We start from the raw sequence: 65,054 nt of genomic DNA on the forward strand, positions 1-65,054 counted from the left end.
TTTACACATAATCATATAGCATAATTTAGATGCATACTCTTTGTTGCGTGCCCTCCCTAGCTGCGCCCGAACCGAACAAGAACAAGTCTTTAGGACTCCAAGTGTCGTCCCTCCGTAGATAGTCCACAGCACGTCCGGATCCGCCTGAAGATTGACCAACTAGAATCGCCCTTAAGGTACTAGAAAATTTCGGCACTTTTATGAGCAAGATGTGTGTTTTAGTTTTCTCTCAAAAACTCACTTTTGAATACTTTGAAACTTGTTATAAATTGTGAGCCCTAGCCTCATATTTATAGGGGTATGGAAAGGGAATCGAAATCCTATTCAGATACAAATTAATTAAACCTAGAATCCTACAAGAACTCTAATTTAATTAATTTATCAAATAGAATTAGGAATTTAATCATTAACCGAACTCTGCATGTTTTAGGAAACGTGCACGAACACAAACACTTGCACACACACGCACGGCAGCCTCGATGGGCCCCATGCGTGCGCGCGAGCAGCAGCCCACGCAGCGCCCGCGCGCGCTGCGCGCTGCGCGTGCTGTGCGCGCTGTGCGCGCTGCGCAGCCTGCTGGGCCTGGCCTTGCGCTGGGCCTGGCGTGGATGTTTGTGCGGCGCGCTTGGCTTGCTGGGCGATGGCCTGGCTTCGTGCTGGGCCTCGTCCGGCAGGCCTCGTCCGATGCTTATTCGTACGATGCGCTTCCGATTAAATTTTCCGATTCCGGAATTCATTTCCGATACGAACAATATTTAATATTTCCGATTCCGGAATTAATTTCCGTTTCGAACAAATATTTAATATTTCCGTTTCCGGAATTATTTTCCGATTCCGGTAATATTTCCGATTCTGACAATATTTCCGTTTCCGGCAATATTTCCGATTCTGGCAATATTTCCATTTCCGATAATATTTTCCGATACGTACCATGTTTCCGTTTCCGGCAACATCTACGACTTGGATAATATTTATTTTTCCGATACGATCCATATTTCCGTTTCCGGCAATATCATCGTTTCCGGAGTATTCATTTCTTGCCTGTGACGATCTTAGCTCCCACTGAAACCAAGATCCGTCGGTTCCGAATATTCATAGATGGAGTATTTAATGCCATTAAATACTTGATCCGTTTACGTACTATTTGTGTGACCCTACGGGTTCAGTCAAGAGTAAGCTGTGGATTAATATCATTAATTCCACTTGAACTGAAGCGGCCTCTAGCTAGGCATTCAGCTCACTTGATCTCACTGAATTATTAACTTGTTAATTAATACTGAACCGCATTTATTAGACTTAACATAGAATGCATACTTGGACCAAGGGCATTATTTCCTTCAGTCTCCCACTTGTCCTTAGGGACAAGTGTGCATTTCCTAATTCCTTTGTCGCTCGATGCTTTCTCTTGAACATAAGGTAAGAGTTGTCATCCTTATTATGTCCAGAGGTGTTCCTCGGTTTCAGAGTTCAACTGATCAAATAAACAGATAATCATAGCCTATGATTCATCCGAGCACGGCCATGCATTTCACAGTTTCTAGCTCTCCGAGTGGCCTTGTACAACTTTTAAGCATCTCATCCCGATTTATGGGAGGACAATCCCAATCTTGCGATCTTGAGATTAGACTTCGTTTGATAGGTGATTACCTGAGCGTTGCCTTTATAGCCTCCTTTTACGGTGCGACGGTTGGTCAACGTCAAAGCAACCAGTTCTCAAACAAGTAATCTCAAATCACTCAGGTATTGAGGATTTAGTGTCTAATAATTTAATGAAATTTACTTATGACAGATTTTCATCTCTTACAGTAAAGTTTCATAGGTCTTGTCCGATACTAGTCTTCCCAAAGTAAGTATCTATGCAAATGATTATGACATTGCCATGTCTACATAGTTCAAGAAACAGAACTACTAGTCATCTTGCATTCTAATCGTCTAACGTTTTCTATGCGTCCAATTTTATAGAAAACTCCGACTAGGGACCATTTTCAACCTTTGACATTCAAGTTCACTTGATAGACATTTCTTAGTCACAGGACTGATCCTGACAGTCTATCTTGAATATATCGTCAAATTTGAAGGGACTCATCATTTAATACTAAACCAAGATTAAATGGAATATGAAAATACATTTCATATATGATAAATGTTCAACCCCAATGTTTTACAACCATGGGCCTCTAACCCATCTTTAAAACATTTCATGGAATTTAAAGCTATGCTTGATTTCCAGTGCTACAACGTGAGTGTTGCTTCTCACTTGTTGCATAGGTTTAGTTATCATGCTTTGCCAATCTTAACATCCTTTTCATCGAATGTTCTTTGAGATATGATGATAAGATCTTTTCGAGTTTGTTTATTATGTGATCTAGTCTTTCTTACTTCGATGGTGGTTTTACTCATTTTGCAATGAAGAACCATCAAGTTAGCAGACGTTTTTTCTTGCTTCAAGAGTGGTTCTACGCATTTTTCAATGAAGAACCATCAAGCCAGCAGACAGGTGATCTACCCAAGTTCAGTGAAGAACTTTAAACAACCCTGTTTTATTGCTTCTTAGGCAATAATTACTTTTACTTCAACTGTATAGGTTGCTAGTGATGCTTTGTTTGGTTTTACCTATCCAAGCAGTTCATAGATATGTGGAAGACTCTCCAACTATATCTTAGAACATAGAAATTATTATTTTAATTTCCCACGCAACAACTCATGGTCTCCAATCCATGTTGCCATTTCAAAACACGATGCTCTATAGCTCGTCCTTATCAATGGTTAACTCCAAAGGGTCTTGCTTGATCCTTTGCCAGTGTTTATGCGTGTAGCATCAATATTTAGCATATCTTTATTTCCTTGAATCAAGAACTAATCTTATGTACCTTTTCAAGTACCATAAGTATTCTTGATCTCAATCTAGTTGATCTTTACTTAGATCAATAGAGATTGGTATATGTTCGTCATGGCTAAAGTCATACAATACGTTTTTGGCGATCCTCATATTATATCATACATGATAAATTCTTTTGCAGAATAATTCCCAATTGAATTCTATTCTTGTAACTTTAGCTCATCTAGTTTCAGTAGATACTAAATCCAGCTAAATTCTTTGACATATAATATAGGTTTAAGAATCTTTCTTAGATTCTTTGATGTTTAACTTAGTAAATGCTTATACATAGTTCAAACATCCTTTACTTAGATTTATTCACATGGGTCGAATATCTCCAATGGAGACTTTCGTGTTTGATTTAGTAAATGCCATTACTTAATCCAAAACAATATCATAAGATCTTTGTAAATAGATCTTAATACCCAGTATGTACTAAGTTTCGCCATGGTCCATTATTGATGAATAATTTCAAATCTAAGTCATTACCATTTGAATGTTATTTCACAATAGAGAGATATGTGTGTGATACACATAGGACCAATTAAGTTTTAAGTACTCCCACTAAACTTCTTATATATCTATAAGAATCATGTATATTTTATGAAACTAAAATACTTATTAGTTTCACTAAAATACAGTTCCAATTCCCAATTGCTTGCTTAAATCTGTACTTAGATTTTATAAGCTAGCTTTCCTTTTCAAGCATTTATTTGGATCCACAAACTCTATGACATACCATGTACATATTATATTCCATCATTTGATTGAGGAATACGTTTTGTCATCCAATTGCCATATGTACCAATATGCAATCATTGCTTGAATTTAAGCATTATGATTTTGCATGAGGTTTCAACACAATCCATGCCATGAATTTGCTTGTAACCTTTAGCAACTAATCTAGCTTTGTGTGTGAACACAATTCCATGTTTGATGGTTTTTATCCTTAAAACAAACTTGCAACCAATAGGTGTGAAACTATTCTTGCAAATCAACAAAATTTCAATTTTGTCATCAAAACATTGAGTATGTTTTATGGCCTCTAACCATTTAAAACATTTGAGTCTATATATGGCCTCTAACCATTTTAGGGAATCTGGGTTTCGTCATAGCTTTCTTACAAGTCACAAACTCATTAATCTACATGATAATAGTTTGACTGCAAGTTGTAGGTTTCTTCACTATTTAATATAAGAATCTCATAGTTTCATTGACCTGATCTCTATGTTTCTTTACTATCTAATAGAAGAATCTCATAGTTTCAGTGACTTGAATTCTATGCCTACTTGGGTATAGAACATCAAACAATAGAATATCAATGGCCACTTGAAAGTCCTTTGAATATTCTGTTCTCCTTGAAGCACTTGTAAAGTCTTCTAAGAGATATCTATTCTTTAAAGCCACTTCTAAAGTCCTTAAAGAATAAGTTCGGATTTTCTGAAGCACTTCAAAAAGCCTCCGGAATGTCCGTTTATGTTTGTTGTTCGCCTCGAAGACTTTCGAGGTCTATTTTCTCCCACTTGTCATTTTGGAAACGATTCTCCAAAAGGACATTATTTCGAGCAAACAAACATTATGTTCTCAAAAATTCGTGGTAGAAATAATACCCTTGTGTCTCATTTGAATAAATCACAATGAAACATATATCTATACTTGGGCCTTAGTTTGTTGAATAACAAACACTAAGCTCCCACTGAGTTTAAGAACTCTTTAGATATATTATGAAAAGATATTCTGAAATTACTTTTCAATAGCTTTGACGAATTTGGTTTAGTTTGGTGGTAGTTGAGCATTTTGTTTTAGAAATTATAGGAAAAGTCTTTATGATTCATCATTGATCGAATCAAGTACTAATTGACTTCGATCATTCCAACGTAGATATGCCATATCTTATGGAGCTAGATTGTGAAATTACAACACAATCATTGATGATCATATTTGGTCTCAAGTAATCATCAACATGATCTAACCTAGATCTTTATGATTTCTTGCCAAGTGGATTTTATACTTCTGAATCTTTGAACTAGCCAAACAGATTCAACTTATATCACATTTGAGTAAATAAACCTATATTCACTCGAATCCATGTGAAATAATAAAGTCATAAAATCTTTCTTTAGCTTTGAACTCTATTGTCTAGGCGTTCTAACAATAGTTCATATCTTTTGTTACTTTCAACAAGTAAGACTAGTTGTCTTAAATTGATCTAGAAATCAATGAACTTTCAAAAGTCCATTAAAATAGAGCTTTTGAATGTTAACTTGTTGATATGGTCTAAGTAACAATGCCAAAGATTAGTGGAACTCAAATCAAGGGGTTGATTTGAACCTAGTAAAGTTCTTTAAAGAGTTGTTTGTTTTAATCAAGCATATTGACTCATTCCGTAAATGACCATTTCATTCAAATAAACAAACAAACAAGCATTTTTTTGTTCTTCTGAATGTGAGTCTTTCTGTGTTTGAAGCAGAAATTTAGGTATGCTGATTATGGAACAAAATAGCCATTTAGTTCCAGCCTTTGAAAGGACTTAAAACAAACTAGATGACCCTACAATTAATGTAGCAATGCCATGCTTCATTTCCCACTTGTAGGTCATTAGTGTATCCTAGCTTCCATTGTTTGAGTTATTACCGAAGTAAGAACCTCAAGCGGTATATGATACCAAGGAAGTTTGATTGCTAGGTCACTTCTCTTTAAACATAAATTTATAGGTAGAAACGGAATCGTAAATTCCTTTCATTTGTTCCTCGTTTTCCTATTTCTTGTACCCTTTCTTATAGTCTTAAGAATTGAATTCTTTAGTGTTGACTTTTATACTTTGTTAGACATGTCCAATGTCACCAACAAGGTTCTTTACCATTTTAATTTATGTTGAATATTTTGTTTCAACTAGATGATCTTACCAGAAGCTTCTAAAGTTCTCTAAGTATCGATCTATTCGAATGTCTAGTGACTAGACTCATTCGAGAATTAAATGGACAAAAGATATTAGGTTGTTAACCATTGGTAAGGCTGAGCGTTTAAACTCAATGCTTTATGATCTCAAAACTACATTGTATTTTGAATTCACAAGCACCAATTGGTTTGCCATTCGATTTTGATATTCGAAAACAACCATAAAAGTCGCTATAAGAAACGTATATTTTAAATTGCTCACTTTCTCTCTTTTCCGTGAATCGTTCTTGGATTCACTACCAATCGAGGAAATTTACTGTTACCTTTCTAAAAGGATTTACTGCAGTGCAAGATATTTAATTATAAACAATAATTAAAACATACATTGAAGCATGCAAAGTCTAAACATTTATCATGAATAATAACTTGAAATTAAAGCAACCATGCAATTCAAACAAGTTATTAGCATTTTATTCGATTTTATTGTTCCGGCAGGTGTGAATAAAATGATTCCAAGATCCTAAAATCATTGAAGAACTAAGCACAGTTTGTCGACTTAATCCTAAAACATTTTAGGTAAGCAAAAGCCTTTTGCTAATAGTCTAGAAACTACTCTTGGTTGATAGGTACGTCTAAGAACTTATTAGGTAAACCTATCGATTTTGCCACGACATAAAAGGACTCCTTACTTATATCGTTGAGTTTCACCAAAACTAACATGTACTCACAATTATTTGTGTACCTTGCCCCTTTAGGACCAATAAGTAACACCTCGCTGAGCGAAAACTATTACTAGATTGATGTAAAGGATATCCAAGCAAGTGTATATTTTGGCATGGCACCTTATAACTCAATTTTTAAGTTTGGAACTTAAGGCTCTTACTATGTTGGTTAGATTTTAAGTGAACTAAAATCCTTAATCATGCAACATAATCAAGCTTTTGATCTCATGCATTTTAAGACATATTTAAAAGCAATAAATAACTTAAAACATGCATAAGATATTTGTGATCTAGTATGGCCCGACTTCATCTTGAAGCTTTGACTTCAAAGTCCGTCTTGAAAATCTCCGTGGGAGGCACCATTTTCTTCAAATAGGATAAGCTATAACTAATTACAACTATTTGATGGTTCGCAGACCATATTTGAATTGAAAAATAACTTTGGTACTTTAGACCAATTACATTCAAATTAATGGTACGCAGACCATATTTTCTATCCTATTTGGGCCATACTAGTCACTTCATAACCTGCAAAACAGTACATATACAATATATACCATTCACCCATTCATTATCATGAATGGCCCACATAGCTGGTTAGTAAAACACATTATGCATCACGTAAACATTTGCAGCAATTAATCAAGGGCACCAATAATCTACCAATTATTCAGTCCTTATTAATTCTAATCAAGTTGTTTTAACCTTAAGGATTTGTAGACCTAATCAAGAGTTTATGACTAAAAACGCTCCCACTTAAACCAATAAATTTATATGCTTTACTAATTTTAAACATAAAAATGTATTTCTAGTCTAACCGGAAACATACAAATTTAATTAAAATTTAAAGCTCATATAAATTTATAATTGAATCCAAAAATTTAATTTAATTTCAGTCGTATTTAAATTAATTCATGATTTTAATTTTAGTAAAATAATTAGAATAAATAAAATTTATTATAATTACAATATTCAAAATTAAAATCCAAGAAAATAATTTAAATTATTAATTTTAAAATTAAAATTACGTGAACTGAAATTTTCAAATTAAACATTCAAAACGATCTTTAATCGTAACGCAAACACCCTACGCGTTGCACGCCCATGGGCCGCACGCACACAACCATTGCTGGCCATGTGCGCGCAGCCCATGCGCTCGTCGCATAGCTGCTGCATCCCCATCGCAAGCCTCCGCACGCATTGGTGCTCGCTGCGCGCGCCAGCGCTCATCGCACGCGAGCTATCCCTCGCAGTGCGCGCGCGACATCGCTCGCTGGGCGCGCGACATCGCTCGCTGGGCGCGCGAGCCATCGCTCGCTGGGCGCGCGACATCGCTCGCTGGGCGGGCGACATCGCTCGCTGTGCGCGCGAGCAATGCTGGGCGCAGCGCTCGTGGCACGCGAGCTTGCGCTCGCTGCGCGCGAGGCTGCGCGCTCTTGTGCGAGGCAGCGCGCGTTGTGGCGCAGCTTGCTTGCTGCCCACACGCGACTGCCTTGGCTCGCCCTTCGCCCATGCCCATTCGTCCATTGCTCGTGGCACACGACACAAGGCAGGGCTGCTGCCTTGTGCTCGTGCACTACGCCCTTGCTCATTGCATTCGTGCCGCACGGGCGACGAGCTCCCTTGCTCGTCGTCGCAAGCCCGCATTATACAACACCCCTTAAGGGTAACACGAAGCGTCCATTGCTTCGTGCGTGCAAGTTTTATGAACGAATCGCATAAAAATTTAAAATTTATATTTAAAATTAATGACAAATTAATAAATAATATTAATTTCATAATTTTAGGGCGAAAAATCGAAAATTTATTATCCAATTGATTTCCGATTGTTATGGATTCAAGTCTAGGTCATAAAAATTTAAAATTTATCATAAATTTACAATTTTTATGGTGGTTTTTAATCATAGGTTTCTAATTAAATTACAATTAATTATGAAAATCAAATTAATTCTAAATTATTCTAATTTTCAACAAATTAATCATAATTACAAATTAGATTGCATAATTAACAAGACTAGGCATTCAAACTTGTTAAACATATGCAGTAGGTCAATCAAAAATTCAAGATTTATCAACAAGAATCGCAAATATTTAATTTAACATCTTAAATTTACGAAATTTTGCATTCGAAAAACTAAAACCTTCGAAAAGTCATAGTTAGGCTTCGAATTTGAGAATTCTGGGTTCGGCAGAAAAATACTATTTTTGTCAAAATTTTAGAATGCCTTTTACATGCGGAATTGACACAAAAATCACTCAATTCGGATGAGTAACGAAGAAACTGCCGAAAAACTGCGTACGTATAATTAAATAAACGCAATTTGCAATTAATTAACAATTACGAAAATTAATCACCCCTTTTAATTCTTGCAAATTTGTAATATTTAACCATGTTCATGCAATTTAGATTATGAAAATAATAAGGGGCTCGTGATACTACTGTTAGGTTATGATACATATGACATTACATAGATCATGCGGAAACAACCATTAACCCAGGACAACATATTATTTACACATAATCATATAGCATAATTTAGATGCATACTCTTTGTTGCGTGCCCTCCCTAGCTGCGCCCGAACCGAACAAGAACAAGTCTTTAGGACTCCAAGTGTCGTCCCTCCGTAGATAGTCCACAGCACGTCCGGATCCGCCTTAAGATTGACCAACTAGAATCGCCCTTAAGGTACTAGAAAATTTCGGCACTTTTATGAGCAAGATGTGTGTTTTAGTTTTCTCTCAAAAACTCACTTTTGAATACTTTGAAACTTGTTATAAATTGTGAGCCCTAGCCTCATATTTATAGGGGTATGGAAAGAGAATCGAAATCCTATTCAGATACAAATTAATTAAACCTAGAATCCTACAAGAACTCTAATTTAATTAATTTATCAAATAGAATTAGGAATTTAATCATTAACCGAACTCTGCATGTTTTAGGAAACGTGCACGAACACAAACACTTGCACACACACGCACGGCAGCCTCGATGGGCCCCATGCGTGCGCGCGAGCAGCAGCCCACGCAGCGCCCGCGCGCGCTGCGCGCTGCGCGTGCTGTGCGCGCTGTGCAGCCTGCTGGGCCTGGCCTTGCGCTGGGCCTGGCGTGGCTGTTTGTGCGGCGCGCTTGGCTTGCTGGGCGATGGCCTGGCTTCGTGCTGGGCCTCGTCCGGCAGGCCTCGTCCGATGCTTATTCGTACGATGCGCTTCCGATTAAATTTTCCGATTCCGGAATTCATTTCCGATACGAACAATATTTAATATTTCCGATTCCGGAATTAATTTCCGTTTCGAACAAATATTTAATATTTCCGTTTCCGGAATTATTTTCCGATTACGGTAATATTTCCGATTCTGACAATATTTCCGTTTCCGGCAATATTTCCGATTCTGGCAATATTTCCATTTCCGATAATATTTTCCGATACGTACCATGTTTCCGTTTCCGGCAACATCTACGACTTGGATAATATTTATTTTTCCGATACGATCCATATTTCCGTTTCCGGCAATATCATCGTTTCCGGAGTATTCATTTCTTGCCTGTGACGATCTTAGCTCCCACTGAAACCAAGATCCGTCGGTTCCGAATATTCATAGATGGAGTATTTAATGCCATTAAATACTTGATCCGTTTACGTACTATTTGTGTGACCCTACGGGTTCAGTCAAGAGTAAGCTGTGGATTAATATCATTAATTCCACTTGAACTGAAGCGGCCTCTAGCTAGGCATTCAGCTCACTTGATCTCACTGAATTATTAACTTGTTAATTAATACTGAACCGCATTTATTAGACTTAACATAGAATGCATACTTGGACCAAGGGCATTATTTCCTTCAAAAACAGTACATATACAATATATACCATTCACCCATTCATTATCATGAATGGCCCACTTAGCTGGTTAGTAAAACACATTATGCATCACGTAAATATTTGCAGCAATTAATCAAGGGCACCAATAATCTTCCAATTATTCAGTCCTTATTAATTCTAATCAAGTTGTTTTAACCTTAAGGATTTGTAGACCTAATCAAGAGTTTATGACTAAAAAGCGCTCCCACTTAAACCAATAAATTCATATGCTTTACTAATTTTAAACATAAAAATGTATTTCTAGTCTAACCGGAAACATACAATTTTAATTAAAATTTAAAGCTCATATAAATTTATAATTGAATCCAAAAAGTTTAATTTAATTTCAGTCGTTATTTAAATTAATTCATGATTTTAATTTTAGTAAAATAATTAGAATAAATAACATTTATTATAATTACAATATTCAAAATTAAAATCCGAGAAAATAATTTAAATTATTAATTTTAAAATTAATTAAAATTACGTGAACTGAAATTTACAAATTAAACATTCAAAACGATCTAATCGTAACGCAAACACCCTACGCATTGCACGCCCATGGGCCGCACGCATACAACCATTGCTGGCCATATGCGCGCAGCCCATGCGCTCGTCGCATAGCTGCTGCTCTACCAATCGCAAGCCATCGCACGCTGTGGCGCTCGCTGCGCGCGCGCCAGCGCTCGTCGCACGCGAGCCATCGCTCGCAGTGCGCGCTCGCCAGCGCTCGCTGTGCGCTCGAGCCATTGCTCGTTGTGCGCGCGAGCCATCGCTCGCTGTGCGCGCGAGCCATCGCTAGCTGTGCGCGCGAGCCTTCGCTCGCTGTGCGCGCGAGCCATCGTTCGCTGTGCGCGCGACATCGCTCGCTAGGCGCGCGAGCAACGCTGGGCGCAGCGCTTGTGGCACGCGAGCTTGCGCTCGCTGCGCGCGAGGCTGCGCGCTCTTGCGCGAGGCAGTGCGCGTTGTGGCGCAGCTCGCTTGCTGCCCACACGCGACTGCCTTGGCTTGCGTTTCGCCCATGCCCATTTGTTCATAGCTCGTGGCACACGACACAAGGCAGGGCTGCTGCCTTGTGCTCGTGCACTACGCCCTTGCTCATTGCATTCGTGCCGCACGGGCGACGAGCTCCCTTGCTCGTCGTCGCATGCCCGCACTATACAACACCCCTTAAGGGTTACACGAAGCGTCCATTGCTTTGTGCGTGCAAGTTTTGTGAACGAATCGCATAAAAATTTAAACTTTATATTTAAAATTAATGACAAATTAATAAATAATATTAATTTCATAATTTTAGGGCGAAAAATCGAAAATTTATTATTCAATTGATTTCCGATTTACATGGATTCAAGTCTAGGTCATAAAAATTTAAAATTTATCATAAATTTACAATTTTTATGGTGGTTTTTAATCATAGGTTTCTAATTAAATTATAATTAATTATGAAAATCAAAATAATTCTAAATTATTCTAATTTTCAACAAATTAATCATAATTACAAATTAGATTGCATAATTAACAAGGCTAGGCATTCAAACTTGTTAAACATATACAGTAGGTCAATCAAAAATTCAAGATTTATCAACAAGAATCGCAAATATTTAATTTAACATCTTAAATTTACGAAATTTTGCATTCGAAAAACTAAAACCTTCGAAAAGTCATAGTTAGGCTTCGAATTTGAGAATTCTGGGTTCGGCAGAAAATTTTAGAATGCCTTTTACATGCGGAATTGACACAAAAAACACTCGATTTAGATGAGTAACGAAGAAACTGCCGAAAAACTGCGTACGTATAATTAAATAAACGCAATTTGCAATTAATTAACAATTACGAAAATTAATCACCCCTTTTAATTCTTGCAAATTTGTAATATTTAACCATGTTTATGCAAATTAGATTATGAAAATAATAAGGGGCTCTTGATACCACTGTTAGGTTATGATACATATGATATTACATAAATCATGCGGAAACAACCATTAACCCAGGAATATATATTATTTACACATAATCATATAGCATAAGTTAGATGCATACTCTTTGTTGCGTGCCCTCCCTAGCTGCGCCCGAACCGAACAAGAACAAGTCTTTAGGACTCCAAGTGTCGTCCCTCCGTAGATAGTCCACATCACGTCCGGATCCGCCTTAAGATTGACCAACTAGAATCGCCCTTAAGGTACTAGAATTTTCGGCACTTTTGAGCAAGATGTGTGATTGAATTTTTCTCTCAAAAACTCACTTTGAATACTTTTAAACTCGTTATAAATTGTGAACCCAGGCCACATATTTATAGGGGTGTGGAAAGGGAATTGGAATCCTATTCAGATACAAATTAATTAAACCTAGAATCCTACAAGAACTCTAATTAATTAATTTATCTAATAGAATTAGGAATTTAATCATTAACCGAACTCTGCATGTTTTAGGAATCGTGCATGAACACAAACACTCACGCACACACACACACACGGCAGCCACGATGGGCCGCCCATGCGCGTGCGTGCGAGCAGTAGCCCACGCAGCGAGGCCTACGCGAGCTACAAGCCCACGTAGCTCCTGCGCGCGATGCGCGCGCTGTGCGCGCTGCCTCGGCCTGCTGGGCCTGGCCTTGCGCTGGGCCTGGCGTGGCCTTGGCTGTTCGTGTGGCGCGCTTGGCTTGCTGGGCGATGGCCTGGCTTCGTGCTGGGCCCTCGTCCGGCAAGCCTCGTCCGATGCTTATTCGTACGATACGCTTCCGATTAAATTTCCGATTCCGGAATTCATTTCCGATACGAACAATATTTAATATTTCCGATTCCGGAATCAATTTCCGTTTCGAACAAATATTTAATATTTCCGTTTCCGGAATTATTTTCCGATTCCGATAATATTTCCGATTCTGACAATATTTCCGTTTCCGGCAATATTTCCGATTCTGGCAATATTTCCATTTCCGATAATATTTTCCGATACGTACCATGTTTCTGTTTCCGGCAACATCTACGACTTGGATAATATTTATATTTCCGATACGATCCATATTTCCGTTTCCGGTAATATCATCGTTTCCGGAGTATTCATTTCTTGCCTGTGACGATCTCAGCTCCCACTGAAACCAAGATCCGTCGATTCCGAATATTCATAGATGGAGTATTTAATGCCATTAAATACTTGATCCGTTTACGTACTATTTGTGTGACCCTACGGGTTCAGTCAAGAGTAAGCTGTGGATTAATATCATTAATTCCACTTGAACTGAAGCGGCCTCTAGCTAGGCATTCAGCTCACTTGATCTCACTGAATTATTAACTTGTTTAATTAATACTGAACCGCATTTATTAGACTTATCATAGAATGCATACTTGGACCAAGGGCATTATTTCCTTCAAGAATTGCAGAGTTCTAATCCACAAAGAATTAGGAAAAAACACGTACCCAGGTACTTTCAGCGCCCAGGCCTGGGCGCCGAAGATTTCGGCGCCCAGAGCCAGGCGTTGAAAATAGAGTCTGGGCTGTTTTCTTTAGTCAGATTCGGATTCCTGAAATCCGTAGAGTTTGAGATTAATTCGAGTCTTTTAGCGCGTATCAATTTTATGACGGAATGCGTCTGGGCCCGTTACGAACTCTAGGCTCGTTAGGATTTCAATTAATACGTAACTCTTATTTCCGAATCATATTAGGAATAGGATTCTCGCAGTTTTCTATCTCATTTAGGATTTATGTTGGAATGCAACACCTAATTCTGACAGGTTTCTATCTTTTTGTTAGGTTATGATTCATATGACAGTTCATAAATCATGCGGAAAAACCATAAAGCCAGGAAACATATTATTTACACATAATCATTTAGCATAGTTTAGATGCATACTCTTTGTTGCGTGCCTTCCCTAGCTGCGCCCGAACCGAACAAGAACAAGTCTTTAGGACTCCAAGTGTCGTCCCTCCGTAGATAGTCCACAGCACGTCCGGATCCGCCTTAAGATTGACCAACTAGAATCGCCCTTAAGGTTCTAATATTTTCGGTTAGGTAGGCAAGAATATTGGCTGAATTTTTTGCTTAAAAATCTTAGTTTTGAATACTTAAAACTTGTTGTTTAAATAATGACCCCTAGGCCTTTATTTATAGAGTTATGGAAAAGGAATCGTAATCCTAGTAGGATACGAATTAATTGAAATTAGAATCCTACATGAATTCTATTTAATTAATTTATCCAATTAGGAATAGGAATTTAATCATACACTAACTCTTGTAGATTTAGGAATCACGCATGAGCACAAACTCACACACACACGGCAGCCACAAGGGCTGCCCATGCGCGTGCGAGCAGCAGCCCACGCAGCGCGGCCCACGCATCCGTGGCCTTGGCGCGCGCTGGGCCTGCCTTTCGGTAGGCCTGGGCGCTGCCTTGGCTGGGCTTGTGGCGCGCGTGCTTGCTGGGCGATGGCCCGGCTTCGTGCTGGGCCTTCGTCCGGCAGGCCTCGTCCGATGCTAATTCGTACGATACGCTTCCGATTAAATTTCCAGTTCCGGAATTTATTTCCGATACGAACAATATTTAATATTTCCGATTCCGGAATTAATTTCCGTTTCGAACAAATATTTAATATTTCCGTTTCCGGAAATATTTCCGATTCTGGTAATATTTCCATTTCCAATAATATTTTCCGATACGTACCATGTTTCCGTTTCCGGCAACATCTACGACTTGGATAATATTCATATTTCCGATACGATCCATATTTCCGTTTCCGGCAATATCATCGTTTCCTGAGTATTCATTTCTTGCCTGTGACGATCTTAGCTCCCACTGAAACCAAGATCCGTCGGTTCCGAATATTCATAGATGGAGTATTTAATGCCATTAAATACTTGATCCGTTTACGTACTATTTGTGTGACCCTACGGGTTCAGTCAAGAGTAAGCTGTGGATTAATATCATTAATTCCACTTGAACTGAAGCGGCCTCTAGCTAGGCATTCAGCTCACTTGATCTCACTGAATTATTAACTTGTTAATTAATACTGAACCGCATTTATTAGACTTAACATAGAATGCATACTTGGACCAAGGGCATTATTTCCTTCAGTCTCCCACTTGTCCTTAGGGACAAGTGTGCATTTCCTAATTCCTTTGTCGCTCGATGCTTGCTCTTGAACATAAGGTAAGAGTTGTCATCCTTATTATGTCCAGAGGTGTTCCTCGGTTTCAGAGTTCAACTGATCAAATAAACAGATAATCATAGCCTATGATTCATCCGAGCACGGCCATGCATTTCACAGTTTCTAGCTCTCCGAGTGGCCTTGTACAACTTTTAAGCATCTCATCCCGATTTATGGGAGGACAATCCCAATCTTGCGATCTTGAGATTAGACTTCGTTTGATAGGTGATTACCTGAGCGTTGCCTTTATAGCCTCCTTTTACGGTGCGACGGTTGGTCAACGTCAAAGCAACCAGTTCTCAAACAAGTAATCTCAAATCACTCAGGTATTGAGGATTTAGTGTCTAATAATTTAATGAAATTTACTTATGACAGACTTTCATCTCTTACAGTAAAGTTTCATAGGTCTTGTCCGATACTAGTCTTCCCAAAGTAAGTATCTATGCAAATGATTATGACATTGCCATGTCCACATAGTTCAAGAAACAGAACTACTAGTCATCTTGCATTCTAATCGTCTAACGTTTTCTATGCGTCCAATTTTATAGAAAAACTCCGATTAGGGACCATTTTCAACCTTTGACATTCAAGTTCACTTGATAGACATTTCTTAGTCACAGGACTGGTCCTGACAGTCTATCTTGAATATATCGTCAAGTTGAAGGGACTCATCATTTAATAAACCACAAATTAAATGGAAAAATGAATTCCTTTCATTTATTGTGAATGATTAACCAATAATGTTTTACAAAGATTTAAACTCTAAAACTTTAAAACATTAAACAGAGACATCAAAGCCATTCTCCAATATGCTTGATTCCCATAGCTGCAGTGTGCGAGTTGTGCTTCGCTTGCGGCAGAGGTTTAGTTAATGGATCTGATATGTTGTCATCAGTTCCAATTTTGCTTATCTCGACTTCTTTTCTTTCAAAGAACTCTCGTAGAAGGTGAAATCTACGAAGTACATGCTTGACTCTCTGGTGGTGTCTAGGCTCTTTTGCCTGTGCAATAGCTCCGTTATTATCACAATACAGGGCTATTGGTCCTTTAATGGAGGGGACTACACCTAGTTCTCCTATGAACTTCCTTAGCCATATAGCTTCCTTTGCTGCTTCATGTGCAGCAATGTACTCCGCTTCAGTTGTAGAATCCGCAATGGTGCTTTGCTTAGCACTTTTCCAGCTTACTGCTCCTCCGTTGAGGCAGAAGACAAACCCAGACTGTGATCTGAAATCATCTTTGTCGGTTTGGAAACTTGCGTCCGTATAGCCTTTAACAATTAATTCATCATCTCCACCATAGACCAGGAAGTCATCTTTGTGCCTTTTCAGGTACTTCAGAATGTTCTTGGCAGCAGTCCAATGCGCCTCTCCTGGGTCTGACTGGTATCTGCTCGTAGCACTGAGTGCGTACGCAACATCCGGGCGTGTACATATCATAGCATACATTATTGAACCAATCAATGATGCATATGGAATCCCATTCATTCGTCTACGCTCATCAAGTGTTTTTGGGCACTGAGTCTTGCTTAGAGTCATTCCATGAGACATGGGTAGGTAGCCTCGCTTGGAGTCCGCCATCTTGAACCTATCAAGCACCTTATTGATATAAGTGCTTTGACTAAGTCCAATCATCTTTTTAGATCTGTCTCTGTAAATCTTGATGCCCAATATGTACTGTGCTTCTCCTAGATCCTTCATCGAAAAACATTTCCCAAGCCAAATCTTGACAGAGTTCAACATAGGAATGTCATTTCCGATAAGCAATATGTCGTCGACATATAATACTAGGAAAGCAATTTTGCTCCCACTGACCTTCTTGTATACACAAGATTCGTCCGCGTTCTTGATGAAACCAAAGTCACTGACTGCTTCATCAAAACGTATATTCCAGCTCCTGGATGCCTGCTTCAATCCGTAGATTGACTTCTTTAGCTTGCATACCTTTTTAGCATTCTTTGGATCCTCAAAACCTTCAGGTTGTGTCATAAACACAGTTTCTGTTAAAACGCCGTTTAAGAAAGCAGTTTTGACATCCATCTGCCATATTTCGTAATCGTAATATGCAGCGATTGCTAACATTATTCGAATAGACTTTAGCATTGCAACTGGTGAAAAGGTTTCATCGTAATCCACACCGTGGACTTGCCTGTAACCTTTTGCAACCAATCTAGCTTTGAAAACTTCAAGTTTCCCATCCTTGTCCTTTTTCAGTTTGAAAACCCATTTGCTTCCAATGGCTTGGTAGCCATCTGGCAAATCGACCAAATCCCATACTTGGTTTTCAGACATGGAGTCTAATTCAGATTGCATGGCTTCTTGCCATTGCTTGGAGCTAGGGCTCGTCATAGCTTGCTTGTAAGTCGCAGGTTCATCACTTTCAAGTAATAGAACGTCATAGCTCTCGTTCGTCAAAATACCCAAGTACCTTTCCGGTTGAGATCTATATCTTTGCGATCTACGCGGGGTAACATTTCTAGATTGACCATGATTCTCACCAGATTCTTCTAAAGATCTCTGAGTTTCATCTTGAATGTCATCTTGAGCATTCTCTAGAGTTTGTTGTTCGACTCGAATTTCTTCGAGGTCTACTTTTCTCCCACTTGTCATTTTGGAAATGTGATCCTTCTCCAAAAAGACACCATCTCGAGCAACAAACACTTTGTTCTCAGATGTATTGTAGAAGTAATACCCCTTTGTTTCCTTTGGATAGCCCACAAGGATACATTTGTCAGATTTTGGATGAAGTTTGTCTGAAATTAATCGTTTGACGTATACTTCACATCCCCAAATCTTAAGAAAAGACACATTTGGAGGCTTTCCAAACCATAATTCGTATGGAGTCTTTTCGACAGCTTTAGACGGAGCTCTATTTATAGTGAGTGCAGCTGTATTTAGTGCATGTCCCCAAAATTCTAATGGAAGTTCGGCCTGACCCATCATTGACCTGACCATGTCTAGCAAGGTTCTGTTCCTCCGTTCTGACACACCGTTCCATTGTGGTGTTCCAGGAGGAGTCAATTCTGATAGAATTCCACATTCTTTCAGATGGTCATCAAATTCATAGCTCAGATATTCACCGCCTCTATCAGACCGCAGTGCCTTGATCTTCTTGCCTAATTGATTCTCTACTTCACTCTGAAATTCCTTGAATTTGTCAAAGGATTCAGACTTATGCTTCATTAGGTAGACATAACCATACCTACTGAAGTCATCAGTGAAAGTGATAAAGTAGCTGAAACCACCTCTAGCATTTGTACTCATTGGTCCACATACATCTGTATGGATTAAACCCAATAGTTCATTTGCTCTTTCTCCAACTTTAGAGAAAGGTTGCTTTGTCATTTTGCCAAGTAAACATGATTCGCATTTACCATAATCCTCTAAGTCAAATGGTTCTAGAATACCTTCCTTTTGAAGTCTTTCTAAGCGTTTCAAGTTTATATGGCCTAATCGACAATGCCACAGATAGGTGAGATCTGAATCATTCTTTTTGGCCTTTTTGGTATTTATGTTATATACTTGTTTGTCGTGATCTAATAAATAAAGTCCATTGACTAATCTAGCAGATCCATAAAACATCTCTTTATAATAAAACGAACAACTATTGTCTTTTATTAAAAAGGAAAATCCCTTAGCATCTAAGCAAGAAACTGAAATGATGTTTTTAGTAAGACTTGGAACATGGAAACATTCTTCCAGTTCCAAAACTAGCCCGGAGGGCAACGACAAATAGTAAGTTCCTACAGCTAATGCAGCAATCCGTGCTCCATTTCCCACTCGTAGGTCGACTTCACCCTTGCTTAACTTTCTACTTCTTCTTAGTCCCTGTGGATTGGAACATAAGTGTGAGCCACAACCTGTATCTAATACCCAAGAAGTTGAATTAGCAAGTATACAGTCTATAACGAAAATACCTGAAGATGGAACGACTGTTCCGTTCTTCTGATCTTCCTTTAGCTTCAAGCAATCTCTCTTCCAATGCCCCTTCTTCTTGCAGTAGAAGCATTCGGATTCAGAAGTGGGTTGACTGACCTTCCTCTTTGCAGATTTGGCGCCAGTTTGCTTAGTTGGGCTGGCCTTGTTGCCACCTTTCTTAGCATTCCTCTTCTTTCCAGATTTCTTGAACTTGCCCCCACGCACCATAAGCACATCCTGCTTATCACTTTTGAGCGTCTTTTCAGCGGTCTTCAGCATACCGTGAAGCTCAGTGAGCGTTTTGTCCAGACTATTCATACTGTAGTTCAGTTTGAACTGATCATACCCGCTATGAAGAGAATGGAGGATGGTGTCTATAGCCATTTCCTGAGAAAATTGCTGATCCAGCCGACTCATATTCTCAATGAGTCCAATCATTTTGAGAACATGTGGACTTACGGGCTCGCCTTTCTTAAGCTTGGTCTCAAGAATTTGCCTATGAGTCTCGAATCTTTCGACTCGAGCCAGATCTTGGAACATGTTCTTCAACTCACTGATGATTGTGAAAGCATCTGAGTTGATGAACGTTTTCTGCAGATCCGCACTCATGGTGGCGAGCATTAGACATTTCACATCCTTGTTGGCATCAATCCAACGATTGAGGGCTGCCTGAGTGACCCCGTCGCCTGGAGCTTCGGGCATCGCCTCATCTAGGACATACTCCTTTTCTTCCTGCATAAGAACTATTTGCAAGTTCCTTTGCCAGTCAAGGAAGTTTTTCCCGTTCAACTTCTCCTTTTCGAGAATTGATCGAATGTTGAATGAATTGTTGTTTGCCATATTAAAAACTACAATTGAAAAGAATAAACAAATAAATAACCATTCACAGTTTCTCTTAATAAACTTAAATTCTAGCATTCATGCATAATTAAATGTTTATTAAGCATTTTATTCAAGTTATGTGTTCCGGCAGGTGTGAATAAAATGATTCCAAGATCCTAAAATCATTGAAGAACTAAGCACAGTTTGTCGACTTAATCCTAGAACATCTTAGGTAAGCAAAAGCCTTTTGCTAATAGTCTAGAAACTATTCTTGGTTGATAGGTACGTCTAAGAACTTATTAGGTAAACCTATCGAATTTGCCACGACATAAAAGGACTCCTTACTTATATCGTTGAGTTTCACCAAAACTAACATGTACTCACAATTATTTGTGTACCTTGCCCCTTTAGGACCAATAAGTAACACTCGCTGAGCGAAAACTATTACTAGATTGATGTAAAGGATATCCAAGCAAGTGTATATTTTGGCATGGCACCTTTTAACTCAATTTTTAAGTTTGGAACTTAAGGCTCTTACTATGTTGGTTAGATTTTAAGTGAACTAAAATCCTTAATCATGCAACATAATCAAGCTTTTGATCTCGTGCATTTTAAGACATATTTAAAACAATAAATAACTTAAAACATGCATAAGATATTTGTGATCTAGTATGGCCCGACTTCATCTTGAAGCTTTGACTTCAAAGTCCGTCTTGAAAATCTCCGTGGGAGGCACCATTTTCTTCAAATAGGATAAGCTATAACTAATTACAACTATTTGATGGTTCGCAGACCATATTTGAATTGAAAAATAACTTTGGTACTTTAGACCAATTACATTCAAATTAATGGTACGCAGACCATATTTTCTATCCTATTTGGGCCATACTAGTCACTTCATAACCTGCAAAACAGTACATATACAATATATACCATTCACCCATTCATTATCATGAATGGCCCACATAGCTGGTTAGTAAAACACATTATGCATCACGTAAACATTTGCAGCAATTAATCAAGGGCACCAATAATCTACCAATTATTCAGTCCTTATTAATTCTAATCAAGTTGTTTTAACCTTAAGGATTTGTAGACCTAATCAAGAGTTTATGACTAAAAAGCGCTCCCACTTAAACCAATAAATTCATATGCTTTACCAATTTTAAACATAAAAATGTATTTCTAGTCTAACCGGAAACATACAAATTTAATTAAAATTTAAAGCTCATATCAATTTATAATTGAATCCAAAAATTTAATTTAATTTCAGTCGTATTTAAATTAATTCATGATTTTAATTTTAGTAAAATAATTAGAATAAATAACATTTATTATAATTATAATATTCAAAATTAAAATCCAAGAAAATAATTCAAATTATTAATTTTAAAATTAATTAAAATTACGTGAACTGAAATTTTCAAATTAAACATTCAAAACGATCTAATCGTAACGCAAACACCCTACGCGTTGCACGCCCATGGACCGTACGCACACAGCCATTGCTGGCCATGTGCGCGCAGCCCATGCGCTCGTCGCATAGCTGCTGCTTCCCTATCGCAAGCCTCCGCACGCATTGGTGCTCGCTGCGCGCGCCAGCGCTCATCGCACGCGAGCTATCGCTCGCAGTGCGCGCGCGCGACATCGCTCGCTGGGCGCGCGACATCGCTCGCTGGGCGCGCGAGCCATCGCTCGCTGGGCGCGCGACATCGCTCGCTGGGCGCGCGACATCGCTCGCTGTGCGCGCGAGCCATCGCTCGCTGGGGCGCGACATCGCTCGCTGGGCGGGCGACATCGCGCGCTGTGCGCGCGAGTAATGCTGGGCGCAGCGCTCGTGGCACGCGAGCTTGCGCTCGCTGCGCGCGAGGCTGCGCGCTCTTGTGCTAGGCAGCGCGCGTTGTGGCGCAGCTCGCTTGCTGCCCACACGCGACTGCCTTGGCTCGCCCTTCGCCCATGCCCATTCGTTCATTGCTCGTGGCACACGACACAAGGCAGGGCTGCTGCCTTGTGCTCGTGCACTACGCCCTTGCTCATTGCATTCGTGCCGCACGGGCGACGAGCTCCCTTGCTCGTCGTCGCATGCCCGCATTATACAACACCCCTTAAGGGTAACACGAAGCGTCCATTGCTTCGTGCGTGCAAGTTTTATGAACGAATCGCATAAAAATTTAAAATTTATATTTAAAATTAATGACAAATTAATAAATAATATTAATTTCATAATTTTAGGGCGAAAAAATCGAAAATTTATTATCCAATTGATTTCCGATTGTTATGGATTCAAGTCTAGGTCATAAAAATTTAAAATTTATCGTAAATTTAGAATTTTTATGGTGGTTTTTAATCATAGGTTTCTAATTAAATTACAATTAATTATGAAAATCAAATTAATTCTAAATTATTCTAATTTTCAACAAATTAATCATAATTACAAATTAGATTGCATAATTAACAAGACTAGGCATTCAAACTTGTTAAACATATGCAGTAGGTCAATCAAAAATTCAAGATTTATCAACAAGAATCGCAAATATTTAATTTAACATCTTAAATTTACGAAATTGTGCATTCGAAAAACTAAAACCTTCGAAAAGTCATAGTTAGGCTTCGAATTTGAGAATTCTGGGTTCGGCAGAAAAATACTATTTTTGTCAAAATTTTAGAATGCCTTTTACATGCGGAATTGACACAAAAATCACTCGATTTGGATGAGTAACGAAGAAACTGCCGAAAAACTGCGTACGTATAATTAAATAAACGCAATTTGCAATTAATTAACAATTACGAAAATTAATCACCCCTTTTAATTCTTGCAAATTTGTAATATTTAACCATGTTCATGCAATTTATATTATGAAAATAATAAGGGGCTCGTGATACCACTGTTAGGTTATGATTCATATGACAGTTCATAAATCATGCGGAAAAACCATAAAGCCAGGAAACATATTATTTACACATAATCATTTAGCATAGTTTAGATGCATACTCTTTGTTGCGTGCCTTCCCTAGCTGCGCCCGAACCGAACAAGAACAAGTCTTTAGGACTCCAAGTGTCGTCCCTCCGTAGATAGTCCACAGCACGTCCGGATCCGCCTTAAGATTGACCAACTAGAATCGCCCTTAAGGTTCTAATATTTTCGGTTAGGTAGGCAAGAATATTGGCTGATTTTTTTGCTTAAAAATGTTAGTTTTGAATACTTAAAACTTGTTGTTTAAATAATGACCCCTAGGCCTTTATTTATAGAGTTATGGAAAAGGAATCGTAATCCTAGTAGGATACGAATTAATTGAAATTAGAATCCTACATGAATTCTATTTAATTAATTTATCCAATTAGGAATAGGAATTTAATCATACACTAACTCTTGTAGATTTAGGAATCACGCATGAGCACAAACTCACACACACACGGCAGCCACAAGGGCTGCCCATGCGCGTGCGAGCAGCAGCCCACGCAGCGCGGCCCACGCATCCGTGGCCTTGGCGCGCACTGGGCCTGCCTTGCGGTAGGCCTGGGCGCTGCCTTGGCTGGGCTTGTGGCGCGCGTGCTTGCTGGGCGATGGCCCGGCTTCGTGCTGGGCCTTCGTCCGGCAGGCCTCGTCCGATGCTAATTCGTACGATACGCTTCCGATTAAATTTCCAGTTCCGGAATTTATTTCCGGTACGAACAATATTTAATATTTCCGATTCCGGAATTAATTTCCGTTTCGAACAAATATTTAATATTTCCGTTTCCGGAAATATTTCCGATTCTGGTAATATTTCCATTTCCAATAATATTTTCCGATACGTACCATGTTTCCGTTTCCGGCAACATCTACGACTTGGATAATATTCATATTTCCGATACGATCCATATTTCCGTTTCCGGCAATATCATCGTTTCCTGAGTATTCATTTCTTGCCTGTGACGATCTTAGCTCCCACTGAAACCAAGATCCGTCGGTTCCGAATATTCATAGATGGAGTATTTAATGCCATTAAATACTTGATCCGTTTACGTACTATTTGTGTGACCCTACGGGTTCAGTCAAGAGTAAGCTGTGGATTAATATCATTAATTCCACTTGAACTGAAGCGGCCTCTAGCTAGGCATTCAGCTCACTTGATCTCACTGAATTATTAACTTGTTAATTAATACTGAACCGCATTTATTAGACTTAACATAGAATGCATACTTGGACCAAGGGCATTATTTCCTTCACTTTTATGATTTGCCACTTTTGGAAGCTACCTTTTACGGCAGTTACTATTTTTAGCAGGTTTCCATAAATAGCAGGTTTCGGGTGAAATGAAAAGGGGAATTAAGATTCGTTTATTTCATAGGAGACGCGTTGTCAAGTGGAGATTTACGTTCTCATCATCGAACCTTCCCTTTCGGGAATGGGGACAAAAGTGGGTGTCTACACCCATGTGGAGAGTTCGCAAACCGCCCGATCGGGCGGATTTTGGCCCGATCGGGCCGACTATCGAGTGGATCGCCCGATCGGGCGAAGCGACGCCCGATCGGGCGACGCCAACCTCCAGCAGTTTTTCGCGCATTTGTTTTCCGTTTTTTAGGCTTTATTTTGGTAAACTATATAAACAAGCTTTAGTTATTTTAGTTGGACACTTTATTTTCTAGTATTGAAGCTTAGTATTATTTCCCTTAGCCTAATTTTCTCTCTAGTTTATGCAAAAACACTTAGTTTAATTCTCAATAAAAATTCAAGCTTTCACTTTCCTTTGTTCTTCAAATAGGTATTAATTCTTATTTCAATTCATTTTTTTGCTTTAATAATGCTTTCAATTATGATTATTGCTTTGTTTATTGTCAACATGCTTGAGTAGTTTAATTTCTAGGGTTGGGGATCCATGAATAATATGAAGGGATGATTGAATGATTATGAATGTTGGCATTGTAATTGATTCCTATTGATTGGTTTATTTCACTATACAATTAGATTTGCGCAGGTTTAATTGTGGTAGTTATGCAATATCAAATTAAGATTCGAGAGATGCAATTTGATGTTTAGGCTTGTGCCAATAGGTAGAATTAGAGTTAATACGTAGCGAGAGCCCGTTAATTCTAAGTCTATGATTAGTATCGACTTGAGAGAGCATGTTAATCTAATTAATTACTTTGTTGATTATCGTGATTGTTCAATGTCCTGGATTATTATTTGTTGGCGAACCTATACCCTAGATTCCTTAATATATTGATTCATTCTTGTTTAATATTCGTTCGTAGTCTTAGCATACAAACCATCAACCAACTTTTGTTCACAATAGTCTAGATTAATTAATTGATAGTAGAAAGAACGCCTGTTTCCCTGTGGATTCGATCCTGACTTCCCTTGCTACCTAGCTAGTGGACCTTAGGTTATTTTTTATTAGGTGATACGACTTTAGCCTGTCATCAAGGTAAAAAGATATGTCACCTGTCTCCGAAACAACCTCAATCGAAGCAAGAAATTCAATCACCAATTCCGGATAAGCCTCGACTTTCAAATTGAGAACCTTGGACCATCCATATTTGCTTGCAAGACCTTGCAAGCAATCATCTATCCCTATGGCTTTAGCATGCTTGGCCGAATAACGAAGAGTGGGCATGATGCTCCGACCTTGCAAGGCTAAGCAAGTCTCTTGTTGAGTGTCACTCAACCATGGATAATTGGGACACGTAGAAGGTGATGGTGGGGTGGGGGGTTGTTTGTGTGTAGTTGATGGAGTGGCTTTAGATGGTGCTTTGGTGGATTTCTTTGGTGGTGGTTTGGCTCTTGCTTTGCGGGTAGGATTACGCTTCTTTGCAATGGAATTTTTAGGAGCAAGTGGGGATGCGGTGGATTTTGGGTGAGAGCTAGTTGGTTTAGTTGTTCCCATGATGCAACAACCACAATTCAAAGTACTCCAAGTCTCCAATCAACCAAATCGACGCACAATTCAATATTCAACGATCAATCCCAACAAACAACTCAACGATAACAAAAATCCTCCAATGCAATAATTCAAACTCAACAACCAACCAACGCCAACCAATTTCAACCAATCAATTCAATCAATATTCACCAACAACGATAACCATTCGATTCAACAATCAACATTCACATCAAAATTCCAATTTCCTTTTCAAAATATGAGCCAAGTGAATAAACTTTTTAGAAAAATTGAAATTTTAATACCTTTTGCACCACAAAGACTAGAATTTGGTTACGAAAGCACGTGAATTCCACAAACAAGCCACAATACTACACAATTTATCAATGCCCACAAAAAAAAAAAAAGACCCCCAAATTGATTTCAAAAGTTAGGGTTTAATTCATGAACAAAATAATGGTGAAGGAGGGAGATTTGAGAGGCGAAGAGGGGGGTGGTGGTGCGCCGACCGACCGTGTGCAGGTGGTCGGCGGCGGTGAGAGAGTGGCGGGCTGGTGTTGTGGGTTCGAACGAGGGAGAGGGAGGGGCGAAGTGCGAAGGAGATTGTGGTGTAGCCTGGGCGATGAGGGTGGTTCGCGAAGGGAAGGTGGGTGCGGAGTGGTCGCCGTCCGCCGGTGGTGCAGTTGGCGCGCCGGCGGTTGGTGTTGATGGACGGTCAGAAGGTACGGTGGTGAGGCAGAGAGGGAGGGGTTGGTGCTCGTGGCTGGGGAGGAAGGTGGAGAGAAATTCTTTTTTTTTTTGAATAGGCTTGGGCGGGAATTCCAGCGAGACCGCTGGTTCGCCAGCGCGCAAGGCAGAACATTGAAGAATTTAGGCAAAATAGGCCAGCGGGCTCGCTGGGCCAGCGCTGGGAAATGCGCGCACAACGAGCTCCCTCCCTGGGCGCGAGTGCTCGCTCGCTGTATTATTGTGGCTTGCAAAAACTCGTCGATGCATCGGATTTTCGGAATGAACTTGATCTTGCACCTATAATTCTGAAAAAAAAATTATTCAAGCACCACTAAAATCAAAAGTTAGAATCGTTCGTAAAAATTAAAACACGCATAAATAAATAAATAAATAAATACGACAAACGAAAAACTAATCTAAAAATAAAATAAAAATACGAATTCAAGTGAAATCAAAATAAAATATATTTGTTCTTTTGTGGTTTCTAATTTTTTTTTTCAATAAAATAAATTAGATTAAAAATTGAAATAAATGAAAAAATTGAAAAGAAAAAAGAGTTAGAAATCGGGTTGCCTCCCGATAAGCGCTCGTTTTAAGTCATTAGCTTGACTCCAAACCTTAATAGTCAAGCGTCGGTGGGTGGATCGAAGAGATAGATCGTCTCTAGTTTTTCAATAAACGCTCCTTCAGTGTATAGCTTCAAACGTTGACCGTTCACTTTGAACTTGGTGCCATTTTCACTAGCAACCTCAATAGCTCCATGTTCCTTGACTTCGGTGATAGTAAAAGGTCCGGACCATCTAGACTTAAGCTTTCGTGGGAAAAGCCGTAATCGTGAAATGTAAAGCAACACCTTATCACCGATGTTGAACTCTCATTTTTGGATCATCTTATCATGAAACTTCTTCGTTTGCTCCTTGTAGAGTCTATGATTCTCGTAAGCTTCAAACCGAAGTTCATCTAGCTCATTCAATTGAAGAAGTCTCGCTTCACCGGCCGCTTCTAAATCCATATTGATCTCCTTGACGGCCCAATTAGAGAGATATTCCATTTCAACTGGTAAATGACAAGTTTTGCCATACACCAACCTATACGGAGTTATCCCCAACGGGGTCTTGTAGGCCGTGCGTAACGCCCACAATGTGTCATCCAACTTCAACGACCAATCTTTTCGAAACTTGTTGACCACTTTTTCGAGAATTCTCTTGATCTGTCGATTAGAAACTTCAACTTGGCCACTCGTTTGAGGATGATAAGCCATGCCAACCTTTTGAGTAACTCCGTGCTTCTTCAGAAGAGCCTTAAAAGTCCGTTGATGAAAATGGGAACCCCCATCACTAATCACGACCCTTGGGACTCCGAAGCGCGGAAAGATTATTTTCTTGAAAAGCTTCTTAACGACGTTAGAGTCGTTGGTTGGCGATGCAATAGCTTCCACCCACTTTGTAACATAATCAACGGCAACCAAGATGTACCGATTCCCACATGAAGAAGGGAACGGTCCCATAAAATCAATGCCCCATACATCAAATGGCTCAACCTCAAGAATTCCGGTCTGTGGTAGCTCTTGCCTTTTCGAAACGTTGCCCGTTCGTTGACATTCGTCACATGCATTGCAAAAGAAACGAGCATCCTTGAATATAGAAGGCCAATAGAAACCACTTTGAAGAGTTCGATGGGCGGTCGGAATAGCACCAAGATGACCACTAGAAGGTAAACTGTGGAAATGCTTAAGAACCCTGTGGGTATCCCAATCCGCTACACACCTACGAAACATACCATCGGCACACTTCCGATACAAATGTGGATCATCCCAAAAATACCGCTTAGCATCATGGTAGAATCTCTTACGTTGTTGATATGTCAACTCCGGAGGATGGGAGCCACCAACACAAGTTTGCGAAGTCCGCATACCATGGGGATTGAGTAGACACAGAGAATAGATGATCGTCAGGAAACGAATCATTGATAGGCCCGTCTGTGCTAGATTGAAATTTCAACCGAGAGAGTTGATCTGCAACAACATTCTTTGCACCCTTCTTATCCCGAATCTCCAAATCAAATTCCTGGAGAAGAAGAATCCATCGAATAAGTCTCGGTTTGGCCTCTTTCTTGGCCAACAAATACTTCAGGGCGGCATGATCAGTGTGTACAATGACTTTCGAACCAACAAGATACGTCCGAAATTTGTCAAGAGCATAAACAACCGCAAGGAGCTCTTTCTCAGTAGTAGCATAATTCATCTGAGCTCCATCCAAGGTTTTGCTTGCATAATAGATGACATGCAACACCTTGTTCTTTCTTTGGCCAAGCACTGCTCCAACAGCATAATCACTCGCATCACACATAATTTCGAACGGTAAATCCCAATCCGGAGGTTGAATGATTGGAGCAGTTATCAATGCTTTCTTAATCCTGTCGAAAGACTCCAAACAAGCATCAGTGAACTCAAATGTGGCATCCTTGAGAAATAATTGAGTGAGGGGTTTTGCAATTTTAGAAAAATCTTTTATAAAATGGCGATAGAAACCCGCATGACCGAGAAAACTCCTCACTCCCTTGACATTCACAGGAGGGGGAAGTTTCTCAAGCACCTCAATCTTTGCTCGGTCAACTTGGATGCCACGCTCATAAATAAGATGACCAAGTACCACTCCTTCATTGACCATAAAGTGGCACTTTTCCCAGTTTAATACCAAATTCACTTCAGAATAACGTTTAAGCACTTTAGAAAGATTATGCAAACATACATCAAAGTCAGAACCATAAACACTAAAATCATCCATAAATACCTCCATGATATCCTCGATGAAGTCAGAAAAAATGGCCATCATACACCTTTGAAATGTAGCAGGGGCGTTACACAAACCAAACGGCATTCTGCGGTATGAAAAAGTTCCATAAGGACAAGTGAACGTCGTCTTCTCCTGGTCGTCTGGGTGAATGGGAATCTGAAAGAAACCTGAATATCCATCCAAATAACAGAAAAAGTTGTGTTTTGCTAATCTTTCTAGCATCTGATCAATAAAGGGGAGGGGAAAGTGATCCTTCAAGGTGGTTGTATTCAACATTCGATAATCTATACACATACGCCAACCTGTAACAACACGAGTGGGGATAAGCTCATCCTTATCATTCTTAACAACCGTTGTCCCCCCCTTCTTGGGAACGACTTGCACCGGACTCACCCATTTAGAATCTGAAATGGGATAGATGATGCCCGCGTCAAGTAGTTTCACTACCTCTTTTCTCACCACATCTTGCATATTAAATTCAAACGACGTTGTGGTTGGATGCGAGGGCGGTGATCTGCTTCCAAATTAATTCTATGCATACAAAAGTCAGGACTAATGCCCTTGAGATCGTCAATGCTATACCCGATTGCCTTTTTGTGCGTACGGAGCACGGTCAGAAGCTTAGAAAGCTGGCTATCATCGAGTGCAGCATTAACGATCACAGGAAAATCCTCATTATCATCAAGAAATGCATATTTAAGGTGAGATGGTAATGGTTTTAGTTCTACTTTCGTTACCTGTGGCTCAGAAATAGAGCAAACAATTTCTAGTACCTCAAAACCATCGACCTTCTCAGCTTCACTTCCATCTAAATCCGAGATCAAGGAATCAATCTCACAATATCCTTCTCCTTTTCGGGCCTCCAAGGTGAGAGTCGCCAGCAATAGATCATCATACAACATCCTAGGGATGTTTTCTAGAGAAATCTCTTCTACAATGTCAATCCTGCAACAAGTATTCTCAAGCATAGGAGACTTCACATCATTGGTTAGATTAAAAGTAACAGTATCATCACCAACACTCAAAGTAAGAGACCCAGACTTGACATCAATGACGGCACCTGCAGTGCATAAAAATGGCCTACCCAAAATTATGGGAATTTGACTATCCTCCTCCATATCTAGCACTACAAAATCAACAGGAATGTAGAATTTCCCCACCCGGACAGGAACATCCTCCAAAATACCCAAGGGATACTTTATAGAACGATCTGCCATTTGCAACGTGATTTGTGTGCATTTTAGTTTTCCCATATTCAACCTATTACAGACAGAAAGGGGCATGACAGACACACTTGCACCTAAATCACACAATGCTTTATCGATGAACAATGCACCTACATGACAGGGGATGGAAAAACTACCTGGATCCTTAAGTTTGGGTGGAGACTTATTTTGCAATATCGCACTACACTCTTCAGTTAGAGAAACTCTCTCCACACCACCATAATCCCTTTTCTTAGTGATCATCTCTTTCAAAAATTTTGCATAAACAGGAACTTGAGATATTAAATCAGTAAAAGGGACCGTTACCTCAAGATTCTTGACCATTGCCAAGAACTTACCAAGCTGTTGATCAACCTTAGTTTTCTGCATCCGGTGAGGGAAAGGAAGCTTAGGCACAATAGGGAGAGAATCAGAGATCTTCTCCTTCCCCTTATTTGCGCCAACGTCATCAGCATTTTCAACTTTCGAGACTTGAGGTTCTACATCAATTTCTTTCTCTGGTCCATCTGTGTTCCCCTTAGCAAGAGTTGCATCATCAGTGGGCATCGAGGGTCCATTATATTTAGTGCCACTTCTAAGAGTGATAGCATTGGCACTTTCTCTGTTCTGGGGCGGAGTAGGTTGCCCTGGTAGTGTACCCGGTTGCCTTTGAGATAGAGTGTCAACAAGTTGAGCAACTTGATTCTCCAACATTCTATTCTGATTCTTCAACTCTTTGATGCTCTCATCATGGTTCTTTTGGGCTATCTCTGCGGTCTTCTGCATATTTGCAATGAGCTTATACATATCACCCATGTTAGGCTCTGGAGTAGCACTGGTCTGAGGGGCTTGTTGTTGATAGCCTTGGTGTGGGGGCCTATTAAACCCCGGGGGAGCATTATGTGAGGCTCCTTGTGGAAATGGAGGCCTAGCAACATGTGCCTGAGGTGGATGGAACTGTGGTTGCGACCATTGTTGCTGGGGTTGAGGATTCTGAACATTGTTGCCTCGATATGAGAAATTTGGATGATTCCTCCAACCTGGATTAAATGGATTGGAATATGGGTCATTGGGTTGTCTCTGTTGAAAAGCATTCACTTTCTCCAATTGCGTAGTATCCTGTAAACTATAAGAGCACTCATGACCAAAGTGACCTTGGATGCCACATACTTCGCAGTAAGAAGTTGTCACTAGAGCTACACTAGACATAACATTGATACTCATTGGGGGAGTACCAGACTGAGGAGCCTTCAAAGAATCGATCTTCAGGTTCAAGGCTGCCACTTGTGAGGACAATAGAGCATAAGCATCGACATCCAATTTTCCCTTCTTAGATGTGGATCTGGTGGTGCTGTAATGGTTGGCAGCTAAATTGGCAAGAAAATCATAACCTGCATCCACTTCTTTGTCAAGAAAAACACCCCCAGCAGCAGAATCAACCGTGTTCTTTCTTTCATCTTGCAAACCATGGTAGAAAATCTGAACCAAGAACCATTTTTCAATGTTGTGATGCGGACATGACCGCTGCAAAGCCTTGAATCTATACCAGGCTTCTTGAAGTGATTCACCAGGTTCTTGAGTGAATGTAGTCAGCTTATGCCTTATTTCAGCAGTCTTGGTGGGTGGAAAGAATTCTTCTAGAAAGGCCTGTGAAATAGCACTCCACTCTGTCTCCTTGACATCATTCAACCATGTCTGAGCCTTATCACGAAGGCTAAAACCAAACAACATGACTTTCAATTGGTCTTGAGTGACCCCTTGATGCTTGATAGTACCACACAGTTGGTTGAACCTCTGCAAATGGTTGGTGGGTTCCTCAGATGGATGGCCACCATATTGACTTTGTGAGACCATGGAGATTAGAGCGGGCTTGATCTCAAAGTTGACTGCATCAATAGTTGGCATTGTGAGCCCAGTCGGAACACTATTCGAGGAAGGAACCCCATATGATTTCATGGATTTAGACATCGTGTGACTCGGTGGAGTCTGTGAGTCTTGGGACCCTGACTGCTTCTTCTTTTTCTGTTGCTTTTTTAGTTGACGAAGGGTCTTTCCGAGATCGGGATCGGGAGGAACCAAGGTACCCGTTCTGGCAGACCTAGGCATAAACAACAACGAAAGAAAACGCAGTGAGATTTGCCTCAATTGGAACTGAGAGTTCCAATGAGACAATGGAAACAGTTCAAATAATCAAACTAAAACTAATAGAATCTAGCCGTCTCCCCGGCAACGGCGCCAAAACTTGATGAATTAAAAAGTGATACCGCAAGTGCACGGTGTTTGTTGTTAGCAGATACTTAGCAAATACGGGTCGATCCCACAGGGAGATAAGTTCTATTAGTTTTTGCCCAATTATACGAACTATTTCAATAACGAAAGTTGATTTTGGATATTATTAATTAATGAAGCTAAAGCAATAATGTAAATGTGAAATTATCAATGAATTAAAAGGTCTAGGGCGTCTATTCGGTTCACCATGCTTATACCAATCCAAGAACACAAATCAATCTAGAAATGAATAAACTAAGCCGAGTAATTAAAGTACATGTTAATCCTACGGTCGGGTCTTAACACTTTCAATTCAACATATGCAGTACGGTCGCTAACATAATCAGAATTGCCAATTGTACTAAGCCTCTAAAAATACGATCTTTCGATTCTAATTTCTATTAGCTAGATAATCAATTCATGAAATTGGCCGATAACATGAATCAACAATTAAAACAAATCAATCGGAATACTCAAGCAATAATCTATAAATTAACAAACTTTATGCATAATAATCATGGTATAAGCATGGCTTCCCTTACTTAGCCCTAGAATACGACTACTCGCTCATAATTGAATTAACAAACATGATTGAAATAATAAACATGAATTTCATAATCAAAGGAAAAATTAAACTAAAGAACGAAAACAATAATAATAAATTAAAGCAAAAAAAACGATTCTTGAATTACCTCTAGATTGATGAATTGAAAATTGAAAAGCTAGGGTTCAACAATGGAAAAGGGAAGAAAAACAAAACTAACGTGAAAAGCGTTCTCATGAATTGAAAACGTAAAAAATAAAAAAGGCATAAGGGAATACATTAATTCCCTTGAGGTATTTTAGTGTTTCCTAAATTCTAAACAAAAAAGGAAAAATAATAATAATTACATAAGTTATCATTTAATTGAACGATCACGAGAAACGACGCAACGAACCCGCGTGGAATCAGCTGGGCGGAGAAACCAGCGGGCCCGCTGGTGGGTCGCTGGTTTTCGCGCCCAAGGGGAAGATTGGGCCATCGTTTTGGGCTTCGGGCGAATCGGATAGTCGAGCCATCTTGTTTATGTCATAACTCTTGTTCTACAATGCCTATAAGGACATGTGACCTGTCGTTGGAAAGCTCTTGAAGTCTACTTTCTAAGCCAATAAAAATCGCCTCATTCCGACATGTAGAACTTGAGATATCATCAAAAGAGTGAGCGCTCATCTGTTTTGATGCTTAGAAAAATAGCGTTTAGCTTCGTTATTGACTCAAAATTATCCCTAGAGATATGCAATGATCCTCGAGTCAACATTCCATCCGTTCATCATCCAAATCAACTCATAACACTCCGAAAGCATCCAAATGACCGTAAAATCACCTGAAACATTAAGAAAACACAAACGAGGCGTAATAGAGTACGACAACGATAACTTATGCAAATGTGATCCTAAATGCAACTAAAATGATATAAATGCCTAATAATGCAACCTAAATGCGCCTAAAATACCCTATACAAATATGACTCATCACCCACAATAAATAAAACCAAAGAAAATTACCCAAAACCCTTCTCCTTCACTTTCACGTGAAACCCAAAAAAAAAAAAATAAGAAAACCAAACTCTCAAACTCTCTCCCTTTCACGTGAATTACTCAAGCCCTCCTCTCCCTTTTCTGTTTCACGTAAATCAAACCCTCGTCCATCACACTGCAGTTTCCTCTCCTCCCTTCACGTCCGCCGCTTCTGCCAGCCGCCACAGCCACCGGCGACCCTAACGCCGGTAACCCCTTCCTCCTTCTTCGATCTCCTTCTTCGTTCTCCTTCTCTTTTGGTTTCAGTTCTCTTCTTCCCCTTAATCTTTGTTGTTGTTCAGCCACACCCAACCACCGCGAGCTTTCCTCGCCGCCAGCACAACCGCCGCAAAACAAGTCGTCGCGTCACCGCCGTCGCCGATGTACGGTAGTCCCTTCCTTCTCTCTTTGTTCTTTTTCGTTTTCTTTTCGCTCTCTTTCTTCCTTCTTACTTTCGGTCTTTCTTCCCCTTAAGCGTTGCTCTTTTGTTCGACAGCAACCACCTTCGTCCGGCCGCCGTTCCGCCACTGCCGCACCCCTGTGCCGCCTCTCAGCCACGCCCTGGTCGCCGGCAGTTCCTTCTTTCCTTTTTCTTTGGTTAATTCTTGATCTTTTTATTTAATTAATGTATTTTTATGTTTTAATAATTTAATTAATATTTTCATAATATAAATTATTAGTTTTGATAATTTACATTTGGAATTCATATTATATGTTAGTATAACAAATTTAAGTATTTTCAGATTTCACAAATTGATTGAAACGGAGATTTTGAATTAATTGAAGCGGGAATTTTAAGTTTTAATGGTTTTAAATTATAGTAAGAATGATTAGGAATGATTAAAACTATTGTTTTTATACTCTAAGCATGTTAATTTGGTCTTGGCAAAGTTTTAAACGAGTTTATATTGTTGAAAATTTAAAGTATGATGTTTGCGAAGAGTTTTCAACGAATTTCAATCATTGATTTAATAATTATTATGCTAGGAAATCAAATACTCGAGTTTTGATATTAGGGACGGTTCTAAACATGTTTAGGATGTGTTTAGAGTACGTTAGTGTTGCTGTAAATTATTAGGAATTGATTTGGGTACGTTCCTTGATTATTTTAGGCGGAGAATTCTTTGTGGGCGACTTTTGAATTCGTTAAAGTGGCCTATCAGTTTGTTTACACAAGGTACGTACATACCTGTGTGCTTGGATGTGTGCTGTATTGAGAATATGATGAATATATTTATGAACTTGTTTATGTTGGAATTTCATGTTCAATGTCGTTGAATTAATGCGTTGAGCATAGAACTTTACTTATAAGAATTGAATCATGTTAGCATGGAATATTGATGCAAGCATGTTGGTTTTGGGGAACTTTATACTATATAATATTGGTTTGGATCTTTATTGATCGTCGTTCCTCTTTAGATTTTCACTACTTTATAAGGGCCGAGGACCTTGTTTGGTAGTTGAACCTTATACCTAATAAAGTTTTTTTTAAAATATGGATAAAGGAAGGATTAAAATAGTTGGGATTGGCTCTTGGTTGAACGTTGTGATCACTTGTTTAATTCAAAGATAAAAGAAGTTGTGTTTATTTGTTGAATATAATGTTTATGTTTGATGAGTCATAACCAAGTATTAAAAGTTAAGTCATGTAAAGTGAAAATGAGTAGCAATAGCTTTAGACTGTGCACGTCTAAAGTGACGGACAATCAGGAGTTGGGGTCATGGGTAGCCTATGGCTTTTTCTGGGGCCGGATTGATCACCGGTTCTATTTTATTCAAAAGTCCCTCGATATCGCAGGTCATTGGGGTTTACGGAGTCGCGCCCGTACCTCGTCTTCCTTAGTGAAGAAGAAGAAGTTTCTAGTAGCAACTCGGTCCATTGACTATTTCAATTAAAATAATGTTAAGGATAGTCCAGTCAAGTATAGCTTTCAAGTTAATATGTTTTGGTTTTCCTTGCTTATGTTTCATTAGAATCATGTTAGGGTTGTTCGTTTATTAGTATCATGTTAAGATTGTTTTTGTTTTAGTATGTAGTACTCAGCTTTGCTGATTACGTGCTTTTGCTTGTGCATGTTGATCATGGCTATGCCTTATTGATCCTATGATGACCCAATCTTTGGTGAGCAGTCTCTAAGGATCAATAAGCATTGTCCATCTGCAGGTTTGAAGATGTTGCTGAAGGAAATAATGCCCTTGGTCCAAGTATGCATTCTATGTTAAGTCTAATAAATGCGGTTCAGTATTAATTAACAAGTTAATAAATTCAGTGAGATCAAGTGAGCTGAATGCCTAGCTAGAGGCCGCTTCAGTTCAAGTGGAATTAATGATATTAATCCACAGCTTACTCTTGACTGAACCCGTAGGGTCACACAAATAGTACGTAAACGGATCAAGTATTTAATGGCATTAAATACTCCATCTATGAATATTCGGAACCGACGGATCTTGGTTTCATTGGGAGCTAAGATCGTCACAGGCAAGAAATGAATACTCCGGAAACAATGATATTGCCGGAAACGGAAATATGGATCGTATCGGAAATATGAATATTATCCAAGTCGTAGATGTTGCCGGAAACGGAAACATGGTACGTATCGGAAAATATTATTGGAAATGGAAATATTACCAGAATCGGAAATATTGCCGGAAACGTAAATATTGTTCGTATCGGAAATAAATTCCGGAACTGGAAATTTAATCGGAAGCGTATCGTACGAATTAGCATCGGACGAGGCCTGCCGGACGAAGGGCCAGCACGAAGCCGGGCCATCGCCCAGCAAGCACGCGCGCCACAAGCCCAGCCAAGGCAGCGCCCAGGCCTACCGCAAGGCAGGCCCAGCGCGCGCCAAGGCCACGGATGCGTGGGCCGCGCTGCGTGGGCTGCTGCTCGCACGCGCATGGGCAGCCCTTGTGGCTGCCGTGTGTGTGTGAGTTTGTGCTCATGCGTGATTCCTAAATCTACAAGAGTTAGTGTATGATTAAATTCCTATTCCTAATTGGATAAATTAATTAAATAGAATTCATGTAGGATTCTAATTTCAATTAATTCGTATCCTACTAGGATTACGATTCCTTTTCCATAACTCTATAAATAAAGGCCTAGGGGTCATTATTTATACACAAGTTTTAAGTATTCAAAACTAAGATTTTTAAGCAGAAAAATCAGCCAACATTCTTGCCTACCTAACCGAAAATATTAGAACCTTAAGGGCGATTCTAGTTGGTCAATCTTAAGGCGGATCCGGACGTGCTGTGGACTATCTACGGAGGGACAACACTTGGAGTCCTAAAGACTTGTTCTTGTTCGGTTCGGGCGCAGCTAGGGAAGGCACGCAACAAAGAGTATGCATCTAAACTATGCTAAATGATTATGTGTAAATAATATGTTTCCTGGCTTTATGGTTTTTCCGCATGATTTATGAACTGTCATATGAATCATAACCTAACAGTGGTATCACGAGCCCCTTATTATTTTCATAATCTAAATTGCAAGAACATGGTTAAATATTACAAATTTGCAAGAATTAAAAGGGGTGATTAATTTTCGTAATTGTTAATTAATTGCAAATTGCGTTTATTTAATTATACGTACGCAGTTTTTCGGCAGTTTCTTCGTCACTCATCCAAATCGAGTGATTTTTGTGTCAATTCCGCATGTAAAAGGCATTCTAAAATTTTGACAAAAACAGTATTTTTCTGCCGAACCCAGAATTCTCAAATTCGAAGCCTAACTATGACTTTTCGAAGGTTTTAGTTTTTCGAATGCAAAATTTCGTAAATTTAAGATGTTAAATTAAATATTTGCGATTCTTGTTGATAAATCTTGAATTTTTGATTGACCTACTGCATATGTTTAACAAGTTTGAATGCCTAGTCTTGTTAATTATGCAATCTAATTATTAATTATGATTAATTTGTTGAAAATTAGAATAATTTAGAATTAATTTGATTTTCATAATTAATTGTAATTTAATTAGAAACCTATGATTAAAAACCACCATAAAAATTGTAAATTTACGATAAATTTTAAATTTTTATGACCTAGACTTGAATCCATAACAATCGGAAATCAATTGGATAATAAATTTTCGATTTTTCGCCCTAAAATTATGAAATTAATATTATTTATTAATTTGTCATTAATTTTAAATATAAATTTTAAATTTTATGCGATTCGTTCATAAAACTTGCACGCACGAAGCAATGGACGCTTCGTGTTACCCTTAAGGGGTGTTGTATAATGCGGGCATGCGACGACGAGCAAGGGAGCTCGTCGCCCGTGCGGCACGAATGCAATGAGCAAGGGCGTAGTGCACGAGCACAAGGCAGCAGCCCTGCCTTGTGTCGTGTGCCACGAGCAATGAACGAATGGGCATGGGCGAAGGGCGAGCCAAGGCAGTCGCGTGTGGGCAGCAAGCGAGCTGCGCCACAACGCGCGCTGCCTCGCACAAGAGCGCGCAGCCTCGCGTGCAGCGAGCGCAAGCTCGCGTGCCACGAGCGCTGCGCCCAGCATTACTCGCGCGCACAGCGCGCGATGTCGCCCGCCCAGCGAGCGATGTCGCGCCCCAGCAAGCGATGGCTCGCGCGCACACCGAGCGATGTCGCGCGCCCAGCGAGCGATGTCGCGCGCCCAGCGAGCGATGGCTCGCGCGCCCAGCGAGCGATGTCGCGCGCCCAGCGAGCGATGTCGCGCGCGCGCACAGCGAACGATAGCTCGCGTGCGATGAGCGCTGGCGCGCGCAGCGAGCACCAATGCGTGCGGAGGCTTGCGATAGGGAAGCAGCAGCTATGCGACGAGCGCATGGGCTGCGCGCACATGGCCAGCAATGGCTGTGTGCGTACGGCCCATGGGCGTGCAACGCGTAGGGTGTTTGCGTTACGATTAGATCGTTTTGAATGTTTAATTTGAAAATTTCAGTTCACGTAATTTTAATTAATTTTAAAATTAATAATTTGAATTATTTTCTTGGATTTTAATTTTGAATATTATAATTATAATAAATATTATTTATTCTAATTATTTTACTAAAATTAAAATCATGAATTAATTTAAATACGGCTGAAATTAAATTAAATTTTTGGATTCAATTATAAATTGATATGAGCTTTAAATTTTAATTAAATTTGTATGTTTCCGGTTGGACTAGAAATACATTTTTATGTTTAAAATTGGTAAAGCATATGAATTTATTGGTTTAAGTGGGAGCGCTTTTTAGTCATAAACTCTTGATTAGGTCTACAAATCCTTAAGGTTAAAACAACTTGATTAGAATTAATAAGGACTGAATAATTGGTAGATTATTGGTGCCCTTGATTAATTGCTGCAAATGTTTTCGTGATGCATAATGTGTTTTACTAACCAGCTATGTGGGCCATTCATGATAATGAATGGGTGAATGGTATATATTGTATATGTACTGTTTTGCAGGTTATGAAGTGACTAGTATGGCCCAAATAGGATAGAAAATATGGTCTGCGTACCATTAATTTGAATGTAATTGGTCTAAAGTACCAAAGTTATTTTTCAATTCAAATATGGTCTGCGAACCATCAAATAGTTGTAATTAGTTATAGCTTATCCTATTTGAAGAAAATGGTGCCTCCCACGGAGATTTTCAAGACGGACTTTGAAGTCAAAGCTTCAAGATGAAGTCGGGCCATACTAGATCACAAATATCTTATGCATGTTTTAAGTTATTTATTGTTTTAAATATGTCTTAAAATGCATGAGATCAAAAGCTTGATTATGTTGCATGATTAAGGATTTTAGTTCACTTAAAATCTAACCAACATAGTAAGAGCCTTAAGTTCCAAACTTAAAAATTGAGTTATAAGGTGCCATGCCAAAATATACACTTGCTTGGATATCCTTTACATCAATCTAGTAATAGTTTTCGCTCAGCGAGGTGTTACTTATTGGTCCTAAAGGGGCAAGGTACACAAATAATTGTGAGTACACGTTAGTTTTGGTGAAACTCAACGATATAAGTAAGGAGTCCTTTTATGTCGTGGCAAAATCGATAGTTTTACCTAATAAGTTCTTAGACGTACCTATCAACCAAGAGTAGTTTCTAGACTATTAGCAAAAGGCTTTTGCTTACCTAAAATGTTTTAGGATTAAGTCGACAAACTGTGCTTAGTTCTTCAATGATTTTAGGATCTTGGAATCATTTTATTCACACCTGCCGGAACAATAAAATCGAATAAAATGCTAATAACTTGTTTGAATTGCATGGTTGCTTTAATTTCAAGTTATTATTCATGATAAATGTTTAGACTTTGCATGCTTCAATGTATGTTTTAATTATTGTTTATAATTAAATATCTTGCACTGCAATAAATCCTTTTAGAAAGGTAACAGTAAATTTCCTCGATTGGTAGTGAATCCAAGAACGATTCACGGAAAAGAGAGAAAGTGAGCAATTTAAAATGTACGTTTCTTATATCGACTTTTATGGTTGTTTTCGAATATCAAAATTGAATAGCAAACCAATTGGTGCTTGTGAATTCAAAATACACTGTAGTTTTGAGATCATAAAGCATTGAGTTTAATACGCTCAGCTTTACCAATGGTTAACAACCTAATATCTTTGTCCATTTAATTCTCGAATGAGTCTAGTCCCTAGACATTCGAATAGATCGATGCTTAGAGAACTTTAGAAGCTTCTGGTAAGATCATCTAGTTGAAACAAAATATTCAACATAAATCAAAATGGTAAAGAACCTTGTTGGTGACATTGGACATGTCTAACAAAGTATAAAAGTCAACACTAAAGAATTCAATAAGACTATAAGAAAGGGTACAAGAAATAGGAAAACGAGGAACAAATGAAAGGAATTTACGATTCCGTTTCTACCTATAAATTTATGTTTAAAGAGAAGTGACCTAGCAATCAAACTTCCTTGGTATCATATACCGCTTGAGGTTCTTACTTCGGTAATAACTCAAACAATGGAAGCTAGGATACACTAATGACCTACAAGTGGGAAATGAAGCATGGCATTGCTACATTAATTGTAGGGTCATCTACTTTGTTTTAAGTCCTTTCAAAGGCTGGAACTAAATGGCTATTTTGTTCCATAATCAGCATACCTAAATTTCTGCTTCAAACACAGAAAGACTCACATTCAGAAGAACAAAAAAAATGCTTGTTTGTTTGTTTATTTGAATGAAATGGTCATTTACGGAATGAGTCAATATGCTTGATTAAAACAAACAACTCTTTAAAGAACTTTACGAGGTTCAAATCAACCCCTTGATTTGAGTTCCACTAATCTTTGGCATTGTTACTTAGACTATATCAACAAGTTAACATTCAAAAGCTCTATTTTAATGGACTTTTGAAAGTTCATTGATTTCTAGATCAATTTAAGACAACTAGTCTTACTTGTTGAAAGTAACAAAAGACATGAACTATTGTTAGAACGCCTAGACAATAGAGTTCAAAGCTAAAGAAAGATCTTATGACTTTATTATTTCACATGGATTCGAGTGAATATAGGTATATTTACTCAAATGTGATATAAGTTGAATCTGTTTGGCTAGTTCAAAGATTCAGAAGTATAAAATCCACTTGGCAAGAAATCATAAAGATCTAGGTTAGATCATGTTGATGATTACTTGAGACCAAATATGATCATCAATGATTGTGTGTTGTAATTTCACAATCTAGCTCCATAAGATATGGCATATCTACGTTGGAATGATCGAAGTCAATTAGTACTTGATTCGATCAATGATGAATCATAAAGACTTTTCCTATAATTTCTAAAACAAAATGCTCAAACTACCACCAAACTAAACCAAATTCGTCAAAGCTATTGAAAAGTAATTTCAGAATATCTTTTCATAATATATCTAAAGAGTTCCTAAACTCAGTGGGAGCTTAGTGTTTGTTATTCAACAAACTAAGGCCCAAGTATAGATATATGTTTCATTGTGATTTATTCAAATGAGGCACAAGGGTATTGTTTCTACCACGAATTTTTGAGAACATAATGTTTGTTTGCTCGAAATAATGTCCTTTTGGAGATTCGTTTCCAAAATGACAAGTGGGAGAAAATAGACCTCGAAAGTCTTCGAGACGAACAACAAACATAAACGGACATTCCGGAGGCTTTTCGAAGTGCTTCAGAAAATCCGAACTTATTCTTTAAGGACTTTAGAAGTGGCTTTAAAGAATAGACATCTCTTAGAAGACTTTACAAGTGCTTCAAGGAGAACAGAATATTCAAAGGACTTTCAAGTGGCTATTGATATTCTATTGTTTGATGTTCTATACCCTAGTAGGCATAAAGTTCAAGTCACTGGAACTATGAGATTCTTCTATTAGATAGTGAAGAATCATGGAGTTCAGGTCACTGAAACTATGCAATTCTTCTATTAGATAGTGAAGAAACCTACAACTTGCAGTCAAACTATTATCATGTAGATTAATGAGTTTGTGACTTGTAAGAAAGCTATGACGAAACCTAGATTCCCTAAAATGGTTAGAGGCCATATATAGACTCAAATGTTTTAAATGGTTAGAGGCCATAAAACATACTCAATGTTTTGATGACAAAATTGAAATTTTGTTGATTTGCAAGAATGGGTTCACACCTATTGGTTGCAAGTTTGTTTTAAGGATAAAAACCATCAAACATGGAATTGTGTTCACACACAAAGCTAGATTAGTTGCTAAAGGTTACAAGCAAATTCATGGTGTAAATTGTGTTGAAACCTCATGCATAATCGTAATGCTCAAGTCTATAATTCAAGCAATGATTGCATATTGGTACATATAGCAATTGGATGACAAAACGTATTCCTCAATCAAATGTTGGAATAAACTATGTACATGGTATGTCATAGGATTTGTGGATCCAAATAAATGCTTGAAAGAGAAAGCTAGCTTATAAAATCTAAGTACAGATTTAAGCAAGCAATTGGGAATTGGAACTGTATTTTAAGTGAAGCTAATAAGCATTTTAGTTTCATAAAATATACATGATTCTTATACATATATAAGAAGTTTAGTGGGAGTACATAAAAACTTATTTGGTCCTATGTGTATCACACACATATCTCTCCATTGTGAAATAACATTCAAATGCTAATGACTTAGATTTGAAATTATTCATCAATGATGGACCATGGCGAAACTTAGTACATATTGGGTATTAAGATCTATTTACAAAGATCTTATAATATTGTTTTAGATTAAGTAATGGCATTTACTAAATCAAACACGAAAGTCTCCATTGGAGATATTCGACCCATGTGAATAAATCTAAGTAAAGAATGTTTGAACTATGTATAAGCATTTACTAAGTTAAACATCAAAGAGTCTAAATGAGATTCTTAACCTATATTATATGTCAAAGAATTTAGCTGGATTCAGTATCTACTAAAATTGAATGAGCTAAAGTTACATGAATAGAATTCAATTGGGAATTATTCTGCAAAAGAATTTATCATGTATGATATAATATGAGGATCGCCAAAAACGTATCGTATGACTTTAGCCATGACGAACATATACCAATCTCTATTGATCTAAGTGAAGATCAACTAGATTGAGACCAAGAATACTTATGGTACTTGAAAAGGTACATAGGAATAGTTCTTGATTCAAGGAAATAAAGATACGCTAAATATTGATGCTACACGCATAAACACTGGCAAAGGATCAAGCAAGACCCTTTGGAGTTAACCATTGATAAGGACGAGCTATAGAGCATCGTGTTTTGAAATGGCAACATGGATTGGAGACCATGAGTTGTTGCGTGGGAAATTAAAATATTAATTTCTATGTTCTAAGATATAGTTGGAGAGTCTTCCACATATCTATGAACTGCTTGGATAGGTAAATCCAAACAAAGCATCACTAGCAACCTATGCAGTTGAAGTAAAAGTAATTATTGCCTAAGAAGCAATAAAACAGGGTTGTTTAAAGTTCTTCACTGAACTTGGGTAGATCACCTATCTGCTGGCTTGATGGTTCTTCATTGAAAAATGCGTGGAACCACTCTTGAAGCAAGAAAAACGTCTGCTAACTTAATGGTCCTTCATTGCAAAATGCGTAGAACCACTAATGTAGTAAGAAAGACTAGATCACATAATAAACAAACTCGAAAAGATCTTATCATCATATCTCAAAGAACATTCGATGAAAAGGATGTTAAGATTGGCAAAGCATGATAACTAAAACTATGCAACAAGTGAGAAGCAACACTCACATTGTCGCACTGGAAATCAAGCATAGCTTTGAATTCCATGAATTGTTTTAGAAAATGGGTTTGAGGCCCATGGTTGTAAAACATTGGGGTTGAACATTTATCATATATGAAATGTATTTTCATATTCCATTTAATCTTGGTTTAGTATTAAATGATGAGTCCCTTCAAATTTGACGAAATATTCAAGATAGACTGTCAGGACCAGTCCTGTGACTAAGAAATGTCTATCAAGTGAACTTGAATGTCAAAGGTTGAAAATGGTCCCTAATCGGAGTTTTCTATAAAATTGGACGCATAGAAAACGTTAGACGATTAGAATGCAAGATGACTAGTAGTTCTGTTTCTTGAACTATGTGGACATGGCAATGTCATAATCATTTGCATAGATACTTACTTTGGGAAGACTAGTATCGGACAAGACCTATGAAACTTTACTGTAAGAGATGAAAGTCTATCATAAGTAAATTTCATTAAATTATTAGACACTAAATCCTCAATACCTGAGTGATTTGAGATTACTTGTTTGAAAACTGGTTGCTTTGACGTTGACCAACCGTCGCACCGTAAAAGGAGGCTATAAAGGCAACGCTCAGGTAATCACCTATCAAACGAAGTCTAATCTCAAGATCGCAAGATTGGGATTGTCCTCCCATAAATCGGGATGAGATGCTTAAAAGTTGTACAAGGCCACTCGGAGAGCTAGAAACTGTGAAATGCATGGCCGTGCTCGGATGAATCATAGGCTATGATTATCTGTTTATTTGATCAGTTGAACTCTGAAACCGAGGAACACCTCTGGACATAATAAGGATGACAACTCTTACCTTATGTTCAAGAGCAAGCATCGAGCGACAAAGGAATTAGGAAATGCACACTTGTCCCTAAGGACAAGTGGGAGACTGAAGGAAATAATGCCCTTGGTCCAAGTATGCATTCTATGTTAAGTCTAATAAATGCGGTTCAGTATTAATTAACAAGTTAATAAATTCAGTGAGATCAAGTGAGCTGAATGCCTAGCTAGAGGCCGCTTCAGTTCAAGTGGAATTAATGATATTAATCCACAGCTTACTCTTGACTGAACCCGTAGGGTCACACAAATAGTACGTAAACGGATCAAGTATTTAATGGCATTAAATACTCCATCTATGAATATTCGGAACCGACGGATCTTGGTTTCAGTGGGAGCTAAGATCGTCACAGGCAAGAAATGAATACTCCGGAAACGATGATATTGCCGGAAACGGAAATATGGATCGTATCGGAAATATGAATATTATCCAAGTCGTAGATGTTGCCGGAAACGGAAACATGGTACGTATCGGAAAATATTATTGGAAATGGAAATATTACCAGAATCGGAAATATTGCCGGAAACGTAAATATTGTTCGTATCGGAAATAAATTCCGGAACTGGAAATTTAATCGGAAGCGTATCGTACGAATTAGCATCGGACGAGGCCTGCCGGACGAAGGGCCAGCACGAAGCCGGGCCATCGCCCAGCAAGCACGCGCGCCACAAGCCCAGCCAAGGCAGCGCCCAGGCCTACCGCAAGGCAGGCCCAGCGCGCGCCAAGGCCACGGATGCGTGGGCCGCGCTGCGTGGGCTGCTGCTCGCACGCGCATGGGCAGCCCTTGTGGCTGCCGTGTGTGTGTGAGTTTGTGCTCATGCGTGATTCCTAAATCTACAAGAGTTAGTGTATGATTAAATTCCTATTCCTAATTGGATAAATTAATTAAATAGAATTCATGTAGGATTCTAATTTCAATTAATTCGTATCCTACTAGGATTACGATTCCTTTTCCATAACTCTATAAATAAAGGCCTAGGGGTCATTATTTATACACAAGTTTTAAGTATTCAAAACTAAGATTTTTAAGCAGAAAAATCAGCCAACATTCTTGCCTACCTAACCGAAAATATTAGAACCTTAAGGGCGATTCTAGTTGGTCAATCTTAAGGCGGATCCGGACGTGCTGTGGACTATCTACGGAGGGACGACACTTGGAGTCCTAAAGACTTGTTCTTGTTCGGTTCGGGCGCAGCTAGGGAAGGCACGCAACAAAGAGTATGCATCTAAACTATGCTAAATGATTATGTGTAAATAATATGTTTCCTGGCTTTATGGTTTTTCCGCATGATTTATGAACTGTCATATGAATCATAACCTAACAGTTGCATCATTGGGATCGGGATTAGAGAGCTTGTATTTAGTTTTGTTTTGCTAAGTGACTTGGTTTGTTAATTTGGACTTTAAACTTGTCGTCCTATTTATATTTCCTTATTTTCGTTGGTTGGTTTTTTGGGATTAAACCTGTAATCGATTATTTATAAACCTAAAGTTAGTTTTATGTTTTCCGCTGCAAAATTCTGAATAAGCCGTTACGTTTTCACACGGGCGATAATGCCTTGATAATTCTCTACGTTTTATATAAAAAGGTTATTTTAGAAAAGAGAGAATTGTCGGGGTGTTACAGTAGAGGTTACAAGGGGAACAACAGATGTATTGATCGCTTCCTCGATCAACTTATCTTCTTTTTGTCTTTCAGTAATTGATTCATGCCACTCTACAAATTCGTTCACCATGTAGTCAAATAACCCTGAACTAGAAGAATTTGAATCAGAGTTCATTTGTTATATTTTTTGTTGAGAGGAGGAGAGTGTTTTGTTGCAGAAATTATGCTTATATTTGTGTGTTGAACTATGAAGTAAAACCCCTTATATAGACCTTGTGAAAATAATTCAAAGCAAATAACTATTGTTTATGATGTACGGGCACAAAAGTATAACAAATGTGATTTTTGATAAGGTTTACAGATTTTCTTCATTGATAATTCAATAAATGGGGAACCAACTCCAAAAGATTAGATTTCTGATAAGGTTTGTAGATTTCTGATAAGGTTTGTAGATTTCTTTTGTGTGACAATTCAATGTATGGGCACACATAACTGTAAAAGATGATAATTTTCTGACAATTCAATGTATCAAATGTGACATTTCAATGTAGCATGCAGTAAATTTTGCAGGTTGTGACAATTCAATGTATGGGCACACATAACTGTAAAAGATGATAATTTTCTGACAATTCAATGTATCAAATGTGACATTTCAATGTAGCATGCAGTAAATTTTGCAGGTGTATAGAATATTTCTCATTGTGGAGTTAGTATTAATAATATTATTATTTGCAAGAAATAATTTTTAAAGTTAATAGAAATAGAGAAATTATAATAAATACATGAACTTCATTACATTAAGAAATAACAATAAAATGTTACAAAGGAAATTTAAAACAATAAAGGTAACATTACATCAATTAAAACTAATATAGATAGTTTGGCTAACTTAATTGATGTCTAAACTAGCCTAAAAAATGTGCAAATTCTTGCTTTAATTTCAGATAACTTTCTTTTTCGTCTTCAAATAGATTTGGTTTTGCAAGAAGGACACTGAATAACTTGAACCTCTTTTCCCCCTCTTTTTTCCGAGCTTTGATGGCATCTCGTTCCTTTTGATACTCGAGCATACGTTCCGCTACATCAATACGCCTCTCGTCAACATCTTTGTGTTTTCCTTTTATCACATTCATCTCTGACAAGGCTTGAGTAAAAGACTCTAAATTTTGAATTTTAGAACTACCAACATTTTGAATACCAGAACTAGCAACAGATTTACCTTTCCTTTTTGTTTTTTTCACCCCATCAGGACGACGACGACGACGAGTACGAGTTATTGGACCTTCATCAGTTGGAGTATCAGGTTCTGATCTTTTCGAACTGCCACCACCACTAGAAGGTACTTCTAGGTCTAGTGGTCTCCATTTGTCTAAGTCTCTCAAAATCTCCCAACAACCAATTAAACCAAAGCGTGAACCATTACACGTCCCTCTATATATTTCATGAGCTTCAGTCATCTCATCATGAGTGTTGGTGCCACTCTCATATCTTTTTATTGCCTCACCATAACAACCAACCCATGTACTCACATCTCTATTTATTCTTCCCCACCGACTTTTCATAGATCTCAAACTTCTAGGGCGCATGGTGGATGGATTATCTTCTCTAGCTTGATCATACAAGGCCATAATGTTTCTCCACATTATAGCCAAACTTTGATCCGTTGCCGTCTCTGGATCTTCAACTGCACATTCTATCCAAGACGAGATGAGTGCATCATCTTCTTTTGCACCCTATTTTTCTCTCGACACAATGGTGTTGCTTTCATATGGAGTTTCAACAACATCATCATCAGCATCATCATTAGCACCATCAACATCATCACCAGCTTGTTGTGAACCCCTTGGATCTTCGGGTGGGGTTAGGTTACTGCTTCTTTCTCCCCCGGAAGTTGTTGGACTGTTTTGAATTATTTGGTTTACACCATATTGTTGTGACATTGGGAACATAAAACCAGATGGATAATTTTGGGGAATTTGTGGAAAATTTTGATTTGGAAATTGATTTGGGAATTGTTGTGGGAAATTTGGGTTTGAAAATTGATTTGGGAATTGTTGTACAAATTGTTGGTTTGGATGCATTGGTTTGTTAGGCATGTTATAAAATAACATCCTTTGAGCATTTGGATTAGTAAGGTGAAGGAAATAATGCCCTTGGTCCAAGTATGCATTCTATGTTAAGTCTAATAAATGCGGTTCAGTATTAATTAACAAGTTAATAATTCAGTGAGATCAAGTGAGCTGAATGCCTAGCTAGAGGCCGCTTCAGTTCATGTGGAATTAATGATATTAATCCACAGCTTACTCTTGACTGAACCCGTAGGGTCACACAAATAGTACGTAAACGGATCAAGTATTTGATGGCATTAAATACTCCATCTATGGATATTCGGAATCGACGGATCTTAGTTTCAGTGGGAGCTGAGATCGTCACAGGCAAGAAATGAATACTCCGGAAACGATGATATTGCCGGAAACGGAAATATGGATCGTATCGGAAATATAAATATTATCCAAGTCGTAGATGTTGCCGGAAACGGAAACATGGTACGTATCGGAAAATATTATCGGAAATGGAAATATTGCCGGAATCGGAAATATTGCCGGAAACGGAAATATTGTCAGAATCGGAAATATTATCGGAATCGGAAAATAATTCCGGAAACGGAAATATTAAATATTTGTTCGAAACGGAAATTAATTCCGGAATCGGAAATATTAAATGTTGTTCGTATCGGAAATGAATTCCGGAATCGGGAATTTAATCGGAAGCGTATCGTACGAATTAGCATCGGACGAGGCCCGCTAGACGAAGGCCCAGCACGAAGCCAGGCCATCGCCCAGCGAGCCGCACGCAACGCACGCCTCGACCAGGCCCAGCGCAAGGCCAGGCCCAGCCAAGGGCGCGCGCGCGCACTCAGCACCGCACATGGGTTGTGCGCTTGTCGTGGGCCGCAAGGCCTGCGCGGGTGCACGGCTTGTGCGATGCGTATGCCGGAAATCCTAATTCTATTGGGATTTGTGCGAAGATTAAAATCCTAATCTTATTAGAATTGCTTTGTTATTTAGAGTCCTAATAAAGTTCTAATTAACAAATCCACATCCTAGTAGGATTACAATTCCTTTTCCATACCTCTATAAATAAGGGCCTAGGGGTCATTATTTATACATAAGTTTTCAAGTATTCAAAACTAGGATTTTTAAGCAGAAAAATCAGCCATAACTCTTGCCCATTTTAGCCGAAAATAATAGTACCTTAAGGGCGATTCTAGTTGGTCAATCTTAAGGCGGATCCGGACGTGCTGTGGACTATCTACGGAGGGACGACACTTGGAGTCCTAAAAGACTTGTTCTTGTTCGGTTCGGGCGCAGCTAGGGAAGGCACGCAACAAAGAGTATGCATCTAAATTATGCTATATGATTATGTGTAAATAATATGTATTCCTGGCTTAATGGTTGTTTCCGCATGATTTATGAATTGTCATATGTATCATAACCTAACAGTGGTATCACGAGCCTCTTATTATTTTCATAATCTAAATTGCATGAACATGGTTAAATATTACAAATTTGCAAGAATTAAAAGGGGTGATTAATTTTCGTAATTGTTAATTAATTGCAAATTGCGTTTATTTAATTATACGTACGCAGTTTTTCGGCAGTTTCTTCGTTACTCATCCAAATCGAGTGATTTTTGTGTCAATTCCGCATGTAAAAGGCATTCTAAAATTTTGACAAAAATAGTGTTTTTCTGCCGAACCCAGAATTCTCAAATTCGAAGCCTAACTATGACTTTTCGAAGGTTTTAGTTTTTCGAATGCAAAATTTCGTAAATTTAAGATGTTAAATTAAATATTTGCGATTCTTGTTGATAAATCTTGAATTTTTGATTGACCTACTGTATATGTTTAACAAGTTTGAATGCCTAGCCTTGTTAATTATGCAATCTAATTTGTAATTATGATTAATTTGTTGAAAATTAGAATAATTTAGAATTAATTTGATTTTCATAATTAATTATAATTTAATTAGAAACCTATGATTAAAAACCACCATAAAAATTGTAAATTTATGATAAATTTTAAATTTTATGACCTAGGCTTGAATCCATGATAATCGGAAATCAATTGAATAATAAATTTTCGATTTTTCGCCCTAAAATTATGAAATTAATATTATTTATTAATTTGTCATTAATTTTAAATAAAAATTTTAAATTTTTATGCGATTCGTTCATATAACTTGAACGCACAAAGCAATGGACGCTTCGTGTTACCCTTAAGGGGTGTTGTATAGTGCGGGCATGCGACGACGAGCAAGGGAGCTCGTCGCCCGTGCGGCACGAATGCAATGAGCAGGGGCATGGTGCACGAGCACAAGGCAGCAGCCCTGCCTTGTGTCGTGGGCCACGAGCTATGGATGAATGGGCATGGGCGAAGGCAAGGCATGGCAGTCGCGTGTGGGCAGCAAGCGAGCTGCGCCACAACGCGCACTGCCTCGCGCAAGCGCGCGCAGCCTCGCGCGCAGCGAGCGCAAGCTCGCGTGCCACGAGCGCTGCGCCCAGCGCTGATCGCGCGCAGCGCGCAATTGCTCGCGCACAGCGAGCGATGGCTCGCGTGCATCAAGCGCTGGAGCGCGCGCAGCAAGCGCTGGCGAGCGCGCACAGCGAGCGATGGCTCGCGTGCGTCGAGCGCTGGCGCGCGCGCAGCGAGCACCACTTGTGCGATGGCTTGCGATGGGAAAATGCAGCAGCTATGCGACGAGCGCATGGGCTGCGCGCACATGGCCAGCGATGGCTGTGTGCGTGTGGCCCATGGGCGTGCTATGCGTAGGGTGTTTGCGTTGCGATTAGATCGTTTTGAAAGTTTAATTTGAAATTTTCATTTTTCGTAATTTTAATTAATTTTAAAATTAATAATTTAAATTATTTTCTTGAATTTTAATTTTGAATATTGTAATTATAATAAATTTTATTTATTCTAATTATTTTACTAAAATTAAAATCATGAATTAATTTAAATACGACTGAAATTAAATTAAACTTTTTGGATTCAATTATAAATTTATATGAGCTTTAAATTTTAATTAAATTTGTATGTTTCCGGTTAGACTAGAAATACATTTTTATGTTTAAAATTAGTAAAGCATATGAATTTATTGGTTTAAGTGGGAGCCCTTTTAGTCATAAACTCTTGATTAGGTCTACAAATCCTTAAGGTTAAAACAACTTGATTAGAATTAATAAGGACTGAATAATTGGTAGATTATTGGTGCCCTTGATTAATTGCTGCAAATGTTTACGTGATGCATAATGTGTTTAACTAACCAGCTATGTGGGCCATTCATGATAATGAATGGGTGAATGGTATATATTGTATATGTACTGTTTTGCAGGTTATGAAGTGACTAGTATGGCCCAAATAGGATAGAAGATATGGTCTGCGTACCATTAATTTGAATGTAATTGGTCTAAAGTACCAAAGTTGTTTTTCAAATTCAAATATGGTCTGCGTACCATCAAATAGTTGTAATTAGTTTTAATTATAGCTTATCCTATTTGAAGAAAATGGTGCCTCCCACGGAGATTTTCAAGACGGACTTTGAAGTCAAAGCTTCAAGATGAAGTCGGGCCATACTAGATCACATTTATCTTATGCATGCTTTAAGTTATTTATTGCTTTAAATATGTCTTAATTATGCATAAGATTGTGGCTTGATTATGTTGCATGATTAAGGATTTTAGTTCACTTAAAATCTAACCAACATAGTAAGAGCCTTAAGTTCCAAACTTAAAAATTGAGTTAAAAGGTGCCATGCCAAAATATACACTTGCTTGGATATCCTTTACATCAATCTAGTAATAGTTTTCGCTCAGCGAGGTGTTACTTATTGGTCCTAAAGGGGCAAGGTACACAAATAATTGTGAGTACATGTTAGTTTTGGTGAAACTCAACGATATAAGTAAGGAGTCCTTTTATGTCGTGGCAAAATCGATAGGTTTACCTAATAAGTTCTTAGACGTACCTATCAACCAAGAATAGTTTCTAGACTATTAGCAAAAGGCTTTTGCTTACCTAAGATGTTTTAGGATTAAGTCGACAAACTGTGCTTATTTCTTCAATGATTTTAGGATCTTGGAATCATTTTATTCACACCTGCCGGAACACATAACTTGAATAAAATGCTTAATAAACATTGAATTATGCATGTATGCTAGAATTTAAGTTTATTAAGAGAAATTGTGAATGGTTATTTATTTGTTTATTCTTTTCAATTGTAGTTTTAATATGGCAAACAACAATCAAAACATCATCATGGGTTCTGAGCTTATGGTCAAGCTGAACCTGGCAAATTTTCTTGAATGGGAAGCTAAGCTAGTTGAAATAGTCAAACTCAATGGACTTGAGTATGTACTGTCACATCCCATGCCAAGCTACTATGCCAGAGACATGACCCCTGAGAGATTTTACGCCTGGGATGCGGATCTCAAAAAGGTTATGAGTCTCATGCTGAACAATATCCCTGATGATTGGGCTAGAAGGTTTGTAGCCTATGAACCTTTTACGCTCATCAAGAATCTGAGGGATATCTGTCGTGGAAGCACGGAGGACAGGGACCTGAACGTCCATGAGTTGATTGAATCAATGTCTGGTCTAAAGGTTAGTTCTCCCAACAGGTGTTATAGGATGGAGGTCCAAGAAACACATGTTCAGCTCCTTCGCACTAAACAGAGGGTAGGCGTCCCACTGAGATTCCATGTGGATCTTATGCGTTCATACTTTGATCGCCTAAGTCTACTAGGAACACCAATAAGCGAAAGGATGGCAGTCTCTATCTTGCTCAATTCACTACACAGTGGGTTTGGTCGCTTCAAGCAACTATACCTAAGTGAACCAAGAGAAGAAACAGTTGCAGAATTTGTTCACCTTGTCAGAAAGGCTAAAATAATACTGGACTGTGAAGCCAAAGATTTACTCAAGGCTAGAAGGAGACCGTTCAAGAAAGGTGGAAAGTCCAAGGGCAATGCTAAATCAAAGCAGGACAAGTCCACATCAAGCTGTCTTTATTGTGATGGAATAGGCCATTACAAAAGAGAATGTCCAAAGCTAAAGGAAGATCAGAAGAACGGAACAGTCGTTCCATCTTCAGGTATTTTCGTTATAGACTGTATACTTGCTAATTCAACTTCTTGGGTATTAGATACAGGTTGTGGCTCACACTTATGTTCCAATCCACAGGGACTAAGAAGAAGTAGAAAGTTAAGCAAGGGTGAAGTCGACCTACGAGTGGGAAATGGAGCACGGATTGCTGCATTAGCTGTAGGAACTTACTTTTTGTCGTTGCCCTCCGGGCTAGTTTTGGAACTGGAAGAATGTTTCCATGTTCCAAGTCTTACTAAAAACATCATTTCAGTTTCTTGCTTAGATGCTAAGGGATTTTCCTTTTTAATAAAAGACAATAGTTGTTCGTTTTATTTTAAAGAGATGTTTTATGGATCTGCTAGATTAGTCAATGGACTTTATTTATTAGATCACGAAAAACAAGTATATAACATAAATACCAAAAAGGCCAAAAAGAATGATTCAGATCTCACCTATCTGTGGCATTGTCGATTAGGCCATATAAACTTGAAACGCTTAGAAAGACTTCAAAAGGAAGGAATTCTAGAACCATTTGACTTAGAGGATTATGGTAAATGCGAATCATGTTTACTTGGCAAAATGACAAAGCAACCTTTCTCTAAAGTTGGAGAAAGAGCAAATGAACTATTGGGTTTAATCCATACAGATGTATGTGGACCAATGAGTACAAATGCTAGAGGTGGTTTCAGCTACTTTATCACTTTCACTGATGACTTCAGTAGGTATGGTTATGTCTACCTAATGAAGCATAAGTCTGAATCCTTTGACAAATTCAAGGAATTTCAGAGTGAAGTAGAGAATCAATTAGGCAAGAAGATTAAGGCACTGCGGTCTGATAGAGGCGGTGAATATCTGAGCTATGAATTTGATGACCATCTGAAAGAATGTGGAATTCTATCAGAATTGACTCCTCCAGGAACACCACAATGGAACGGTGTGTCGGAACGGAGGAACAGAACCTTGCTAGACATGGTCAGGTCAATGATGGGTCAGGCCGAACTTCCATTAGAATTTTGGGGACATGCACTAAATACAGCTGCACTCACTATAAATAGAGCTCCGTCTAAAGCTGTCGAAACGACTCCATACGAATTATGGTTTGGAAAGCCTCCAAATGTGTCTTTTCTTAAGATTTGGGGATGTGAAGTATACGTCAAACGATTAATTTCAGACAAACTTCATCCAAAATCTGACAAATGTATCCTTGTGGGCTATCCAAAGGAAACAAAGGGGTATTACTTCTACAATACATCTGACAACAAGGTATTTGTTGCTCGAGATGGTGTCTTTTTGGAGAAAGATCACATTTCCAAAATGACAAGTGGGAGAAAAGTAGACCTCGAAGAAATTCGAGTCGAACAACAAACTCTAGAGAATGCTCAAGATGACATTCAAGATGAAACTCAGAGATCTTTAGAAGAATCTGGTGAGAATCATGGTCAATCTAGAAATGTTACCCCGCGTAGATCGCAAAGATATAGATCTCAACCGGAAAGGTACTTAGGTATTTTGACGAACGAGAGCTATGACGTTCTATTACTTGAAAGTGATGAACCTGCGACTTACAAACAAGCTATGACGAGCCCTAGCTCCAAGCAATGGTAAGAAGCCATGCAATCTGAATTAGACTCCATGTCTGAAAACCAAGTATGGGATTTGGTCGATTTGCCAGATGGCTACCAAGCCATTGGAAGCAAATGGGTTTTCAAACTGAAAAAGGACAAGGATGGGAAACTTGAAGTTTTCAAAGCTAGATTGGTTGTAAAAGGTTACAGGCAAGTCCACGGTGTGGATTACGATGAAACCTTTTCACCAGTTGCAATGCTAAAGTCTATTCGGATAATGTTAGCAATCGCTGCATATTACGATTACGAAATATGGCAGATGGATGTCAAAACTGCTTTCTTAAACGGTGTTTTAACAGAAACTGTGTTTATGACACAGCCTGAAGGTTTTGAGGATCCAAAGAATACTAAAAAGGTATGCAAGCTAAAGAAGTCAATCTACGGATTGAAGCAGGCATCCAGGAGCTGGAATATACGTTTTGATGAAGCAGTCAGTGACTTTTGTTTCATCAAGAACGCAGACGAATCTTGTGTATACAAGAAGGTCAGTGGGAGCAAAATTGCTTTCCTAGTATTATATGTCGACGACATATTACTTATCGGAAATGACATTCCTATGTTGAACTCTGTCAAGATTTGGCTTGGGAAATGTTTTTCGATGAAGGATCTAGGAGAAGCACAGTACATATTGGGCATCAAGATTTACAGAGATAGATCTAAAAGGATGATTGGACTTAGTCAAAGCACTTATATCAATAAGGTTCTTGATAGGTTCAAAATGGCGGACTCCAAGCGAGGCTACCTACCCATGTCTCATGGAATGACTCTAAGCAAGACTCAGTGCCCAAAAACACTTGATGAGCGTAGACGAATGAATGGGATTCCATATGCATCATTGATTGGTTCAATAATGTATGCTATGATATGTACACGCCCGAATGTTGCGTACGCACTCAGTGCTACAAGCAGATACCAGTCAGACCCAGGAGAGGCGCATTGGACTGCTGCCAAGAACATTCTGAAGTACCTGAAAAGGCAAAAAGATGACTTCCTGGTCTATGGTGGAGATGATGAATTAATTGTTAAAGGCTATACGGACGCAAGTTTCAAAACCGACAAAGATGATTTCAGATCACAGTCTGGGTTTGTCTTCTGCCTCAACGGGGGTGCAGTAAGCTGGAAAAGTGCTAAGCAAAGCACCATTGCGGATTCTACAACTGAAGCGGAGTACATTGCTGCACATGAAGCAGCAAAAGAAGCTATATGGCTAAGGAAGTTCATAGGTGAACTTGGTGTAGTCCCCTCCATTAAAGGACCAATAGCCCTGTATTGTGACAATAACGGAGCTATTGCACAGGCAAAGGAGCCTAGACACCACCAAAGAGTCAAGCATGTACTTCGTAGATTTCACCTTCTACGAGAGTTCGTTGAAAGAAAAGAAGTCGAGATAAGCAAAATTGGTACTGATGACAACATATCAGATCCATTAACTAAACCTCTGCCGCAGGCGAAGCACAACTCGCACACTGCAGCTATGGGAATCAAGCATATTGGAGAATGGCTTTGATGTCTCTATTTAATGTTTTAAAGTTTTAGAGTTTAAATCTTTGTAAAACATTATTGGTTAATCATTCACAATAAATGAAAAGAATTCATTTTTCCATTTAATTTGTGGTTTATTAAATGATGAGTCCCTTCAATTTGACGATATATTCAAGATAGACTGTCAGGACCAGTCCTGTGACTAAGAAATGTCTATCAAGTGAACTTGAATGTCAAAGGTTGAAAATGGTCCCTAGTCGGAGTTTTCTATAAAATTGGACGCATAGAAAACGTTAGACGATTAGAATGCAAGATGACTAGTAGTTCTGTTTCTTGAACTATGTGGACATGGCAATGTCATAATCATTTGCATAGATACTTACTTTGGGAAGACTAGTATCGGACAAGACCTATGAAACTTTACTGTAAGAGATGAGAATCTGTCATAAGTAAATTTCATTAAAATTATTAGACACTAAATCCTCAATACCTGAGTGATTTGAGATTACTTGTTTGAGAACTGGTTGCTTTGAGGTTGACCAACCGTCGCACCGTAAAAGGAGGCTATAAAGGCAACGCTCAGGTAATCACCTATCAAACGAAGTCTAATCTCAAGATCGCAAGATTGGGATTGTCCTCCCATAAATCGGGATGAGATGCTTAAAAGTTGTACAAGGCCACTCGGAGAGCTAGAAACTGTGAAATGCATGGCCGTACTCGGATGAATCATAGGCTATGATTATCTGTTTATTTGATCAGTTGAACTCTGAAACCGAGAAACACCTATGGACATAATAAGGATGACAACTCTTACCTTATGTTCAAGAGCAAGCATCGAGCGACAAAGGAATTAGGAAATGCACACTTGTCCCTAAGGACAAGTGGGAGACTGAAGGAAATAATGCCCTTGGTCCAAGTATGCATTCTATGTTAAGTCTAATAAATGCGGTTCAGTATTAATTAACAAGTTAATAATTCAGTGAGATCAAGTGAGCTGAATGCCTAGCTAGAGGCCGCTTCAGTTCAAGTGGAATTAATGATATTAATCCACAGCTTACTCTTGACTGAACCCGTAGGGTCACACAAATAGTACGTAAACGGATCAAGTATTTGATGGCATTAAATACTCCATCTATGGATATTCGGAATCGACGGATCTTGGTTTCAGTGGGAGCTGAGATCGTCACAGGCAAGAAATGAATACTCCGGAAACGATGATATTGCCGGAAACGGAAATATGGATCGTATCGGAAATATAAATATTATCCAAGTCGTAGATGTTGCCGGAAACGGAAACATGGTACGTATCGGAAAATATTATCGGAAATGGAAATATTGCCGGAATCGGAAATATTGCCGGAAACGGAAATATTGTCAGAATCGGAAATATTATCGGAATCGGAAAATAATTCCGGAAACGGAAATCTTAAATATTTGTTCGAAACGGAAATTAATTCCGGAATCGAAAATATTAAATGTTGTTCGTATCGGAAATGAATTCCGGAATCGGGAATTTAATCGGAAGCGCATCGTACGAATTAGCATCGGACGAGGCCCGCTAGACGAAGGCCCAGCACGAAGCCAGGCCATCGCCCAGCGAGCCGCACGCAACGCACGCCTCGACCAGGCCCAGCGCAAGGCCAGGCCCAGCCAAGGGCGCGCGCGCGCACGCAGCACCGCACATGGGCTGTGCGCTTGTCGTGGGCCGCAAGGCCTGCGCGGGTGCACGGCTTGTGCGATGCGTATGCCGGAAATCCTAATTCTATTGGGATTCGTGCGAAGATTAAAATCCTAATCTTATTAGAATTGCTTTGTTATTTAGAGTCCTAATAAAGTTCTAATTAACAAATCCACATCCTAGTAGGATTACAATTCCTTTTCCATACCTCTATAAATAAGGGCCTAGGGGTCATTATTTATACATAAGTTTTCAAGTATTCAAAACTAGGATTTTTAAGCAGAAAAATCAGCCATAACTCTTGCCCATTTTAGCCGAAAATAATAGTACCTTAAGGGCGATTCTAGTTGGTCAATCTTAAGGCGGATCCGGACGTGCTGTGGACTATCTACGGAGGGACGACACTTGGAGTCCTAAAAGACTTGTTCTTGTTCGGTTCGGGCGCAGCTAGGGAAGGCACGCAACAAAGAGTATGCATCTAAATTATGCTATATGATTATGTGTAAATAATATGTATTCCTGGCTTAATGGTTGTTTCCGCATGATTTATGAATTGTCATATGTATCATAACCTAACATAAGGTTATTTGGATCAAAAGGAAAATTAATTTGGAAATTTGGAGAATTGGAAGATCGGTAATTTTGATTATTTTGAGAGGAACCACTTTCGTAATTAGGATTATTAAGATCCATAATTACGAAATATTTTTATATGTGAATACTATGTAAATTTGATTTTACAATGATGATAAAGAGAGGGTAAAATTTAAAGGATGCAAAACTATATCAATATTAGGCTCTATTTATAGATAAAATAACAAGAATCCCGTTGGTGTAATTATTTTTTTGAAAAAAATTTAAATAAGTTATCAAGTGAACGTTATAAAATTAATGAGTGATAAATAATAGCCGTTGTATTGTCATATTGTTTCATGCCAATATTTACCGTTGAAATCAAATAAACCCAACAAAAAGATTCTTGCAAGGGACACTTGGCGAATTCTGGTTGGACCTCGAAATACTGCTGACGCGCGTCAGAATTGTCAGGCATTTTTTTTTTTTTACATTTCAGCGATTAAAGGCTAAGATTTAAGATGGATGTAACGTGGATCCCGCGCGTCATGTCCCCCTTCAGAAGTTGCATCCCCTTGCTATGGTCTTGTTGTGAGTCACCCTCCTCAATAGTGAGCTAACTCACAAGTAGGAGAGAAGGTGTTGTGAGTTAGAAGCAACTCACCATTGATGGTGCTCTAACAACCCTTAATACCCTTGGATTTCCTATAGGGACCATCACTACAATAAACTCTATATGTACTTCAATTAAAATATTTTTACCATCATCTTTTTTCTATTTGTTTGTTTCTCCCTCCCTCGTTTGCTTTATTATTTTTATTAGACTAAAATAACCTTCCTTAATAAAATGCGACCGGAAATAATAAGTGTGACTCCTAAAACTTACTGAGGGAGTAAGGTGTTTTTGTGTATTTGTAGGGCGTTAATAACAATCCTTAATACCATTCGATTTCCTATAGGGACCACCACTACAATAAACTCCATCTGTACTTTGATTTTTGTTTTTTTTTTCGACGGGAAAGAACAATATCATTAATAATCGGCCATACGACATCTACATTGATAAAATAGATCTGCATACCACATATTCAAAGAAAATACATACGGAGTAACTGTTACAATCAAAACAATTACTATTCTGCATCCTAAAGCACATCTCATACTTCACCGCTTCTAGCTTGACGCGAGCAGTAATTTTCGATGATTTCACATCTTTCCAAGTAGAGCCCTTCGCAATCTGCGCACGTATTGTTTTGAACGACGAGTTGATGATAAACGCTAAACCTGTATGAATCCAAATCCCCTTCCCAATTATTGAAACCCTAAAAAATTCTCATCCATGAATGAGAATCAAGAAACTAGAAAACTCTAGGAAAAACCCAAATAATTTGGGAACAACCTAAGAATAAATTGGGAACAAATCAACGGAAAAGAAACCAAAACAAGACAAAACATGAAGAGAAAACAATGAAAAGCAAGAAAAAGGGTCGGAAATAGTCTAATTTCCGAAGAAATTTGTAATACCCCGAGTTTTTAAAACTCGATTAATTATGCTTAATTATTTTTATTTAGCTTAAATCGTTTTAAATCCTAATTTTGAAACTTTATTTTAATTAACGAAGTTTTATTTCGCTTGAATTTTTAATATTGCTACACGATTTATTTTTCAATTTATAATTTAATTTTCATATTTACGAGTTTAACGAACTTTTTAAATTTTAATTATTTTCGGATTTCTAAATTTATTTTATTCAGAAACTAAATTAATTATTTAACGTTCTTATTTTTATTCGGAAACTAAATTTAATTTTCGTTAACGATAATTTTATAAAGAATTATTTTAGCTAAACATTTCTATTTTTAGTAGTTTCCTAAAATAGCAATTAAAAATTCAGAAATTTGCCTAACTAGTGAAAATTACGAAAATGCCATTTTTCTTCTCTCTTTGCTCTCCACGTAGAAAGCAATAATGAAGAGGTTTCTTCATTCCTCTCCTTCCCTCAATTCAGTCTTAATTCATTGCCTTGCTCCCCAAGGATTTCAGCTTTCATTCACTCTATTTACCATTATAATCAGCCATTTTCTTTCCACTTCTCTCAACCCAAAATCATTTACCAAAACTGATTCACTCCCCTTTGTGTTCTTTGTTCGAACCACTGCTCAACCACCACCACCATCAGTGGTTGCCGCCATTGAAACCTCCGTCAAACACCTCTACCACTGCTGCCTAGCATCACCTTAACCGTTCCGTTCACCACCATCGCAACCACCCTTTATTCGCCCCCCTGTTCCTCCATCTCACGCACTCGGCACTCCCCTGCTCCCTCCTTCCTTTCGACCTGTCGCACCACCAAAGCCACGCCCCACCACCGTTCACCATCACCACCACTTGCGCAACCCTGTTGCGCTGCCCAGCCACCCAGACCACCACCCGCCAACGCACCACCTTCACCTCCCTTGCTCTTCGCATCCCTTACCCCCTCCCCTGTTTCATCCCCCTTCCCCGCCTCGCACCACCAACACCGCAGCCACCACACCAAAACCGTCATCATCAAATCCAACCTCCGCCCTAATTCCCGGTGAGCCACCGCCGCCCAGAACCGCCCAAAGAAACTCCCCTGCCTCCCCTGTTCGCCTTTCCTTTCCTCTCCTTCCCCTCGCTGTACCGCCGCCGAACAAACCACCACCACCCTCGCCTTCACCGGCTTTTCCCGCCGCCACCAAACCCAGCCCCATCGCCCTCCTTTTCGTGCTCTGCTCAGCCGTGCTCCCTCCCCCTTTGTTCGTACCTCTCATTCAAAAAAAAAAAGGAGAGAATCAGTTTCAATTGAAACTGATTCATTTTCCTCCAACCCAAATTTAAGTTGGGCCAACTTAACCATTTGGGCTTTGGGTAAGACCAACCTAAGTTTTCAGAATTTCTATGGTGTTTATGTTTAATAAATTGATTTTATAATATAATTATTTACTAATAAATCGTTATTATTTTTCAGGTTTAATTATCGATTTTAATAAAGGAAATTACTAGATTTATTTAACAAAAATGGAGTTTAAATAATATTCATGACAAACAATTTATGAAATAAATATATATACATATAAATATTTTGATTGAAAATTAGATTAATATTATTTTCATTAAATTTCGAAAAGTATATTTTATTAAAACTCTTGATTTATAAAATTTATTAATTATAAAATTTATGATTTATAAAAATATTGATTTTTAAATTATTTATCGATTTAGTACTAATTCAAGGATTTATTATTTTGAAAGAAATTGGACTCGGAGCTCAGGACGAACGAACCAAGGAAAATCCTTAGCAAAATCGTGGAAGTGAGGTAACGGCTATTGCTAGTACCCGCAATCCCCTTATAAATGTATTATGAAATTATGACGTTATGATTGGATTATGAATTAAATGTTTTGACATGTTTTATGGATTGTGGGAATGAAATATGATTTGATTGAATTGTTTCCTATAATATGATTTGATTGAGTTTTCTCATAAAATGATGTTTATGCAATGCTATGAAAGAAACGATGTTTTATTTGATCCCAGGATCAAAATGATGTTTTATGATATGAAAGAGTTATGTGATTTCAACTGAAATACAAGCCAAGGCTTGGTAAAATTATACAAAACATGATAAATGAAAGTGAAAGACCTGGTTTGTCTGGCGGTATATAAACTACCATCTTCCTATCTACCGGTCATGCATGCACCACGGACACCTGTCCACCCATGGATTACGAGCCCAGGCTCCCATAGTTTATGAGCCCAGGCTCAGGGCCCAGGCCCCATGTTACGATGAGCCCAGGCTCTTATGCGCCCAGGCCCAGTGGAGAATTCCTTCACGGTTCGTACTTGCCGACAACTAGCATGTTAATTAAAAGTTTATGAATGACGTTTTCATTAAAAGTTTATGAATGAATTAAATATGATGTTTTATTAAATGTTTTACTTATTCTATTCTCCCTGTGTTATTAAATAAAATGAGTTGGAATGAATTTACGTTGCTAGGGTAGTCGTTACTGAGTCTTCGGCTCACCGTTTTGTTTTCCATTTTAGGTACTGCGGGGATCGACGGAAACGAGTAGAGGCGAGGAATTTCACTTTAATAATATTCACCTAGTTTATGCTTAAAGTTATAATAGTTTAATTAAAGACTTTTAGTAAGTTATGTACTTTTATTTTGAGAATATAAAGGATTATTATATATATTGGAGTATTTAAAGGCTTATGATTGATGTTTTCCTTGTAATTTCTGAAAAGGAAGTTACGGCAGGTAATGTCCCGACCAATTAGGTTAATTCCGCTGCTAATTATGCTTTAATAATTGAATTAGAGGTCGGGGCGTTACAGTTTGGTATTCAGAGCAAAGGTTCTGGACCATAAGTGCTAAACCTTACGGGTTTTGCGCATAGTAGAATTCAATAGGCTTTAAGCAAAGAGTTTTAAGGAATAAGTTAAAAAGAATATGTTAAAATCAAGTCAAGTTAAAATGAAATAAGTGTGAGCGTAGGAACGCACGGGATAAAAGGGATTCATTCTCCTGTTATGAATGTTTTTCTGATTGAATATGTTATGCGAAATATCGATTATCGAACTTACCAACGGTGCCACGGACGAAGCTCACAACAAAGCACAACATTCACGATAACGTCGCTCACAATTATGTTTCCTATGATGATTTCTATGACGAGCAATCTATAGTAGACCCCAAGGAGATGATGGAACGATTAAGAACTGCAAGTACGTTGTCAACCGAAGTGGTCAAAGATTCTCGGAAAACGAAAGTCACTAATGCGAACGGAAAAGCGTCACTATTTAAGAAGTTTTCACCTTCGAATCCACCAATCTATGATCGCAAGCCAATTCGATGGAATTTAAAAGACTAGATCAATCATATGGATCAGCTACTCGAAACTTTCGACATGCTCTAACGAATGGAAGCGAATATCGTACGAAAAACGAATACTTGTTATTTATGTCGAGGAAAAGATTATTTCGTTAAAGATTGTCCTAAACCACCTCCAACAAATACCGGAACATTAACCTCGACCAATCATGAACGAAGCAACAACAATGCTAAATCCATCACGCCCGTCAACATATGTAAGAGCTTACATGATGAAAGACGAAGATGACGCCAACGTTGATATTATTTTAATTTAGTTTTCTCTCGCTTTGAAGCTGATTTCACTTTTATTTTTATATGT

General features: G+C 38.6%; 3 protein-coding genes across 3 annotated transcripts; all 3 read right to left on the bottom strand.

Moving 5' to 3' along the window:
- Nucleotides 1-27,702: 27,702 nt before the first annotated feature.
- Nucleotides 27,703-29,707, bottom strand: LOC130467436 (uncharacterized). The gene is made up of 3 exons (XM_056835942.1): nt 29,120-29,707; nt 28,680-28,894; nt 27,703-28,594 (listed from the first exon to the last, which is right to left on the bottom strand). Exons 1-3 carry the CDS (start codon nt 29,705-29,707, stop codon nt 27,703-27,705), a joined length of 1,695 nt encoding a protein of 564 aa, XP_056691920.1.
- A 142-nt stretch (nt 29,708-29,849) lies between these two features.
- LOC130467437 (uncharacterized) lies at nt 29,850-47,506 on the bottom strand. The gene is made up of 5 exons (XM_056835943.1): nt 47,351-47,506; nt 32,375-32,475; nt 31,927-32,179; nt 30,083-31,821; nt 29,850-29,925 (listed from the first exon to the last, which is right to left on the bottom strand). Exons 1-5 carry the CDS (start codon nt 47,504-47,506, stop codon nt 29,850-29,852), a joined length of 2,325 nt encoding a protein of 774 aa, XP_056691921.1.
- A 730-nt stretch (nt 47,507-48,236) lies between these two features.
- Nucleotides 48,237-48,974, bottom strand: LOC110780729 (glutathione S-transferase T3-like). The gene has a single exon (XM_021985059.2). It carries the CDS (start codon nt 48,972-48,974, stop codon nt 48,237-48,239), a length of 738 nt encoding a protein of 245 aa, XP_021840751.2.
- Nucleotides 48,975-65,054: the final 16,080 nt, after the last annotated feature.

The sequence above is a fragment of the Spinacia oleracea genome, chromosome 2 (genome assembly GCF_020520425.1).
Source record: "Spinacia oleracea cultivar Varoflay chromosome 2, BTI_SOV_V1, whole genome shotgun sequence".
Classification (NCBI taxonomy): domain Eukaryota; kingdom Viridiplantae; phylum Streptophyta; class Magnoliopsida; order Caryophyllales; family Amaranthaceae; genus Spinacia; species Spinacia oleracea.

Coding starts and splice junctions, on each gene's coding strand:
- LOC130467436 (XM_056835942.1), bottom strand. CDS start 29,707: ATGCCGTTTGGTTTGTGTAACGCCCCTGCTACATTTCAAAGGTGTATG. Junction 28,895..29,119: donor TTGGCCAAAGAAAGAACAAG/GTGTTGCATGTC, acceptor CTTCTTCTCCAG/GAATTTGATTTGGAGATTCG. Junction 28,595..28,679: donor GGAGTTGACATATCAACAAC/GTAAGAGATTCT, acceptor TATGTTTCGTAG/GTGTGTAGCGGATTGGGATA.
- LOC130467437 (XM_056835943.1), bottom strand. CDS start 47,506: ATGAACTCTGATTCAAATTCTTCTAGTTCAGGGTTATTTGACTACATG. Junction 32,180..32,374: donor GAATCACTTCAAGAAGCCTG/GTATAGATTCAA, acceptor CAACCATTACAG/CACCACCAGATCCACATCTA. Junction 31,822..31,926: donor ATACTACGCAATTGGAGAAA/GTGAATGCTTTT, acceptor AACAATGTTCAG/AATCCTCAACCCCAGCAACA.
- LOC110780729 (XM_021985059.2), bottom strand. CDS start 48,974: ATGTGGAGAAACATTATGGCCTTGTATGATCAAGCTAGAGAAGATAAT.